Raw genomic sequence first — 51,880 nt, 5'->3', positions numbered from 1 at the left:
GGATGCAATCTAAGTGAACCGTATTGTGAATCTAGCTAGCGTAGCTTGAGAAAGTGCGTCTAGTAAATTATCATAATTGCTTGAGAAAGATTTATGATAGCTGGAGCGTTCGTGATTGATAGAGACAACTAAGTCTCAGTTATAAAACATATTCAACCAAGGAAATCAACAACGGGGGAAACCATTACCTTAGACCTTATTCCAATTATATACAAGCAAGCTTAGTTAACTTTCAACTTTATTTATTTTCAGTTTAGTTGTTAAATATATCATGAACTGTGAATCACAAAGTTTGGGGAAATTGATTTTGTGAATTTAGTAAGTCTGACAAGAGTACTTGATACGTTAATTCTCTGTGGTTCGACTCTGGGCAGAATTACTCAGACTATATTTGTTACGTCCGTGTGTGTCTTTTTATAAGACATAGTTTGGCGTTATCATTGTCCCAGTAATATTAGAGTTGAGTAATTAAAATAGAATATGGTATTCAGTGCACGATTTGTATCAAATACAGTTAGTGTCTTTCCGACAAGTTTTAGGACCATGATAGTTTGGTTTTCGTTAAATTTGATCAATTACCCTTTATTAAATTTCTCAATTTAAAAACTAAATCTCCCGAGTTCTAATTTCTTTCACGTTGGCCAAGAAGAAAGTTTACCTTTTTAGTTCTAATCTCACATTTGTACGTGAATTCAGTTCCTAAAGGTAAGGGTATAATTTTTAATATTACAATTTTATCTCATATAAATTGCTTTTTTAAATAAATGTTTAGCCTTCAAAGGATATAAATGTTGATTAATATTTTAGAGGGCGAAACAATCTTAATAGTAATAAAATATTGTTAATTGTGTACATGTTCGCGTGACACGAGTACGATTTAAAAAATAAATATTCGTAGAAAAATGCTTTAGGTGCGTGCGACTTAATCTATCATCGTGATTGTGTACACGTTTGCGTGGCATAATTACGATTTTCAAAATAAATCAAGGTACGGGTTCGCGCCACTTTGGCCAAACTTTCTTAAATAATTAAGTGTTGTGAATTGTGTACACGTACGCGTGACATGATTCTTGACGCGCCAAACAAAAAGAGTACACGTACGTGTGACTCGTTTCAAGATCATTCCATAATCACGAATAATTAAGTAATCCAAAAGAGGTAAAAGGTAAAAGTATACATAGGTTTAAAACCCGTAATAATCCGTTAACAAAGCCAGGTATAATTATTAAAGCGACCGTGCTAAAACCACGGAATTCACGAGTGCCTTACACCTTCTCCCGGGTTAACAGAATTTCTTACACTCGGTCTTCTGTATTTCGCAGACTTAAACAGAGTCAATTTCTTTGAATTGGGATTTTAAAATGGAGACTAGGGACACCGTAAATATTTATTTCAAGTGGCGACTCTTAAATACAAATGAATTAATTCCTTTTCAAATAATGTCACTTAAATTGGAAAAACTCCTTTCTTTTCGATCTCCTCGGGAAAAAGGAGGCGTGAAATAAGTACAAGATCAAAGGCTCGAAATTACAATTCCAAGTAAATAATTACTTCAACCCCCTCATTCTTCAACCACCCACTACGCCAAAGAAGGGGCTAAAAAGGGTTTAAAAAGGATAAACTCTACAGCTTTATTGTACTGCACCAAATAGCCATAAAAGATAGCTAAACAAAATAGTAGGAAAAAAGCTACACAGGCATAATCAGTAAATCAAAAATGTTCTTGTTTATGATTTAAGCACCTAATGTTCTTCTACTTAAACTGATGTTTATCTGGCTATGTAGATGCATTGCCTATTCACCTAGTAGTTGTACTTGAATAAAGAATATTTTTGAAAGATAGGTCGGTATGCATCACATACTCATATAAGGGTCTATACTAAAGTAGAATATTCCTAATTCTATTCTTTCTTTCTTTTTTATCTAATTCTAAATTCAATGGTTGCTAAAAAAGTACTACTCTATCTAAACCAGCATTCAATACTTTAATCTGGAATTGTAGATCTCCCTTAAGAAGATTAACCAGGGTTGGTTGAAGTATTAATTTTGCCCTCCTTTTTTTTATTACCTTCATTTCAGAAAATGTAATATCAAGAGTTCTAATCTAATCTAATGCACTTTTACTTGGAATAATTGTTTATCATAGCTCAAATAATAGAGGCCGATACACAAATATGTGAGAACTAACAAGTGTATTGATCATGACTCTAACATAAGAGATTGAGTTTCATACCAGATATTTTTGCAGTTCATACGATGTGTGATCTATTTTGAACTTCTGAAAGTAGAAGCTTTATTCATGTCTTTTAAATCTTAACAGATAAGACGAATGAAATATAACGACCCAAGTCTCTATGTACAATAAAGCAACAAAATTGCATTGGGTCTTTTAAGACATGAGATGAACCTTACCTGAAACCTCCTCAAAATCTCAGATAAACATTTTTGTCATGTTTGGGTCTTCTCAGTGAAGTCCCAAAGTCTATTCAATGAAAACAAACTACAAATCCGTCTCCAATTCTAGTAGTGTATTGAGAATTTCCAAATAGGAGTAGGCACAAGATTGGGATAGTCGGTCAGGGTTGTAGCAGGCCATAAGGAAAGGACTATACCTGTAATTTAAAAAGTAACGCATTAATCACATGAAAGCATTCATGCAAGAGAATCCAATGCAATTTATCAGGGGAAGGGGACGTTCTGTTACGTGCTCAAACAATATATGCATAACATATAATCATTAGGAAACAACTCAGATGTTTGTAGCACTAAACTGTCAAAATGACATACAGTAGCAGCATTTGCTCCCACTTTATTGGTAAAGCCAGCAAAGTTTGTGCTATTGCAAGGACTTCTAGATATTTTAAGACTTGGAGAACGAGATTCTTCTAATATTGGTAAGCAAAAATTCCTTTCAGCTTCTTTTATAGGTGGACCTAGAGATATGCGACAACGATATATGGATGCTATTGCATAAGTACAATATTTTGGTAAACCAGATTTATTTATAACTATGACTTGTAATCCGACTTGGCCGGAAATAAAAGAACATCTGTGGACAACTGATGAGGTGCAAAATCCAGTCTTTGGGTTTCAATTTTTATATATTCGCTAACTGAATATTGCTGAAATAGCCTACCAGTGTGTAGCAACTCATCTTCGTCATCATTTCTCATTTGAAGTTTATAACAGTAATATTCACGAGCAGAAATTGCATCTCTTTTTTTCTTTCCTTTTTCTAAAGTTTGGGCTTCCATTTGAAGATATGAATCAAGAGAGCAAAGATTTTATATGCTCAACAACTATTGACATTCATAACTTCCATGAATATTTTTTTGTTTAGGAATTTGCTTAATACCACAATGCAACCCATTCTATCCATATGGAAACAACAAAGGATACTGCAAGGCGTCAAAACATGCGTAATAATAGTTCACTATTTGTGTGATGTTGCTATAAATGTAAATTTTAATATGTGGTGATGGATTAGCTGACGTGTTTCCGACGCCGGGAACTAAAATCCATAAGATCAAAGAATGGTGTCAGGTTGCTTCACTTTTCATAGGGTTGCTGTTGCGGTGGCTTCAAGAAGATGATGAAACCTATTATCAGGGAGTGAAATCGCAGCTGGAGCTGACTAATTTAGAGGATGAAAGCTCTATGTATGCGGCGGTGTTGGGACTGATACTGCTACTGCACAATTATCTGAAGGAAAAAGATGATAAAATAAAGCCAGGCAAGAATTTATAGTACAGTAATTAATTTCAAGAATTTATAGTATAATAACAACCCTTTATAGCGGCAGCAAAAGCACAAGGACCGGTGATTGAAATCGATCTCGGCACTCACTACATACTCATCCGTCGGTGTGTTGCCAGGACCGGTGATCGGAATCGATCTCGGCATTACATACTGTTGGGATTTTAAGTATATGATATGCTTAAAATAGTGTGAATGAGAAATAGAGGAAAATGAAATTTTTAAGTGAAATTTTAAGTTTTCTCCCTAGGCAAAGGGATATTGTCCCATATTAGAAGAGGAAGAGGTTTTTTATGGGTATATAAGCAATTTCTCTTCTTCTAGCTCTTGAAGAGTTGAGAAGAACGCAAGCCTCGCGCCGTCGTCGTCGTCCTCAAGGACAAGGTTGAGGCGTCTGATGCCCTACAACCAATTATTGTGGATACTGGTCAGCTTGTGGAGCAAAAAGAGGAGTTCCAACTATTCGACCAAAATATTATTAATGATGTCAAGGTTGACGAAAAGTGCAAAATAGAGGATGTCAAAAATTATGCAATTTTGGATTTGGAGCGTATTGGACCTCATTCTAAACACTTTTCAACATTGTGTTTGGTTGGTGACATGGGAATTGATCCAGCCGAGCATATGGAGGAGTCAATGGATGAGGAACAAAGTCTTTATATTCTGAAATTTGCCACACCAAGGAGACAAAACGACATTCCTCACTTAAAGGCCAAGAAGTGCAAGATGTGATACCTATTACTTGGTTCCTTTATTTTTACACCACCGTCCCAGGAACGTGACAGAAAAATTGATGCAAAATTGGGGGCGCAATTCATTATCCTCATAAAGTGGAAGGAAAAGTGGTGAAAGTGATGGCGTCGTGCCGCGATGTAAAATCAGGCGCTTGTTGTGAGGCAACCCAATTTTATTTTTTTCTCTTTTTTTTTTTTTTTTTTACTTTTGCTTAGTTTTTTTGGTGTGCTGTTTTTTTGGTAGTGTTGTTTTTGTTTTGTAGGATTATAAGCATAGGAGGCAAAGCCATTGGAAGAGTGCAAAAGCGAGCAGGTGGTTGTAACTAAGTGTGAGGTACCCGCACAAGGGATCATACCTGGGAGAAGTCTGAGTATCCCAAGAGCTGCTAATGCTTCGGCCTTTGGCCTACAAGGGAGTCTCTTTACCTTCTTGTTATTTTTAGTGTGCATTGAGGACATTTACACAATTTTAAGTGTGAGGTGAGGAGATTGTCTAGGTGATTTTCTGTGCTATCTTAGCTTAGTTAGTGTAGTAGTTTTAAAAAAAATTAAAAAAAATTGGAACTTCCCGACGATGGATTTTGTGGACAGCTTTCTTGAGGGAATAAAGTCCAACAAAAAAAACCCAAAAATATTTTTTTTCTTTTCTAGTTAGTTTTAGTCGGATAATAATCCCTGTCGCGCCCCCCTTTTTTTCCCTGTCGCGCCCCCCTTTTTTTCCCTTCGCGGGGGAAGTCAAGGTTACGCCTAAATGGAAGGTAACACTAGGACTGGTCCGTCTGTACCATCACGACCTGTAGTGAAGTTGGGTCGTGACATTGGGCGGGTTTAAAAATTAGGTCAGGGTATTGGGCTATGATTTTAATTGGGTTGGAGGTAATAATTTGGGCTAAGGTCCAAAATTAAACCAAATTAAAGAGGCGATTTGTTAACTACCCAATTAATTGATAAAATAATTTGTAAAAATAGTTAATAAATGATTAAAAAATAATTTTTATGCATAAAAATAATTTAAAATACTTACTTAACATTATAACAATATAAAAAAGTTATTGTCTGTATAGATAACATAATTATGCATATGCATGGACTATTGTTGCAAAAATGTGCAATTCTAGCTTAGAAAATGCAAATGTAATTATAAAAAATGCAATTAAAATATTTAAGCACCATTTGGGAATAAATGATGAATTTAGATGATTAAATCATCATAAAAATAATATGAGGGATAATTATTGGATATTTGTATAGTAAAAATGCAGAAATAAATTGGATGAAAGCCTTTAAAATTATAGAAAATTATAGGAATACTTGTGCATGTTTGTAAATGTATGTGCACTATTTTTGAAAATATGTATGCATGTTAAAAATATATGAGGGAAAAATTGGGTATCAACACCGTCAAATCAGAATCCGGGTCTGTTTATTCGAAATGTTAACCAAAGTCAACTAAATCACTTTTAAAGGCAAAACTTAATATTTTTCTCAAATTTTTACATAAAGGCTTTTCTGATACACGCGCGGACTGCGCACGCAAATTGAGGAGAGGTAAAATATGATTTTCAAGGCCTCGGAACACAAAATCGGATTCTAAAGCAGAAGATGACCTTTTGGGTCATCACATTACGACCAAATAGGTCTAAAGTGCAACCAATGATTTCATGCACTTTAGGACCAATAAGTCTGAAGTAGAAAATTGCACTTCATATGCACTAAGAAAGAAAAATGTGACTTTTATTAAGATTTAGCATAATATTGTAACCCTTTTTTCTATATCAAATATGAACGCATATGCTTTAACAAGCTCCAAAGACTAAAGATGGTGATCAAAATTCTTCCTCTAATTAGGGGGAGGCAAAAGACTAGGCTATGCGCTTTTGCGCAAACCATATATTTTGTGTTAAAATATTAATTAAATATGATATTAAATATAGAACTTATTAACACTTAAAGTCATCGGTCTAAAATCCAAAACCCATAAGACTAAAATTCTGCCTCCAGCGACGTGGTAGACAACCAAATCAACCAAGTCTTGGCACGTTTCAATCATAAATATAAATATGGTGGCAAATTCCTGCAACCCGCCCAAATTGCATCATCAGATGTTGTGCCTGTAATATTTCAAAAATAACGTAAAGGCCAACCTCCCGTTCTTCCCTAGTCGGGGTTTTTTGGTTATATCTTTTATCTGACAATTTGAAGTTCATTCTGTGTCTCTGCCTCGTTTTCCATCTACCAAAACAAACAAAAAATCAAAGTAAAATCAGAAGTAGAAGAATATAACATGAAAGAGACATAAAAAATAGAACATAAATCCAAAATCGATACATACATACAAAAATTGGAAAAAGACAACACGAAAATTCAAAATAAAGATGTTGTAATCTCTCTTTAACTCACAAAAAAAAGACACAAAAAACACACATTATTTGATTTCTGTCGTGAAATAAAAGGTGGAAAACATCACATTTGAGCTCTAAGTGAGAGGGAAAAAGCAACAATGAAACCAATAATAACTAATTGTTAGAGAGAATGCCAGGCTTACCGTCGATTAGGGTTTTGCGTCGTTTGCTCTTGATTGGAAATCGAACTGTGAAGACTTGAGAGTTGAGACTTAGAGAGGAGTTCTCTACTTCACTGGACTTTGGAGTTCACTGACTTGAGACTTCGAGAGATTGAATTACTGAAGAGTGAAGAGTGAAGACGAGAGGCGAAAGCTTGGTCTTCACTGGACTGAACTGTAAAGAGAGTCGGAAGAGAGGAAATTTTTGAGATGAGAGAGAACAATTATCCAATAGTGCACGGGGAAGGAGGTAAACCAGATTGTCGGGTCCCGAGGAGCGTTCTATATATTCAATGCAAAGGGTTGCCAGGAACGTAGGTTCATGTCTTTTGTCACGCCCCGAACCTGGGCCTGGACATAACACGACGCTCGATGCCTGACTACATGTGACCGAGCGAACCAACTGGCTGAATCAACATATGGTATCATAACTTAGTGACTGCTGTAGACATGTGATTTTTGATCCTCCCCAAGATTTTTCATATTTTAGCACGTAAATATTTAATTTAGGCCTAATATAGCTATTTCAACTCATTTTTACTCTTTTACTCTATTTTATTATAAGAAGACGAAAATTATAAAAAAAAGGTTCAATAATGTTTTGTAGTCATTTTTAATCTTTAAAATACCAAATATAGTTTTGTTTTAATGGTCAGTTCTATTTGAATAATTATTTTTACTTAAGTAGGGCTAATTAATATTTTGGTAATATTTCTATATGGATAGTTTTTTAGTTAATTAAGCTAATTTTAAGCAAAGCTAGTCACAAAGGTCCAAGTTTCTAGCCCATTCCTTGAGCCCAATACCCATAAACCCAAATAATAACTTAGACCTAACCTATAAAAACACTAGGAATCTAAGACTCTAGGGGGGAATCGCTGGGGGAAGTGCACGGTTAGCCACTAATAACACATGTATTTACTTTTAAGCCACCGTTTAAAATGTCTTTAGTTTTTAGCCACTGCTTTAATAAACTTTAACTGCCCGGACGAAAATACCCTTCTGCTCATGTCCTTAACTTTTGTACTTAACTTCAGGACTTCAGGACTACATGTCCTTAACTTTTGAACTTGGAACTCTAAGTTCAGGACTTCAGGACCACATGTCCTTAACTTTTGAACTTGTAACTCTAAGTTCAGGACTTCAGGGCTACATGTCCTTAACTTTTGAACTTGGAACTCAAACTTCAAGAAGCGTCCTTAACTTTTGAACTTGTAAGTCAAAGTTAAGGACCTATTGTCCTTAACTTTTGAACTTGTAACTCTAAGTCAAGGACTGCTTGTCCTTAACTTTTGAACGTCTAACTGTAAGTTAGGGACTGTCTGTCCTTAACTTTTGAACTTGGAAATCAAATTTAAGGACCTATTGTCCTTAACTTTTGAACTTGTAACTGTATGTTAAGGAATGCCTGTCTTTAACTTTTGAACTTGTAACTATAAGTTAAGGACTGCTTGTCCTTAACTTTAGAACTTGTAACTGTAAGTTAAGGACTGCCTGTCCTTAACTTTTGAACTAGTGTCCTTAACTATTGAACTTAACTTTTGAACTTGAACTAGTGTCATTATTTGCCTAATTGCTTCTGATATCATTGATACTAATGAATGTTGCATGAAGATCTCGTCTAGAGTTTCTTCTTCTCTCTCTCTCCCCCTCTTTATTTTTTACTGCTTATTTTACTTGGTGCCATGGACTTTGAATTACATAGGCACTGGAGTTGGAAAATCGGAAAATGTGGAAGATAACGATGATGAAGAGCTTCAAGCAGCATTTGAGAAATGGAAGTCTAAGACATATGCTTTGACTGTCCCTCTAAGAGTTGTTTCTCTTAGTAATTCATTCCTCCAGTGTGGCTCAAGGTCTACTAACTCTGCTCCATATCTCACTTTTTTTACTTTCAGGATACGATCAATTCAGACCTTGTATGGTGTAAAAGTTGTCTTAATAAGTTGCAAGTAGATAGTTGTATACGTAGGATTAGAAAGAAAAGAGATAGAAGAAAGGGTAACACAGTCCTTTCATATTAATTTTAATAGACTAGTGGCTACTATTGCTAATCATTAAAAATGCTGGATAAAAAATAAATACCAGCTTAAACAGTGGCTACCCCACGCCATTCCTACGGGATCACTAGCTAAAATCGGCCTTTCTTCTTAAGACTATCAGCGAAAATACCACCTGAAAAAAAAGCCTAAGACCAAAAAGACCTAAGACAATTGAGAAGCAGACGTTTTGGACCTTGAAACCCCCTTCCCCACGTCGTTCTGCTTGAGCAAAAAGACCACCGATAGCAACTTCTCTGGTTGATTTTGAGACGATCGTTCGAACACCCTTGTGAACACACAGCATTTTTGGACCTTCTTCTCCATCGAGACCACCCAAAATCCTGCAGATTTGTAATCCAAAAACAGAGAAGTTTCTGCTTCTTCTCCTTGACTTCGATTTCGATTTTTTGGTTTCAAATGCATGGAGTTCACTTGAATTCGAAACTGTTTTGTGTTCGGGTTGTGCGAAGATCGCTGGTGAGGTTCGAGTCTGCGAATCCGTATTCGGGTTTTCGTTGTCATCGTGATTTCTGATCCGAATTCGTTTGCAACCTTCGTGCTTGCCGTTACCACACTGTTCATTTGGAGAATCGAGGTTCCGTTCGTCGTCTTTGGTCATAGTTCATTTCGCACATGAATCTGAATGTTTGCATCATATGTATCTAAGAACATTTTCCATATGTGAAGGTCCGATATTTTAACTTTCTCACCTATTTCCTCTTTAAACCAGCTGCAATAATAGTTACTTTGGCTTGATTTTTTTTTTTTTATGTTCTGATTTGGATTTTGTGTTTGTGTATAGTTGGTTTATTTGTTATGCTTTATCTTCTTGGCTATGTTTTACGTAAATGTGTCCATGGAATCACATTAATTTCAGTTCGTTTGTCAATGTTGTTCATGAGAATGTGATGTCATTATTCTATTTAGGAAAATGTTGTTGAGAGTTGAGACAAATAATTAGGTTGAAAATAAGGAAGATTAATATTGTGATTATTATTACTGGAGCTAGTAGCTGGAAGTCGCTGACCAACTATGCCAATTTCTTGTTGTGTAGTATTTAATGAATAGTTTGGTTTAGTTTCAATCGGTATATCCAGGGTTAATTAATTTTATAACAAGTAGATACAGATTTGTTGCTTATCAATAGGGTTGATTTGGTAAGGTCACGAAGAAAGAGATTTGAGGCGTGCCATAAGCAAATTAAATCATCTATGGCCCTCATGAGTGTTATAATTTAGATATTAAAAATGAACTTCGTAGTTTGCTTTAGGCGCGTTAATTATATAATTATCATAGCTATTATCTAAACCCCGGGGGTACATTTCATGTAGCCCAGTTCTAATTTCCAACAAGGTTAATTAGAATGTGTCGTGAACCACGGGTGCATTTTATGTGGCGTGGCTTGCGGCATGTTTTAAATAACCTTGAATTAATTCATTAAATAAGTAAAAGCGGTTTTCAAAAGTTAAAAAGGCACTAGGTTTAAAAATGTTTAAAATCAGATAATTAAGCAGATAATAATAATTGAGCGACCGTGCTAAAACCACGGAACCCGGGAATGTCTAACACCTTCTCTCGGGTTACAGAATTCCTTACCCGGATTTCTGTATTTGTGGACTATAAAACGGAGTCAATCTTTCCTCGATTCGGGATTTGAACCGGTGACTTGGGACACCATAAATATCCCAAGTGGCGACTCTGAATTTTAAATAAATAATCCCATTTCGATTGTCACTTAAATTGGAAAAAACTCCCTTATACCCTTGCAGGGGTAGTAAAAAGGAGGTGTGACTGCGGAAGATAAACTAACACATGCTGATATACTGAAAGTCTGGATGATATAAATTGAAGTGCGGAAATACTAATATAATTCTGAAATATCTTTGTAGCCAACATAGTTTAATATGAAAAGCCTATGACTCTGTCTAACTGTTACTCTAGTCTATGAAACCTCTAATGAAGTACTGAAAACACTGACTGTCTAAAAACTGAAGACTGAAGACTGAAGACTGTAAGGTAATGATAATGCCCCAAAAGAACCGGGGATCACCAAATAGCTGGTACGATAATCCTAGCGCTCGGAATCATCAACCTGTAAATCATTACCTGCATCGTGAGATGCAAGCCCCGGGCAAAAGGGACGTCAGTACATTTGAATTGCACTGGTATGTAAAGCAACTAAAAGAAAGAATTATAAATGCTGAAACTGAAATTAAGCTGATAACTGAGAATTGATAATTGGTACTGAAATGATAACTATTGAAACAGAAACTGAAAACGATAGCTGATAACTGATAACTGAAATGATAATTGATAACTGAAATGATAACTGATAACTGATAACTGAACTGATAACTGATAACTGAAATTTTAACTGATAACTGATAACTGAACTGATAACTGAAATGATAACCGATAACCGAACTGAACAAAGGAAGTAAGGATATTAATACTCCCTCTTCTAAATGATGAACAACCTTTTTATCTGAATAAGCTACGACCTCGGGCCTAATATATATGTGCACATGCTACGACCTCAGGCCCAAGTATACGTATACATAACTACGGCCTTAGGCCCAAAAATGCATAAAGCATAAACCATGGCCTCAGGCCCAAGTATGCATAAAGCATATAAACTACGGCCTCAGGCCCAAATATAGGTGTTCAACATTCAGGAACTGAGAATCAAACTGCAATGCATGATAGTGAAAAACTGAATCACACTGAGTTACATGATACTGGAATACTAGATCACACTGAGTTACATAATATTGGAATACTGAATCACACCGAGTTACATAATACTGGAATACTAAATAGGACTAGACTGAGACATGTATTCTTGAACTGATTATGAACACTGAAACTTCAACTATTTATGGAATATTGAGTAATCTATACTAAGACCTGGGGGCATCAAACCCAAGTCTATATTAAATACGCACTGAGCTCACAATGTTCAGAATGAAAGTGGTGAACGAGTTATGAAGCTAGAGAATAGAAGTTCTACAACTATTCAAGGAACTAGGCTAAACTATATTTCTGAGAATTTGTAATGTCATAAAAGAAACGTAGTGTAGGGAGGATCATTAAAATTCCTAAACATAGAGAGTTAGCCTCACATACCTTAACTTCCTGCTCTTGAGCATAATACAACGTTCGCCAACCCTTTCAACTTTAATCTATATCAATACAAGTCAAAGGGATTCCATATTAGCAATAATATTCATGTTTTGGTTACTTAGGCATCTTCTCAAACACTTGGTGGCATAAAGCTTCATAGTCCTTATTAATGGTGTCTCTACACCCAATAACCCATTCTCTTGATCCTAGATAAATTCTAAAGTCTCAAATGGTTACAATCAACATTATTCTTTATCACCCATAAGGTAAACAACACCCTTAACCAATAATCAACAATCAACAACCCACACCTATAACCGTTTATGCTTTTCTATCAAACCCATCAACTCATATCTCATGAACTAGAGTCTATAATCATTAATTCAATGATAGAATCAATTAGCGGGTGAAGATATTACCTTTTTGACGTTCAATCTTCTTGAGTTCGAGTTCTAGGGTTTCTTCTCTCAACAATGATGCCTCAATCGAATATCTAATGATTTGGAGGGTTTTGCCCATGTTAATAGGATGTTGGGAAATCAAAATTAACTTAGAATCACCATTAGAACTTACCTTAGGTGTTGGAGGGACCTTTAAGGAGTTAGGTTTTTAAGAGCTTTCCTTTCTAGAGCAAGTTTTTATGTTTTGGGGCTGTGGGGGACGAAATAGGGCTAAAAAAATGACTTCCCAAGTTGGCCACCGCGGCCCTGTAGGCCTGACCGCGGACCCGACCGCGGTAAATCGCTGGAGCACTGCCTCACGACCGCGGTCGCGGTCAAACGCGGCCGAACGCGGTGCTTACACACCATTCTGTAAAACGGGCATAACTTTTTTGCACAGAGCTCCGTGTGGGATCCACAACATATCGTTGGAAAGCTATATCAAAGGCCTACAACTTTCATGCTTTGTATTTTCCCAAATTCCTTACACGTGTTTACTAAACCATGATGGAAGACAGACCTTCTTCAAACTTAGTCGATTTTGTCAAATCTTATGCACCTCACTTTCCATCTTGATTTTGAAACAACTATTTTCCCCCATAATAATCCCGATGGGACTTCACATGTCCAAAATATAACCTTACTACTCCTTTAACTCATTCATACCTGAACTGAATGTACGGGACGTTTCATTATCTCCCACTTGGCATCATTCGTCCTCGGATGATTGTCCTAACGGTAACTTCCGCTAACTCTAAACCTTAAACGGGTCTGGTGGAAACATGGACTTTCATTAACACTTGCATACTAAACATAATGAATACATGAATACTGAACTGTTGAGATACTAAACTGTATGACTACTGCATTGACTGAATATTGGTCTGCCATATATACGTGAATACTAAACTAACACGGATATCTAAATATTGAACTGGCACGAATAATTGAGAATTGAACTAACATCAATATCTGAGTACTAAGTTGGCATGAATAACTAAGTACTGGACTGACATGAGTAGCTGAGTATTGAACTGACTTGAATATCTGAGTACTGAACTGGCATGCGTATCTGAGTACTGAACTGACATGAGTATCTGAGTACTGAACTGGCATGAGTATCTGAGTACTGAACTAGCATGAGTATCCGAGTACTGAACTGACATAAGTATCTGAGTACTGAACTGGCATGAGTATCAGAGTACTAAACTGACATGAGTATCTGAGTACTAAACTGACATGAGTATCTGAGTACTGAACTGGCATGAGTATTTGAGTGCTTGAAACTTGAATGTTATAACATGACACGTGAAATACTGGTTGTACCACCACTAATTCTGGTGGCAACTCCAACTCATAAGCTAATTGACCGATCCTTCGCAAGATTCTATATGGCCCAATATAGTAGGGACTATGCTTTCCCTTCTTCCCAAATCTCATAATGCTTTTCTGTCACGACCCAATTCCCAAACCCGGTCATGATGGCGCCTCTCGTGAAGACGAGGCCAGCCAACTAACCCAACTCGTCTTTTGAAAAATAATTTAAACATGAATAAACAGCTAAAACATGACTTAATAATATTAATTAGCGGCATTACAACCCCACACAGCCCTAATCGGGGTGTCACAAGTCACGAGCATCTATTAGAATGTAAGTACAACCTCAAGGTCTAAAAATACACTAATCAAGAATAATGAACAAAGGGAGAAGAACGATGCTGCGAACGCTGGCAGTCACCTCGTTAAACTCCTATATCTCTGACTCTGATCAGCCAAACCCGCTACCGGGTGAATAATTACCTGCATCTGCACACGGGGTGCAGGGAGTAAAGTGAGTACTCCAACTCAGTGAGTAATAAAGGTAAATAACAACTGAGCGGTAAGAAATCACGTATGGCATATCATCATGCTATATAGAAGTAGTGTAAAACCTTTTGAGGAAAACAGTGAAGCTGTGAAATCCTTGGAAATATCTTAGCTCAGTTTAAAACTTCTTTGAAAATGACTTTTTCTACAGTATGCAAACGAATGCAATTCGAATAGTGCAGATAAGCACAGAAGTCCGCCCCTCGGGCACCACACTCAATTAACATATAATGCCAGGCAATCCGGTAGATATCTCATGAAGTAGCACAACAACAGGTAAGGCGGGCAAATAAAATAAAGTAAACACACAGAACAGTACTAGTACCGCTGCGGCGTGCAGCCCGATCCACATACCACTGCGGCGTGCAGCTCGATCCGTTTATCGTCGACGGCGCTCACTGGGGGTGTGCACACTCCGGGAGAGGCCCCTTACGGCCCAAGCGCAATATCAAGCCATCTCGTGGCGTCAAATCTAGGCCCTCGGCCTCATATCAGTATCAGTATAACACTGCTGTGGCGTGCAACCCGATCCAAAAGTATCCTCACAATACAGGCCCTCGGCCTTACTCAGTCAACAAAATCACATAAGCCACTCAGGCAACAGTAAAGCATGATGCTCAGCCCAAAATATTTTTAGAAATATCATTTCGAGTGTTTAAGGCATAATAAACTTGGCCGAGTTTTAAAACAGTGGAAAAATACATGATTGAGTGGAAATATATAATTAAATCAGTGAGGAATTATCAACAACAATCCCTGAAGGGTTCAAATAGTTGGCACGAAGCCCAAATATGGCAATCAGCCCAAATTATGATGATAACAAGTAAATTTCAGTCAAGTACGCAGTAAATTCATCAATCGGGACGGACTAAGTCACAATCCCCAATGGTGCTCTACCCCACACTCGCTATTCGGTGTGCAAGTCACCTCAATATAGCACTACGATGTGCAAATACGGGGTTTCAAACCCTCAAAATATCATTTACAATCATTACTCACCTCGAACCAGCGAAATCTCTAGCTCGCGACGCCTTTGCCCCTCAAATCGGCCTTCACGCGCGTCGAATCTATCCACAACCAGAACGAATACGTCACAATATGCTAAAGAAACATTACCCAATCGAAAAAAATAGAAAAATATCAAAAACCCCGAAATTAGCAAAACCCGAGCCCCGGGCCCACTTCTCGAAACTCAGAAATTTTCACATCAACGGGTTCCTTATCTCCTCACGAGTTTATACATACCAAAAGTACTAATTTCCGATAACATTTCGATCCTCAAATCCTCAAATATATCCAAGAGGATTTTCAAACTTTTCCAACTTAAAATCACTAATTACATGTTAAAAATAACAATGGATTCGGGTAATCTAACCAAAATTGAGTTAAGAACACTTACCCCGATGTTTTTCTTGAAAATCTCTTGAAAAATCGCCTCACCCGAGCTCCCTTGGTCCAAAAATGGAAGAGTGAGACGATTTTGGACTTTATTCTGCTGCCCAGGGATTTGTTCTTCGCGTTCGCGGTCCTCGCGTTCGCGAAGAACAAAATTTCCAAAAGTCATTTTTTTCAAACTCTTCTCGGACATCCTCTAGTATAATGGCAATAACTTTTGCTGCAGATGTCCAAATCACTATTATAATATGTTTCTGGAAACTAGATTCAAAGAGCTACAACTTTCATATTTGAATCATCTCAAAATTCATTGTAGCTTGAGAGATACGAGCCTCCGAAGTAAGACCTGCGCAACAGAATTTCTTCTTCTTTGAAGGCGAGTCTCTCTTCGCAAACGCGAAGAACAAAATCCCAGAAGCCAAATCCTTCTTCGCGAACGCGAGGGGACCCTCGCGGACGTGAAGAACAATACCAGATACCAGCTTCAGCTATTGCAAAACAGCCCGAAATGATCCGAAACCACCCTGAAACACACCCGAGGCCCTCGGGACCTCAACCAAACACGCCAACATATCCCATAACATTGTTCAAACTTGTTCCAACCTTCGGAACGCTCAAAACAACATTAAAACACCAAATCTGCATCGAATTCAAGCCTAAGAATTTCAAGAACTTCCAAATTCCATTTTTGATCAAAAACCCAACAAAACCACGTCCTAATGACCTGAAATTTTGTACACACGTCATAAATGATACAACGAAGCTACTGAAACTTTCGGAATTCTATTCCGACCCCTATATCAAAATCTCGCCTATCAACCAGAGAACGCCGAAATCTCAATTTCGCCAATTCAAGCCTAAACCTTCCACGGACTTCCAAAATGCATTCCGATCACGCTCCTAAGTCCCAAATCACCTAACGGAGCTAACCAAATCATAAAAATTTCGATTCGAGATCATATACAAACAAGTCAAATCTTGGTCAAACCTTTCAAATTTTAAGCTTTAAACTGACAATTGTTCTTCCAAATTCATTTTGATTAATCCTGAAACCAAAACCAACGATTTACATAAGTCATAATACACCACACGGGGCAAATCATGCCCGAGAACTGGCGATCAAAGTGCAAAAGCTCAAAACGACCGGTCGGGTCGTTACATCCTCCCCCACTTAAACATACGTTCGTCCTCGAACGTGCCTAGAGTTGTTCCAAAAGCCAACCAATCGCTGAATAACCTTACCATGCATATACCCGGGGGTGACCCCACGTCACCCTATCTCATATAGGTCCGATAGCACAATGTAACTGAACTTTCACAATCCAACCTAGCACATAAACCTTAGAACCACATTTCCACTTCTCAAATCATCTATAAGATCAGAATCTCACATCTATACTTTGAATAAGTCCGAACAAGCTGTATTAACCCATACATGTAACCTCAGGTGCAATTATATGACATACCACATAACTCAAACACATGTAGCGATAACTTCCATTCACAACAGCTGTACGCAACAACCGAATACCGGTAGAAAACCTCTTATCAACTAAAGTCTCATTCCAACACTTTCATATACTGCCAATGATAATGGAACACGCAATAAGCCATAACCATTTCCCAGATCAACCATTCATGAAGCCACTTCTCTTTTGGCAAATACCAAAGCAAATTTCTGAGCCAAAGCTCGATATTATCCTTCCAACATGCTGAAATCGAATCAGTCTGTATTCATTAATGATCCCAACGATCTCCTCTAATCCAACACGCTACTCTGGTGACATGACACATCAATACAGGCCTAAGGCACAACTTGCACAAAATGCGCACCAATAAGCAACAGTCCGAACATACTCAAATCATGAAAATGACTCCAATGAAAGAGCTGTACCTCAAGCTCACCAGTACCATCACATCACAAGACTGAGAACCCGTCTCCCATCATAGAAACAGAACACACGAATCTAACTCGCAGGATCATACATCCACATAACTTCGCTCCAATGCGCGACCGCATCCAAACGCTAGTCCACATGAAACACATCAAGTCCCTATGCTCCAAAATCGACAACCATGCACAATATGATGCCTAAAACCAAAGCAATCCTCATAACCACCGCGAAGCAATTGACATAACATTACACATACCCGAAAGGACACAACCGATACGCTATCCACCGAGCAATACCCAATACTTTTCCCGCTCGAATTCCACTATGAAACCCCAATGGAACTGCACCACATATGCCTATAACCCACAGCTACTAACATCTCGCAACACGGAAAGATAACTCATAGATTCCCCCGATTACAATAGCTCAATAATAATCGAATCAACACACACCTCATCAATAGCAACTCGAAGTAAACAAGTCGTCTCGATGCAGAACACACATCCATATAGGTCTACCAATGAACCACACATCAACTCTAGTCACCCACAACAGATAAATAATCCTCCGAAGGTTCGCAATGACTAAATCATATCACATACTAACATCTGTCTAACTTACCCACATTTTGCCATCCACAACCACGAGTTAACCTGTATATGAGAACTTCCAGTCTCTAAGTCCATAAAGCACACGAATTACCATATCTGATCCCAATTCCGCCGCTCGCATATATAACACACCCCTAGTATCCAATCATTCCACGAGTGATACTCTAAAATTCTTCGGCGCCGCTAAGCAAACTCGAATATCAGCAGTCGATCTAGCAAGAAAGTGCCGCAATACTACCGAAATACCATCAATTTAATCACATTGCTCTCTTCTGAAACATTTACCCTCGTCAAATTTCCTCCAATTAGCAATACCATTTCCTCAATCATCTGAGACTGCCCGCTGCCTGAGAGTTTCATGNGGGCCTATATATATATATATATATATATATATATATATATATATATATATATATATATATATATATATATATATATATATATATATATATATATATATATGTGCACAAACTGCGGCCTCAGGCCCAAGTATACGTATACATAACTGCAACCTCAGGTCCAAAATGCATAAAGCATAAACTGCAGCCTCTTGCCCAAAGATGCATAAAGCATAAACTGCGGCCTCAGGCCCAAATACAAGTGTTCAACTTTAAGGGATGTAAAATCAGGAACTGAGAGTCATACTGCAATATATGATAGTGAAATACTGAATCACAGTGAGTTACATGATACTAGAATAGTGGATCACACTGAGTTACATAATACTAGAATACTGAATAGGACTAGACTGAGACATGTATTCTTGAATTAATTATGAATACTAAAACTTTAACTGTTTATGACATGCTGAGTAAGCTATACTGAGACTCAGGGACATCAAACCCAAGTTTATATTGAATAAGAACTGAGCTCACAACATTCAGAATGAAAGTCATGAACGATTTATGAAGCTAGACAATAGAAGTTCTGCAAATATTCAAGGAATTAGGCTTAACTATATTTCTGAGGCAATTGGTAACGTCGTAAAACAAACGTAGTGTAGGGAGAATATAAAATTCCCAAACATAGAGAGAGCCTCACATACCTTAACTTCCTGCTCTTGAGCGTAACACAACATTCGCCACCCCTTTCAACTTTAATCTGTATCAATACAAGTCAAAGGGATTCCATATTAGCATAAATTCTCATGTTTTATTCACTTAAACATTTTCTCAAATACTTGGTGACATAAAGCTTCATAGTCCTTATTAATGGTGTTTCTACACCCAATAACCCATTCTCTTGCTCCTAGATAAATTCTAAAGTCTCAAATGGTTACAATCAACATTATTCTTTATCACCCATAAGGTAAACAACACCCTTAACCAATAATCAACAATCAACAACCCAAACCTATAACCGTTCATGTTTTTTTATCAAACCCATCAACTCATATCTCATGAGCTAGAGTCTATAACCATTAATTCAATGATAGAACCAATTAGAGGGTGAAGATATACTTTTTTTACGTTCAATCTTCTTGAATTCGAGTTCTAGGGTTCCTTCTCTCAACAATGATGTTACAATCGAATATCTAATGATATGGAGGGTTTACCCATGCTAATAACAACAACAACAACAACAACTACCCAGTAAAATCCCACCAGGTGGGGTCTGGGGAGGATAATGTGTACGCAGACCTTACCCTTACCCGATAGGGCAGAGAGGCTGTTTCCGATAGACCCTCGGCTCAGAGAAAAAGAAAAAAAGAAAAGAAAAGACAACTCATTAGTAACTCCAGTAGCAACCGTAATAGTAATGAAAGCATAACAACCAAGAGATGAAAGACATGCAATAACAGGAACCGGTATCTAAGGCCCAGGGCCAAGATAAACAGCAAGTACAGAGTGTATTCAGCCTAAACTGCAAGCTATCTAAGGTCTACCCTAATCCAGCACCGCCTCACCCCCGGAACGAAGTAAGGAAAGAACTACTACCCCCTAGCCTACAACCCTTATGCTAGACCGCCAGACCTTTCTATCAAGGGCCATGTCCTCGGAAATTCGTAGACGTACCATGTCCTACCTGATCACCTCCCCCCAATACCTCTTAGGCCTCCCTCTACCTCTCCTCGTACCCTCCACTGCCAACCGCTCGCACCTCCTTACTGGCGTATCAAGGCTTCTCCTTTGCACGTGCCCGAACCATCTGAGCCTTGCTTCCCGCATCTTGTCATCCACAGGGGCCACACCCACCTTCTTCCGAATATCTTCATTCCTAATCTTGTCTATCCTAGTGTGCCCGCACATCCACCTCAGCATCTTCATTTCTGCTACCTCCATCCTCTGGATATGGGAGTTCTTAACCGGCCAACACTCTGCTCCATACAACATGGCCGGTCTAACCACAGCTCTATAGAACTAACCTTTGAGTAGCAGTGGCACTTTCTTGTCACACAAAACTCCAGATGCAAGCCTCCATTTCATCCAGCCCGCCCCTATACGGTGAGTGACGTCCTCGTCGATCTCTCCGTCCCCCTGAATCATCGACCCAAGGTACTTGAATCTATCTCTCTTCGGGATGACCTGTGACCCAAGTCTCACGTCCCTGCCTACTTCCCTTGACTCAGCGCTAAACTTGCACTGCAGGTACTCTGTCTTAGACCTGCTCAACTTGAAACCCTAAGACTCGAGGGTCTGTCTCCAAACCTCCAATCTCTCATTAACACCGGCCCTCGTCTCATCAATTATAACTATGTCATCAGCAAACAACATACACCATGGCACATCCCCTTGAATATGGTGTGTCAAAGCGTCCATCACCAAGGCGAATAGGAACGGGCTAAGCGCAGAACCTTGGTGTAATCCCATAACAACCGGAAAAAGACTATTGAGTAAGAAATGAAAGAAATAGAAAGAGATATGATTAATCCCTTGCCGGGATGTGAAAGTTATTGTTGTTGCTCCCTTGCCGGGATTTAGCTGTTTACTTGTGTTTTTCCCTTGCCGGGACATTTCTTATTATTTTTTTCTCCCCTCGCCCCGTTTGGTTGTGATTACTGTTTGGGTGAGGAAGAGTGATAATGCACGAAGGGTCATTCCGTGCCATGTTTTGATTATACTTGCACGAACGGTCATTCCGTGCCATGTTTTGATTATATTTGCACGAAGGGTTATTCCGTGCCATGTTTTGATTATATTTGCACGAAGGGTCATTCCGTGCCATGTTTTGATTATACTTGCACGAAGGGTCANCTGAAGTTTCAGAAGTAGCCTGGGTTTAATTTCGAGTCTATTTGAGTTCAATCAAGTCTGTTTGGCTATTTTGTGGGTGCTATTCTTCTGTCATTCAGTCCTGGGCTTTTGTGGTGCTGTTTTGGGCTCAACATTGATCCTGTTGTTGATTTCAACTACTGCTGTCGCTTTTTCCCTGCTGTTTAACACTGCTAATTTCCTCTTGTTCCTTTTATTCCAGGTACACACCTTGAATTTGCCTCGATGTAGCTCTTGGGTTGGAAATGAAATGAAACATATTCATGATTTTGCTTCCTGATATGTGCTCGTTTGGATCATTATTTGTCCATAGTTAGATAGATGCTAATTGATATATGTACTTGTCTAGTATAGTTTAGCTTTTGATTTGTACTACCATAAACAATGGACTTTTGGACTGTTTTGAACAATTTCAGAATTACATGAGTTTGTATTCAATAGTATTAATTCAGCAGCATTAAGTAAATGACTAGTATTAAATGATTCGTGATGTTTACCAAACGCTGCCAGTGTATGCTATACAGATTCGAATGAGTTCTGAAAATCAAGTCTAGGATGAACATGTGTGCGTAAGGTTCTATACTATCTAGGTACCAGCATGAAAGTTATCTTCAAAATCAGCATGTAAATTGAACCATTTTATCTGTTGCTTTGATATACACAGTTTGAAAATATGAGTGGTTCAGTCGCTTAATTGCTAACAAGCCTATTTACTCTAGATCATTTAGCTATTTCGAAATTGTCTTGAGTGCCTTAATCAATATAGTCGTGTTGATTGTTGTGACTGATGCGAGCTATTTTACCTGTTGAAAAGCATTGATGATTCGTAATTAAACTAGCCTTTGCAATAACAGACCACTCATCTAACCACAAACGAGCCTGTTAGGAGGCCAAGTGTAATGGTCAGCCCTATAGCTGAGACTTGACATACAAAATTAACTTCATAGGCCCAGTTATATTATTAATAGGCTAGTCATACGTGGGCCCAAGATGCTGAGGAATTTAAAATTTTGTTTTAAGTTATTGATTAATGCAATTTTGGATTTTTCAAGCTAGGTAGCATATTTGAATTAAGAGGCCTTCCTCTTGTTCAAGTGTGGACTTGAGTTTGAGGCCCAAATTCCTTGATTACTCTCAATAATAGCAATTAACAATGCTAATTAATTAGGCCGTCTTTAATAGAAAATTATAGCTCCTTCAGGTTGGCCTTTAAAATAAAATGAGGTGCGCCGCGCCAAACAAAATTCATAAATTGCGTGGCCTTCTTTAATACTCATATTAAAATACTTAGAAACCGTGACGTGCCATTTAGCGAATTTTCATGGCCTCCCGCAAAGTTAATAACACGTTAGTCAATTTAGGCGCGCTTTTCTAATAATTTTACCTTCCTAAATTCGGGTGTGCATTTCATGCGACCCAAATCAAAATCCCAAAACGTTGAATAAAGTGTGTCGAGGATCCAGGTGCATTTCATGTGACGTGATCCGAAAACATATTTTAAACGACGTTCAATTTCCTAAAAATTAATTAAAAGCGGTAAACAATTTTAAAATTGCACTATAGGATGACATGTATTAAAATCAGATTTTTAGCCAATTATAATAGTTTAAGCGACCGTGCTAGAACCACGAGATCCGGGGGTGCCTAACACCTTCCCTCGGGTCAAAAGAATTCCTTATTCAGAATTTCTGGTTCGCAAACTCCATTCGGGAAGTCAACATTTTCCTCGATTTGGGATTCAAGATAAACCGGTGACTTGGGACACCAAAAGCCAAACCTATCCCAAGTGGCGACTCTGAAATAAATAAATAATCCCATTTCGAATAATGTCACTTAAAATGGAAAAACTCCCTTATACATTATCCTTCGGGGTAGGTGTGTAAAAAAGGAGGTGTGACAACTTCGCTCCAATGCGCGACCTCATCCAAACGCTAGTCCACATGAAATACATCAAGTCCCTATGCTCCAAAATCGACAACCATGCGCAATATTATGTCTAAAACCAAAACAATCATCATAACCACCGCGAAGCAATTTACATACATTACACATACCCGAAAGGACATAACCGATACGCCATCCACCGAGCAATAACCGGTACTCTTCCCGCTCGAATTCCACTATGAGACCCCAATGGAACCGCACCACTTGTGCCTATAACCAACGAATCCTAACGTCTCACAACACGGAAAGATAACTCATAGATCCCCCTAATTGCTAATAGCTCATTAACAACCGAATCAACACATCTCTCGCCAGCAGCAACTCTAAGTCAACAAGCCGTCTCGATGCCGTACACATACCCATATAGGTCTCCCAATGGACCACACATCAACTCTAGTTACCCACAACAGATAAATAATCCTTCGAAGGTTCACAATGACTGAATCATAGCGCACACTAACATCTGACTAACTTACCCACATTTTGTCATCCACAACCACGAGTTAATCTCTATATGAGAACTTAGAGTCTCGAAGTCCATAAAATACACGAATTACCATATCTGATCTTAATTCCGCCACTCGCATATATAACTCACCTCTAGAACTCAATCTTTCCATGAGAGATACTCTAAGATTCTTCTGTGCTGCCAAGCAAACTCGAATATCAGCAGCCGATCTGACAAGAAGTGCTGCAATATTACCGAAGTACCATCAACTTAATCACATTGCCTCTTTCTGAAACATATACCCTCGTAAAATCACCTCAATTAGCAATACCATTTCCTTAGTCATCTGCAGATCATTTCTCAAATCATCTGAAGTTCATTTCTCCAATTATCTAAAACTGCCCGTGCTGCCTAAGAATTTATGACCTTCCATTCAAACCTGAACTGTGACCTTACACATGCCAATCTCAATCCTACACAACATATCGCATGTGCCATACCATCCCAGGATATCACGAGAACTTCATATCCCTTCCGAGCCACAAACATCTACGTACTCAACTGGTCAAGAACTTTCCATTGGTCCCATCTAGAAGAAAAGTCACTACACATACCATGCTCCGCATGCCCATAGAAAATATACATCTCCAAACCGTGGTAAAGACCATCAAGAACTCTCCGAATTCCGTTTGCACAAATTAAAATGCCAAGACCGAATCTTTCTAACTAGACCAAGCTAAGCAAGCCATCAAAACCTAAGAGCAGTGCTGCAGAATACCTGTAAGAACTCATTACCTCGAACACATACAAAGAATTAATCATATCCTTTCCATACCGATTCGGTCTACTATCAAGCTACTCCATCCATCTAAATTTCCTTCTGATTCATCTTCAACTTGATATTTCCCCTTGCTGTAGCACCACAATTCCTCAACCCAGGCTTACCACACGAGACCCAAGCATAAGACACACTGTCTAAGACCCATAAGCCACTGAATACTCTCTCAGATATTCCCAGAAACACCACATTCCAGAATACTTTACTCTAAAGAACTTCCTGCGAATCTAAATCCTAATACTGATACATAGAATCCCATAATAACATAAAAATACCACAAGTCTTGACCTCTTCCAATGAAAACACAGTCTCTAACCACATACACAACCTTAAGATACCCGATTATTCCCTGTAGAATCTTGAACACATTAGAACCATTCTCGAAAGTCATTCACTCTTTATTCAAACTGCAACTTACCTGACCTAACGAACAGAACCACCCGTGCCTCATTGGCACTCCGATACCGCAAAATGAAATCCTCATCCCAGTACAACCAAGCAACTTCCTGCTCTATGCGCCGAGCATTCTTTACCAACAACACTCTAGACATTCCGTGATTCTCATACCTTATGAAGCATAATATAACCTTTGTCAAAATTTTCCCTTACTCTAGCCATAGCTAATTCACTCGCATGCCCCAAACTGGAACCAACATAGCACCTAACCGTGCAATCAACTGCTCACAACAGACTCCCCCACTTGGCTCGAAGCCATAGATCAAGATACGCTCAATAACTCATAACACTTTTACTCTATTGATGCCACCATACCATAGCGAGATTAAACTCAAATCATTTATAAGTTTGTGAAAACACAGATCATCTAGTACTGTAAATCTTCTACAAACCTCGCATTCATCCCCGCAACAGTTAAGCCCACTCTCTTAAGCGACCCGAAATTTCAGATTTCAACACGTACTTTTCAATTACACATGAGATCTTCTAATATACACATAGGGATCACACCACTTCAGGTCACTCCGCAGGAGATAACCCACCTGCTTTGCCTCAATATAACATTTCTGTATACCTTCCACCTTCATAAACTGTCCACAGTCACTTAGTCTTCCTGAGTCTGAACTCATACCGCAACATAAAATTTACTTCACTCCCAACTAGGAGACACGAAAAGATTCTTCACACCCATAACTCGGAGCTATACCTTCAATCGAACTGAAAATCAAGTACCTAATAGTTCTCCTATCTTCCAACAGACCCTTCTCGTCGTTTCCAAATCATATGAATACACCTCGCAGTCATAACATACTCATCACGTAGCTATTCAGTCATTACTTCTACCAATAGGGCACTACCGAACGTATAAGTTCAAAACACTTGCTCACGCAATCAGTACCTCGGTGCTCAAGCCATAGGCAAAGATCCGGCCTCAAGTCCTCCAGACTAGCCCAATATCAAACTCACAGAGATCACATCTCGCCCCTCGATCAAGTAAATCACAAGCCATCAAGGCACATCAGATACTGAGCGCTCATACGCGCATACGAGCGCGTGGAAGGAATTTCAAGAGTTTCTTTTCAAGCTGAATCAAGGACGTACGATAAGGATTCAAGAATGTGAAGTTTTCCTAAAGGTTCTGCAGCCTCTCGAGGATAAATACAGACGTCTCCGTACCGATCCGCGAGACTCTACTAAACCTGCTCATGACTCGTGAGACCTAGCAACCTAGGCTTTGATACCAACTTGTCACGACCCAATTCCCAAACCCGGTCGTGATGGCGCCTCTCGTGAAGACGAGGCCAGCCAACTAACCCAACTCGTCTTTTCAAAAATAATTTAAACATGAATAAACAGCTAAAACATGACTTAATAATATTAATTAGCGGAATTACAACCCCACACAGCCCTAATCGGGGTGTCACAAGTCACAAGCATCTATTAGAATGTAAGTACAACCTCAAGGTCTAAAAATACACTAATCAAGAATAATGAACAAAGGGAGAAGAACGATGCTGCGAACGCTGGCAGTCACCTCGTTAAACTCCTATATCTCTGACTCTGATCAGCCAAACCCGCTACCGGGTGAATAATTACCTGCATCTGCACACGGGGTGCAGGGAGTAAAGTGAGTACTCCAACTCAGTGAGTAATAAAGGTAAATAACAAATGAGCGGTAAGAAATCACGTATGGCATATCATCATGCTATATAGAAGTAGTGTAAAACCTTTTGAGGAAAACAGTGAAGCTGTGAAATCCTTGGAAATATCTTAGCTCTGTTTAAAACTTCTTTGAAAATGACTTTTTCTACAGTATGCAAACGAATGCAATTCGAATAGTGCAGATAAGCACAGAAGTCCGCCCCTCGGGCACCACACTCAATTAACATATAATGTCAGGCAATCCGGTAGATATCTCATGAAGTAGCACAACAACAGGTAAGGCAAGCAAATAAAATAAAGTAAACATACAGAACAGTGCTAGTACCGCTGCGGCGTGCAGCCCGATCCACATACCACTGCGACATGCAGCCCGATCTGTTTATCGTCGATGGCGCTCACTGAGGGTGTGCAGACTCCGGGAGGGGCCCCTTACGGCCCAAGCGCAATATCAAGCCATCTCGTGGCATCAAATCTAGGCCCTTGGCCTCATATCAGTATCAGTATAACACTGCTGTGGCGTGCAGCCCGATCCAAAAGTATCCTCACAATACAGGCCCTCGGCCTTACTCAGTCAACAAAATCACATAAGCCACTCGGGCAACAGTAAAGCATGATGCTCAGCCCAAAATATTTTTAGAAATATCATTTCGAGAGTTTAAGGCATAATAAACTTGGCCGAGTTTTAAAACAGTGGAAAAATACATGACTGAGTGGAAATATATAATTAAATCAGTGAGGAATTATCAATAACAATCCCCGAAGGGTTCAAATAGCTGGCACGAAGCCCAAATATGGCAATCAGCCCAAATTATGATGATAACAAGTAAATTTCAGTCAAGTACCCAGTAAATTCATCAATCGGGACGGACTAAGTCACAATCCCCAATGGTGCTCTACCCCACACTCGCTATCCGGCGTGCAAGTCACCTCAATATAGCACTACGATCTGCAAATACGGGGTTTCAAACCCTCAAAATATCATTTACAATCATTACTCACCTCGAACCGGCGAAATCTCTAGCTCGCGATGCCTTTGCCCCTCAAATCGGCCTCCACGCGCGTCGAATCTATCCACAACCAGAACGAATACGTCACAATATGCTAAGGAAACAATACCCAATAGAAAAAAATCGAAAAATATCAAAAACCCCGAAAATAGCAAAACCCGAGCCCCGAGCCCACTTCTCGAAACCTAGAAATTTTCACATCAACGGGTTCCTTATCTCCTCACGAGTTTATACATACCAAAAGTACTAATTTCCGATAACATTTCGACCCTCAAATCCTCAAATATATCCAAGAGGGTTTTCAAACTTTTCCAACTTAAAATCACTAATTACATGTTAAAAATAACAATGGATTCGGGTAATCTAACCAAAATTGAGTTGAGAACACTTACCCCGATATTTTTCTTGAAAATCTCTCGAAAAATCGCCTCACCCGAGCTCCCTTGGTCCAAAAATGGAAGAGTGAGACGAGTTTGGACTTTATTCTGCTGCCCAGGGATTTGTTCTTCGCGTTCGCGGTCCTCCTCTCGTGTTCGCGAAGAACAAAATTTCCAAAAGTCATTTTTTTCAAACTCTTCTCGGACAGCCTCTAGTATAATGGCAATAACCTTTGCTGCAGATGCCCAAATAACTTTTATAATATATTTCTGGAAACTAGATTCAAAGAGCTACAACTTTCATTTTTGAATCATCTCAAAATTCATTGTAGATTGAGAGATACGAGCCTCCAAAGTAAGACCTGCGAAACAGAATTTCTTCTTCTTCGCGAAGGCGTGTCTCTCTTCGCGAACGCGAAGAACAAAATCCCAGAAGCCAAATCCTTCTTCGGGAACGCGAGGGGACCCTCGCGGACGCGAAGAACAATACCAGCTTCAGCTATTGCAAAACAGCCCGAAATGATCCAAAACCACCCCGAAACACACCCGAGGCCGTCGGGACCTCAACCAAACACGCCAACATATCCCATAACATTATTCAAACTTGTTCCAACCTTCGGAACGCTCAAAACAACATTAAAACACCAAATTTGCATCGGATTCAAGCCTAAGAATTTCAAGAACTTCCAAATTCCGTTTTTGATCAAAAACCCAACCAAACCACGTCCGAATGACCTGAAATTTTGCACACACGTCATAAATGATACAACGAAGCTACTGAAACTTCCGAAATTCTATTCCGACCCCTATATCAAAATCTTGCCTATCAACTAGAGAACGCCGAAATCTCAATTTTGCCAATTCAGCCTAAACCTTCCACGGACTTCCAAAATGCATTCCGATCACGCTCCTAAGTCCCAAATCACCTAACGGAGCTAACCAAACCATAAAAATTTTGATCCGAGATCATATACAAACAAGTCAAATCTTGGTCAAACCTTTCAAATTTTAAGCTTTAAATTGAGAATTGTTCTTCCAAATTCATTTTGATTAATCCTGAAACTAAAACCAACGATTTACATAAGACATAATACACCACACGGGGCAAATCATGCCCGAGAACTGGCGATCAAAGTGCAAAATCTTAAAACGACCGGTCGGGTCGTTACATTTTCATAGACGAAACTTTCAGAAACACCCAACCACCAACCTGAACCAACCAATTGGCGATCTACACCTTTAACCATACAGAGTCTCGCACGGTGCCATCTTGGTATTGAAATGGTAGGTGTTATTATTAGCAAGGTCAATGAGAGGTATGTGATCATCCCAATTACTGTTAACATCAAGGACATATCCTCAACTGTTTAAATAAAATGCTCTGCCTGGCCATAAAGTCTACGACGTTCTTTTTCATGTCGTTCAACCAATAAACCTCCTTAAGACCATGATACATATTTGTGGTACCTGAGTAAATAGAATACCCGAAATTCTGGGCTTCTAGCATGATCTTCCCTCTTTAAGTCCATTTATGTACTGAACACACAATGTGTCCCGGTACCTCTGAGTACCTTCATCTCCCCCTTATTCAAAAGCCATAGTCTTATACTTGTGAATCTCCTCTTTTAACTGCAACACGTAGGGATCATCAAATTGTTTCTCCTTCTCTATGGCTACTAAGGGGGGATAAGTTCTGTTCTAGACAACAACTCCGCCATCTTCGAAGTCCAAAGTCGAACTCCTATCTTGGCTGGTGAACTTCTTTCACCAGAGTTCTCTTATCTACCTCAATCATGAGTTATACTTCCCACAATTTATCTTCTTAAGCACTTCCTGAAAACACTTATAATATTATTGTGAACTAAGTCTTTGACATGTACTCTAAATTTTAAAGTCCCGTGCAATGGCACTACCCTCATAACACATAAAAGGCATGATTTTATAGGTTTTCTGTGATCACTTTATCATCAATAACTAAGCTCGGTGATCATTCTACTCACTTTGTGTTTCTTACACATGCTAGACATAATCCCTGTGGTAATTATGCAATTTTCCTCATTACCGAACTGATTTTCTTTTTCATATCCCATGCTAACTATTCAGGTTTCAAATCTTTAACTGCATTTACTGATGGTTTTCACATCACCCCTTAGACCAAGGGTCTTATACTTGCAGATCCTTTTTTTTGTTGGGATCCAAATAACTTTATTTATTTTCTGCAATTCTTTGCACTCTATGTCAATGACGACTCATCTTCCAACTTACTTCTGAGCTAGGAAAAACTAAATTATTCACATAACGGAAAGCTAATGTATTCACAACTATCATAAACACTCTCAATAATTTAACTCTTCTCACACTGTCAATCCTGGAGAAACCACATTTCGATAATTCCTAAAGGTTATTCTTCTATAGTTTGCTCTCTTATTGCTAGCTGATTGTTTTTTCCACTATCACTGTACTTCGGATTTAACTTAAACTCTTTGGGGTCTAACACACGTTCGGTATTTCAAACTGTCATCCACTCACTAGAGTTAACCTGGCTAAGTGAATCAAATTGTACCTCTACTAGCTCTGCTGAAATTGCTAATTCACTGTATCAACTCAAAACTTACTTATTATTCTTCTACTAAACACCTGCTAGAATCACGTTTTCTTGTTCTACTTTGGATAGCTAAAGTGAGGAATAAGGTTATTTCTAACTTCCTCATCATCCGACCCTATTCTATGGTCGCATACTATCCTTTTTTTTTCTTTCTAAACTATGTGCGTGGAATGGATCACACTTAGGAAATTCATCTTTCTTAAACAAAATTAGAATAACCCTTAAACTTTCTATATAATACAAAATCATATCATACTATAAACATCAGCGGTAATCACTTAGTCACATAACCTAAGGGGGAACTGCCATATCTTTTATCTTACATCAATAGCTGCTTCTTATAGTAGCTTACTAATGTGGTACTTCTATTTTGATCTGAATAAATATGTACAACGTAAAATCGTTCTCTGAAATTCACTATTGGCTACTCTTGGTTCTCATTGCATAAATCATATCTTCTAGTCATTTGCATGAGTTGTACGAAATCACATCTTTGGTAATAACAAACATTTCTGACTCCTAGGTATTTTACCCTTAGGCTCTTTTTTGTCCAAACTATAGTGACCAATGTTAGGGTCTGACATCTGAACTATCATCATCTAACTTGTGGCTCCATTTCCAAAAATAAATGAAGTTGTTCTAGGAGGTAAAACACATACGAATACACTACACAAACTTATCCTTCAAAGTATACTATCATCTGATAAATCACTTCCTGCGCCCTCCAGTGAGTCTTGGTCTTAATCCGGACCTAAAATATGCGAAGCTTTCGCTATGATCACTGTTACTTACATTTTCTTTGAGAACCCATATGCATCACTATATACTCACAAGTCACCAAAAATTTTGATACACTGAAAATTGGATATTTGGTAAACATGTAACTGGATACTGGCGTACTCAATAACCATAAATGTCACGACCCGATTCCCTAGCCGGGTCGTGATGGCGCCTCTCGTGAAGACAAGGCCAGCCAACAGAACAATAGCACCTCATTTTAACAGTTAATTAGCATGAATAAGTCTAAAACATAGATAATGTACTCATAACTGCAGAATAAAACGAAGTAAAACAGAGAACCATCCCAACTCAGCCCGCAATCGGGGTGTCACAAGTCACGAGCTACTACAGAGTTCACTAAATACTACAAGTCTGGAACTAGGAACAAGTCCAAAGATAATGTAAATACAGAAGATAAGGGAGAGAACGGGGCTGTGAACGCCGACAGCTACCTCGTCACTCCGGGTCCGCCTGGTCTGGAAGGAAATCAGCGCTCAGGAACGAACTCAGCTATGCCTGTATCTGCACACACGGTGCAGGGAGTAATGTGAGTACTCCGACCTAGTGAGTAATAAAAATAAATAATTACTGAGAAAATAAAATCCCATAAAGGCACAAATAATGCTATCTCAAGCAGTAAAATCAGTTAGGCAGTAAAGCCAGTTAAATAGCAAGAATTTCTCTTGTAAAACAGTTTTAAACAAATATTCTCAACCAGTGGAAACGCTCAGAAACCTGTCCCTCGGGCGCAATATCAAACTCTCAGAACAGTATCAGCCCCGCGGGCTCAGTATCAATCACACAGTACAACATCAGCCCCTCGGGCTCACTCTCAAATCACATGGGTACCCGCGCTTACTGTGGGTGTGCAGACTCCGGAGGGGCTCCTACAGCCCAAACGCTATCATAATAAGGCCTGAAAGCCTCAACATATCAATATGAGGCCTGAAAGCCTTCTCACAATACACTCGAGGCCTGAAAGCCTCCTCACATATCGCTCGAGGCCTAAAAGCCTCCTCACACATCACTCGAGGCCTGAAAGCCTCCTCACATATCCTCACATATGGCCCTCGGCCTCAATCAGTCCAAAAATAGTCATAGCCCCTCGGGCATCAGTAAAAACAACAACGCTCAGCTCAAATAATAGTTCAAATATCAGTTGAAAACTCAAGGTTGAGTAAAAATATAGCTGAGTTCATGAAACAGTGTAATTCAAATGGACTGAGTTCAAATAATATTTCAAATAGTGAGGAAAACAGTGATGATAGCTCACAAGGAGCTCAAACAGTCAGCAATAAGCCCAAGTACAGCAATAAGCCCAAGTCATAGTGAAAAAAACAACAAGTCATAGTGAGATACGCGGTAAAATCAACAACCGGGACGGACCAAGTCACGATCCCCAATAGTAAATGACCCCGCGCTCGTCATTGAACGCGTGTCTCATCTCAACATAGCACCAAGTTGTGCAAATCCGGGGTCTCAAATCCTCAGGACATCATTTAAATTCATTACTCACCTCTAGCCGGCCAAAAGTCTAGCTCGCTAAGCCTTTTCCCCTCGAATCGACCTCCTCGCGCGTCGAATCTGATCAAAACCACAAGGAATACGTTACAATAGGCTAAGGGAACATAACCCAATCTAAAAGACTCGAAAATTATCAAAAATCACGAAGTTGGCAAAACTCGAGCCCCGGGCCCACTTCTCGAAAAATTACAAAATTCACATCACCGGATTCCTCGTCTCGCCACGAGTCTATACATATCAAATTTACCAAAATCGGAGTCCATTTGACCCTTCAAATTCTATTTTTAAATTACCAATTCTCAAGCCCTAGCTTTACCCCCTTTTGATGAATTTAAACCAATTTCCATGTTAAATTTATCATAATCTCGTGTATTTAGGCCAAGGAACTTACCTCCAATAAATCCTTCTTGAATCCCTCTTCAATTTGTCCCAAAGAGCTCTCAAAATACTCAACAATGGAGGAAAATGGACCAAGCTAAGCGGATGATATGATTTAAAAACCCTTCTGTCCAGGTGCAATTTACCTTACGCGAACGCGGTCAACACCCCCGCGTTCGCGATGACCAGAAAATGTTGACCAGGAATTAACCATACGCGAACGCGATGCCCAAGACGCGAACGCGATGCTTCAGAAACTTTAACTACGCGAACGCGTGCCCTATGACGCGAACGCATTGAACAATTTCACCAGGCCCTGATTCCCTTCTACGCGAACGCGTTACCACCAACGCGAACGCGAAGACCGAATTCCTAAGCCCTCACATTTCCTATACGCGTTCACGACATCACCCACGCGAATGCGAAGGGCAAATCTCTGCAACACCAACAGCTGAAAATCTGCTACTTTTAAAGTCCAAAATTGGTCCGATTGACCACCCGAAATCACCCCGAGGCCCCCGGGACCCCAACCAAAAGCGCCAACACATCCTAAAACATTATTCAAACTTGTTCCAATCTTCAAAACACATCAAACAACGCTAAAACCATTAAATCACATCGGATTCAAGCCTAAGTTTCTTCAAAACTTCCGAAATACGCATTTGATCAAAAACCCGACCAAAACACCTCCGAATGACCTGAAATTTTGCACACACATCCAAAATCACCTAACGGAACTACTGCAACTTCCGGAATTCCATTCCGATCTTCGGATCAAAATCTCACCTACCAACCGGAATTCGCCAAAATACTAACTTCGCCAATTCAAGCCTAATTCTACACTGGACCTCCAAAATCAATTCCGATCGCACTCCTAAGTCACAAATCATCCCCCGAAGCTAACCAAATCACCGGAATTCACATCCGAGCCCTCTAACTCAATAGTCAACATCCGGTTGACTTTTCCAATATAAGCCTTCCTTAAAGAGACTAAATGTCTCATTTTCTACCAAAACCAAACCAATTCGACTCTAACTCACCAAATGCCGATAATGAAACATGAAGAAGCAATAAAAGGGGAAAACAGGACGGTAACACATGAGTCGACGGGTCGGGTCGTCACAATAAACCTGCTAACTAAAAGACTGTATAACCGGTAACTGAGATAAGCTGATAACCATAAAACATGATAACTGCTTTTTTACTTTCTGATAAGGTTATGCTCCAATCTGTACTACTATCCATTGCATCCCACTTTTAACATCCTCTCAAGTCTCATATTACCAACCTGTACTCCATAATTATACTCCAATGGGCAATTATCCTCTCTAGGACCTTAGGTTTCTCCTGCGCGTCGCTTGGCATCCAATACGTTTGGAATTCGATAGGAAGAGAAGGTTAACTATTGCTCTAAGCTCCATGCATGATATAGAGTAGAAAGAAGTGAGACAATCCTGAATGTCTTGGTAGTTAATCGTTTATATGAGTGGCCGGCACACACATATAAAGGAAACTCCACTAGACACGGCTTCATAGACTCCCTAAGACTCTTGAACCTAGTTATCTGATACCAAGCTTTGTCACGCCCCGAACCTGGGCCTGGACATAACACGACATTCGATGCCTGACTACATGTGACCGAGCGAACCAACTGGCTAACTGAATGAACATATGGTATCATAACTTACTGACTACGGAAGATAAACTAACACATTCTGATATACTGAAAGTTTGGATGATATAAATTGAAGTGCGGAAATACTAATATAACTCTGAAACATCTTTGTAGCCAACATAGCTTAATATGAAAAGCCTGTGACTCTGTCTAACTGTTACTCTAGTCTATGAAGCCTCTAATAAAGTACTGAAAACACTGACTGTCTGAAAATTGAAGATTTTAAGGTAATGATAATGCCCCGAAAGAACTGGGAATCACCAAATAGCTGGTACGAGAATCCTAGCGCTCTGAATCATCAACCTGTAAATCATTACCTACATCGTGAGATGTAGGCCCCGGGCAAAAGGGACGTCAGTACATTTGAATTGCACTGGTATGTAAAGCAACTGAAAGAAAGAATTATAAATGTTGAAACTGAAATTAAGCTGATAACTGATAATTGATAATTGGTACTGAAATGATAACTATTGAAATAGAAACTGAAACGATAGCTGATAACTGATAACTAATAACTGAAATGATAATTGATAACTGAAATGATAGCTGATAACTTATAACTGATAACTGAAATGATAACTGATAACTGATAACTGATAACTGATAACTAATAATTGAAATGATAACTGAACTGAACAAAGGAAGTAAGGATATGAATACTCCCTCTTATGAATGATGAACAACCTGTTTATCTGAATAAGCTACGACCTCGGGCCCAATATATATGTGCACATGCTACGGCCTCAGGCCCAAGTATACGTATACATAACTAAGGCCTCAGGCCCAAAAATGCATAAAGCATAAACTACGGCCTCAGGCCCAAGTATGCATAAAGCATATAAACTACGGCCTCAGGCCCAAATACAGGTGTTCAACATTCAGGAACAGAGAATCAAACTGCAGTACATGATAGTGAAAAATTGAATCACACTGAGTTACATGATACTGGAATACTGGATCACACTGAGTTACATAATATTGGAATACTGAATCACACTGAGTTAGATAATACTGGAATACTGAATAGGACTAGACTGGGACATGTATTCTTGAACTGATTATGAACACTGATACTTCAACTATTTATGGAATATTGAGTAATCTATACTAAGACCCGGGGGCATCAAACCCAAGTCTATATCGAATACGCACTGAGCTCACAACGTTCAGAATGAAAGTGGTGAACGAGTTATGAAGCTAGAGAATAGAAGTTCTACAACTATTCAAGGAACTATGCTAAACTATATTTCTGAGGCAATTAGTAATGTCACAAAAGAAACGTAGTGTAGGGAGGATCATTAAAATTCCTAAACATAGAGAGTTAGCCTCGCATAACTTAAATTCCTGCTCTTGAGCATAATACAACGTTCGCCAACCCTTTCAACTTTAATCTATATCAATACAAGTCAAAGAGATTCCATATTAGCAATAATATTTATGTTTTGGTTACTTAGGCATCTTCTCAAACACTTGGTGACATAAAGCTTCATAGTCCTTATTAATGGTGTCTCTACACCCAGTAACCCATTCTTTTGCTCCTAGATAAATTCTAAAGTCTCAAATGGTTATAATCAACATTATTCTTTATCACCCATAAGGTAAACAACACCCTTAACCAATAATCAACAATCAACAACCCAAACCGATAACCGTCCATGCTTTTCTATCAAACCCATCAACTCATATATCTTGAACTAGAGTCTATAAGCATTAATTCAATGATAGAATCAATTAGAGGGTGAAGATATTACCTTTTTGACGTTCAATCTTCTTGAATTCGAGTTCTAGGGTTTTTTCTCCCAACAATGATGCCCCAATCGAATATCTAATGATTTGGAGGGTTTTACCCATATTAATAGGATGTTGGGAAATCAGAATTCACTTAGAATCACTGTTAGAACTTACCTTAGGTGGTGGAGGGACCTTTAAGGAGTTAGGTTTTTGAGAGCTTTCCTTTCTAGAGCAAGTTTTTATGTTTTGGGGCTCTGGGGGATGAAATAGGGCTAAAAAAATGACTTCCCAAGTTGGCCACACGTGGCCCAGTAGGCCTGACCGTAGTCCCGACCACGGTAAATCGCTGGACCACTGCCTCACGACCGCGGTCGCGGTCAAACGCAGCCGAACGCGGTTGTTACACACCATTTTGTAAAACGGGCTTAACGTTTTGCACAGAGCTCCGTTTGGGCTCCACAATATATCATTGGAAAGCTATTTCAAAGGCTTACAACTTTCATGCTTTGTGTATTCCCAAATTCCTTACACATTTTTACTAAACCTTGATGGAAGACAAACCTTCTACAAACTTAGTCGATTTTGTCAAATCTTATGCACCTCACTTTCCATCTTGATTTTGAAACAACTATTTTCCCCCATAATCATCCCGATAGGACTTCACATGTCCAAAATATAACCTTACTACTCCTTTAACTCATTCATACCTAAGCCGAATGTACAGGATGTTACATCTTTTGACCCCCTTCTTCAACTGCAAGGTTGAGATGTTCTCATCGGCCATCTTCATGGGCATGCACGAGATAATGCAGGGCTTGGCCCTGTTTGTTCCCATCATCAATAACATGTCTGCATACGGTACGGTCATGGTGTTGGTTTGCCTTAGGAATTCCAACCCAACTATCAACTTGAAGTCATCTATGATCACTACTCGCAGGTTGAATTTTCCTTCGTAAGGGCCAAGCTTCACTGGTACCTCTTTGGCTATTCCACCCACTGGCTGAGGAGGTGAGTTAACTTGACATGACCTCTACCCTTTCCTACAACTAGACCAAGGCGCTCCATCTGAGTCGAGGCTAAGTAGTTGTGGGTAGCACCCGTGTCTATCATCGCCCGAATGGGCTTGCCATTCACCTTCATGTCGACGAACATTAATGTCTTCTCTTGTTTAAGAGGAGTCGTCACATCCGCCTTCTTTTTCCCTTTCTTGGTGATTGGCGTCAATTATGTGTATACTCGAGCGTTTCATTACAAAAAATAATAATTATTAAATGTTGATTAAAATAATAATTATTAATTGATACTTCATGCTCTTTCTTTTTAAATAACAAGCCATTTAAATTAGATCGATTTATGTAATGTCAATTACGCAAGCCGTAAATTGTATGTTCAGCATATGGTCAATATAAAAGTTCGCATTTTATACTCAAAACTTTCCTTTTAATGTTTAGTTTAAAGAGATAGGGTCATAAAATTATAAAATTAAAAATTAATTTGTAAAGACCGATAAAACCATTTGATCCAAATTTTCTAGTGTACTTTTTCCATTAAATTTTTTAATATCTTAGAAAGAGATAATTGGCTTTTATTTTCCCTTCTTATGCTAGCACTTTCAGAAGCCAACTCTTTTGAGATATAATTTTTGCCCTTTTTTTAGCTCTTTACTACTTTAGTTATCTTTTTACATTTTTTCATAAATAATATTTATATTTAGCTTGAATACCACAATAATTTAAGTAACATTGGTTGTTGAAATGTCAAACCAGGAATAACATTTTAAGGAATTTTCGAAAAAAGAAAAAGGAATGTCATTCCGCTAACAGAACAAAATTAACAATATCATCATGAAAATAAAGAGCAAAGTAGTGTCATTTTGTAAACAGGAAGAAACATCATAAGAAAATCGTCAGGAAAAATATAAAAAGGAAAACGAATAGTCATTTTGTATTATGCAAATATTTAAAATCAAAAAGAGTCTTTAAATTAGAAAAACATATGTCTCTAACTTTTCGATATTTTTTATATTTTTTATATTGTTTAGATTGAAAGAAAGTTAACACACCTTATTTGAAGTCTATAATGGATATTAGACCTTCTGACATTATTGTTCTTTGAATGTCAGATTATACTTGAAATATGAGCCAATCAAATAAGATTAAATTTAAAATAAATTAGTCAAATTAGTCATTAGCGTTATAATGCTATATTGCTTCAAACATCTTGTCAGTAACTATATTTTATAGAAGATCAAAATAAAAAAGAGATTATCTTTTGTTTCATTTAGTTGTTTGAAAAGAAAAGAAACTTAAATCGAGAAAAATTATTACTATTAAAATAATATTATGAGCCTTAAGTATTTAGGTCTACTATTATGAGCATTAAGTATTTAGGTCGCTCATCCTTCTTTTCCTATAGATATATTTTTGAACTACTATTTTATTAATATATGTTAGGTACTACGTATTTGATACCTTTTATATTTTTACTGTTGAAGCTTTATGATGAATAAATCATTTAATTTTATATTGAAGTTTGAAAGATAATGCAACGGAGAGTATTTTCCTTTTTCAAAGTTAATGGAATAAAGGATGGGGAAAATTTAGAAAATCTGGTAAAGAAAGAATCACTAAGTATACACAAAATTAATTATGTAATGCAAAATATGATATTAGCCATAACATTATTTACTAAAACAAGAGAGTAAGTCAAACTCTACGTACCTTATTGGACTTTAGAGGCAACCGTAGCAGCATCCAGTTGAAAAACCAATCTGCTCTGTCCTTCTTCACGTGCGACCTGAAAATCAATTACTTTTATAAGTAAAGGATCCAAATTGAAAACGATAGAGCTTCCGAGGATAAAAAAGGTTTGATCAAGCACTTGTATACGGCCGCAGTACTGACAATGAGTAGCACTACTAATGGAAATTCCAAAACATTATCGTCGTACACTTCCTCCCTCAATTATAAAGTGCAATATTTCATCAGATGTGCAGCAACAATTATGTAATATAGGAAACAACATTCCAAATGTCAAAAATCCAGTGAGCAATTTTAGGGGTTGCTAGTTAGATCCGATAAACAATTTTCAAGATTGGCTAAACAAGAGCTTGGATTTCATACATTACTTAAAGCTCAATTGACTATACTATCCACTTAATGAATTTTAACATGAACTCATGAACTACTTCAAAGGTAATATTTATATTAATATTAATTAATATTTGCCTTTAAATTTAGTTTTCCTTCCTCTTCCAATCATTCCAAGCAAGTTGAAAGTCAATTAGAAATAAATCAATAACTATATTATATAATAGTCTATTTAAAGTGTCACCAGTTCATAGAAAAACACATGGCATAGCATTATAGCCTAATTTGACCAGTAGCATCAAAGAACATCAAATACAACAGATGGTAACAAAATAAATAGACTTGAAGCAGTACTTAATAAAGAATACTCATATTATAAAACATAAGACCACCGATTCAAACTTATGATACAAATTAACTAATTTTTATGAATCACAAGTTGCAAATATACATTAGTAGAGTTTGACACCAGGCCACTAGCTATGAAATTGACATGTATGGAACGAACCCAACAAAGACATGGAAAGGGAAAAAATTGAATAAAAAAGGAGAAGAAAATTGGGAAGAGATTGAAAGAAAACCATACATGAGATTCAAACACCCAAACAGGGAAGAAGATTAAGTGCAATATAAGGTCTTTATTCCAAGCTGAAAAAGCATTAGTTGAAGGTGAAGAAAGAAAGAGGCTGTTGCTATCATCGTACAAATACATCACTGCTTCCTATGTGCACCAACCAATTGTTAGTTGTTAGTTCTAAGGCTCCAATGTCATTCAGCCAATTGGTGCATGCAATTTCAGGGAATATATGAAAGTGCGAGCCATCCCAAAACAATTAGGGCAAACTAATCGCAGCAACCCTTCAGCAATTTCACACAACCATCAAAATAGTCCAAAATAAGAAGAAAAACAAAAGATATCTATCAAAATCCGACACATTTTTTACCCATATAACAGTAAATAATGAAACATATTTTTATGTTAGCTTTTAATAGCTTCTCCCTAATTTGTTGTTTTGCCATAACTAAAATTTACTTTTCTGGATCATTGCTTCTAATTTTATTGAAGTACAACTAAAGATTTTTAAAATCTTAAGGGGCAGTGATATGTTTTTAGACTCTTGGATGGTGTATACTTTTAACAACCACACATCGTCACTCCATGCAGCTATCCCGAAAATTATGCTTATAAATAAAGAATAAATTGAAAGTTTGAAGTCAATCTTGAAAAAACATAAATTAGTTGCAAAAAATTTAGACAAATTAAAACCTACAAAGTCAAAAGCACAATATGATAGTAGCTCTAATTTTACTTATATTATTATAGCAAGAGAAACAATAAGAGAGAAACTTTGCATTGTTAGGAATATATTTACATATATGATCAAATATTATAGTGATCTATAAATGTTGGTAGTAAAAAGTTAAATCATAATAATTCCGGTACTGCTTACTGGACCTAAGTATGCTTTGAAAGATCATAATTACAGCAAAACCAAAGGTGAATTGAAGCGTGGAAAGTAGCCTTTTAAAAGTTACAACCACAACTTGAATCTCAGTTTCATTTATTGTGTGCTATTACTAGACAACATACGAAAAGTGAGATAGTACATCATACTTGAATCATCAATTGCTATTTGGACCCAATAAAACAAGTTCATGTATACCTACTGATCATCCATGATGATAAAGTCTTGGATTCTCCTCCCATTTGAAGCATATGTTGAGGGACTGGCGTTAAGCACAATGGCAAGCACATCTTCCGTTTAAAAAGAACGACGAATAAATTAATAGATAATGAAAATTATTAAAAGCAATAATAATACTAATAACTGTGAATTTTAGGTGAACAAACAACATAGATAGTTAAATATTCAATTACCGAATTCAGATCCCTCGGGTTGATATTCAAAGTTTCCAAATGGTGTAAGATTTAGGCCCGTTGGAGGCGGTAGTGGATTTTCTGGAGGATTAACAGTTTCTATTGGCTCAACAATGGTACACCTATCAATTGTCCATGTAAATTTGTTAAGTAGATTTCCATACATATAGTTTGATTTTTTGACTTGTGCAACTGTCACCAAGTAAGTATGGAAAGGGCGAAACAGATCTTCAAGATGCATTATCTCCGCATTGAATATAATGCATTCGTGTCACGAACCGAATTTCTCACCCTCTGGAGTCGTGATCGCGCCTACTAGGGAAAGCTAGACAAGCCAACTAACTGAACTATTTAACCTGTCTCCCATTTTTATTTTATTTAATGACTTAGCATCAACAGTTTATAGCAACATAATTTAACAAGCGGAAGAAATAAATCTCAAGTTAACAATACTACTAATACCATCCTATAACAAAACCACCCAAGATTTGGTGTCACAACTTCACAGACTGTCTCAGAGTACTACAAATAAGGGTCTGAAAGAAATAACAAAATACTGTCTCTGGAACTACATAAGAGAAGCAGGAAAAATAGATAGAGGGAGATGCCAAGCCTGCAGACGCTTGCAGGACTACCTCGGGTCGCCTGGTAAGCAAGAAGCTGAAACCTCACTGCGGTCCGAAATCTGCAGCACTGGGATCTGCACAAAATAATGCAGAGTGTAGTATCAGCACAATCGACCCCATGTGCTGGAAAGTGCCTACCCTAACCTCGGCGAAGTAGTGACGAGGCTAGGACCAGACTACCAAATAAACCTGAATAAACCTGAGCAGTTATATAATATACAGCGAAAAATAAAACAGAAATAAACAAGTAAAGATGGGAGGGGGTACATGCTGCAGGGTATATCAGTATCAACAATAAATCCAGAATAAAGGCATAAGGACAACTTAGAATTCATAGCGAAACAATAAGGAACTTGTATCCAATCTATAAACACATTGTAGCACCAATTATTGCGACGCGCAACCCGATCCCAACATATAACAACACTGTTGCGGCGTGCAACCCGATCCATATCATTTATCACTGTTGCGGTGTGCAACCTGATCCGATTATATCATTGTTGCGGCATGCAACCCGATCCAATCATATCATTGTTACGGAGTGCAACCTGATCCAAATATATCATTGTTGCAGCGTGCAGCCCAATCCAAATATATCATTGTTGCGGCGCACAACCCGATCCACATATACAATCAACAACAACCATAACAAGAGTCCCGACAAGGGATCAATAAGAAACTACACTATCCAGGGAATCGACAGTATAGGTAACTACGCCCCGGCAAGGGGGAAACAGCTATAACAAAACTTGTTCCAACATCTAACTACCTCAGCTAACACCAATACTCAGTCATAAGTATTTCCACGAGAATAATCATAATCCTTGCTCAAAACAGAGAATCATCAACTTAAGCATCCGTAGTATTATTTAAGAAAACAATAAATTACAATTCAATACTCACAGTCATGCTCAACACCAACGTATAGATACTCGTCACCATGCCTATACGTCGTACCCAACAAGAAACAAGTAGCAAATAGGACACAACTCCTAATCCCTCAAGCTAAGGTTAGACCAAACACTTACCTCGATGCCACGAACACAGTTCAAGCCTCAACTATAGCTTTACGTCGTGATTCCACCACCAATTCGCTCGTATCTAGTCACACGTTACTTAATTATATCAATAAATGCTAAATAAACAATTTCTAATGCATGGGAATAAGTTTTCTAAGGCTTTTCCCAAAAAGTCAAAAATCAGCCCAGGGCCCACATGGTCAAAACCCGAGGTTAGAACCACAACCCTACTACCCATTCACCCATGAACTCAAATATATAATTTGTTTTTAAATCGGACCTCAAATCGAGGTCCAAATCCCCAATTTTTGAAAAACCTAGGTTCTACCCAAAACACCCAATTTCCCCGATGAAAATCATTGATTTTAAGTTGAAATCATGTTAAAAGATGTTAATGATTGAAGGAAACGAGTTAAAGTTGACTTACAATAGATTCGGAAGAAGAGTTGTTCTTGAAAAATCGCCCTAGAGAGTTTATGTTTTGAAAAGATGTGAAAAAGGGTTAATTTTCGGCTAAGTATAAAAGTTGCAGGTCGCAGATATTGGAAATGCGAACAGGGGTTCGCAATTGCGAACCTTTCAGAGAATTTGGACTTTCACATTTGCGAACAGAAATGTCACATTTGCGACACATAGGTCGCATTTGCGGCCTCAAGCATTACAAGCAGACTTCGCATTTGCAAAGGGACACTCGCATTTGCAAGGCCGGAATTGCGAGGAAACATCTGGCATTTGCGAGGAAGGGCAGGCCTTGGCTGGTTCGCATTTGCGACCAAGCCCTCGCATTTGCGAGCCAGGCTTCGCAAATGCGAAGCTTGCAGGCCTGATCACACCATCAATAAAACCTGAAATTTCCAAGTCTAAAATCCACCCCGTTGCCTATCCAAAACTCACCCGAGCCCTCGGGGATCCAAACCAAATATGCACACCAACCTAAAAATATCATACGGACTCGCTCGTGCATTCAAATCACTAAAATAATATCAACAACTATGAATTTAGCATCAAAATCATAAAATTTTCTCAAGAACTTCAAATTTCCAATTTTCTCAATAACGATCCGATTCACGTCGTTTCAAGTCCGTTTCTTACCAAATTTCACAGACTTATCTTATATCACATATAAGACCTATACCGGGCGCCAGAACCAAAATATGGGTCCGATACCATCAAGTTCTAATCACAATTCATTTCCAAATCTCATGAATAATTTCAGAAAATAATTTTCTTTAAAAATTCATTTCTTGGGCTTGGGACCTCGGAATTCGATTCCGGGCATACGCCCAAGTCCCATATTTTCTTACCAACTTCCTGGGATCGTCGGAACACGGATCCGGGTCCGTTTACTAAAAGTGTTGACCGAAGTCAACTTAAATTCATTTTAAAGGCAAAATTTTATTATTTTTTTTTTACAAATTTTCACATATAGGCTTTCCGACTACACGCTCGCACTGCGCACGCAAATCGAGGTGAGGTAAAAAGGAGGCTTTTAGGCCTCGGAATGCTGAATTTGTTTCTAAAACAAGTGATGACTTTTCGGGTCATCACATCCTCCACCTCTAAAACTACAGTTCGTCCTCGAATGGACATAAAAAGGAAGTACCTGAGTCGGGGAAAAGATGGGAATAACGGCTCCGCATATCTGAATCGGACTCCCAGGTCGATGCCTCAGCGGGCTAACCTCTCCACTGAACATTATTTATTAATCGAATAATTCTTTTTGTTCCTTCTCAACTTTCTTTAAATGTAAGCAATTACTTTTCCTGGTCTTCCTACCCCCTTGTTGCGTGCATACTTAGCTTACCTTAGTGCCCACACATATTGAAATTCCATACAACTCATATGATCTTGAATATTACTTCTGATTTTACTTCCCGTTCATTAGCCACGGTAGGTGCCACTTTCTTATGGAGTGCATATAATGTTGTTGTGAGAGTGTTGTTACAAGACCATTTCCTCCTTAGGTCACTGAGCTTAGGTCGAAGCCTTCTTTCTTATTTCCTCAGCTATTTGTAGTACTTAGGGAGGACCCTCTAACTCTTGTAAAGCTGTGAGCTTATTACATCATATACTCGACGGAATTTTTGATGTTCTTCCTCGACTATAATTATCCGTAGTTACTTACCTCCATGCCCTTGTGCTTTTAGGGTTGCTTCTGAACTGATATTTTTAATGTCTTCCCAGTGGCACTCTCTTTTATTCCCGTAACGCTCATATGCCACCTTTAACTACCCCAACTCCTATCTGAATATTTCTCAAGGGTTACGATGTCATATCTGCGAGACTGAATTCCCCATGTTGGGGTTCACTATGTTTATCTTGCATGATCTGTTGATTTGTCTGTATCCTCTTGTCTAGCCCTAACTAGGCTCTTCCTGAATCAACTACTAACTACTCGTTGGCCCATTCCCATATCTATATTCTGCGTAATTCTTTGTCTTAACTTACCCCTCGCACTAGCTCCTTATGTCTCAAGTGTTCATTCACACTTATTTATCAATAACATCCTGGGGGAAACCCTTACTGCCTCTCCCTGGCATTATACTTGCATAATATTCTGGAGTCGTAGCATATCTGTAGGATTTGGATAAGTGCAATCTCATTCCTTTCTCATTTTTTATCGCATTCCTCCTTTACCATTCCGTAATTACTAGAACCACTTAATTTTGACTTAATCCACATAACTCCATATTCCCCCTTTAGGGGAATACTAAGATCTAGCCCTACGACGATCTACCTATAGATGTTTTACCTTTTCATCTTTGGCGTCTTCTCACATCATCGATAACCCTTACTCGCCTTGCGGTAATCCTTCTGTCTATCACTTATTCTGAAAACCTCAACAAGACATTCTTTTACTTTTAGCTACCCTTGCTCTATCTACTGGCTCTTCGAATTGCCTAACATTTTTTCTCTACTAGGTACGGGAGCCATACTAAGGTAATATTTATCCCTTGAAGGCTTTCAGTGCCTATCTTTGTAGTACTCATATCAAGCTGTACTATTTTAGAGTGCACCATCTGGGTTCACAAGGAGATCCACCACCACATTTGCAATACCCTTCGGAAATGTGAACTAACGCAAATAATCCATTCACCATTTTGGGTCACTCTAACCCAAGCCAGATCCTAATATCCCGTCCTTCTCTTAGCCCCCATAGGACATAATTGAAATGGGTGTGATCAATTGTATATATCTCCGTTGTTGTTGAAGGTAACTCAAAGTGTATCTTCACCTTGCTTCTTTTACTTGTTGAAACTTGTACCTTCTGATTCTTTCATTACTTTTTTTACCATAAGAGTGGATAGATATTCTTTCTTTAGGGCTCCTTATCAAAAAGGCTTACACGTATTAGTTTCTCTGACTCAACTCTTCCACAGCCACATTCAATCTCTTGCCAACTATCTCTCTGGATGTCGATGTCGTTTTATTACGAATAAATGGAATTTAGGAATTTGAATTCCTACGACTGAGCTTTACAACACAATCTAGAGTAAGAAGAAAGAGTGATAGTCCTAAATGCCCTGTAGCCTCCTGCTTATAAGTGTGGTGCACGACACACCCGTAAACAAGACTCTACTAGACACAACTTGTAGACTCCCTAGGACAGAACTGCTATGATACCATTTTTTTCACGACCAAACCTATGGGCCGCAACGGACACCCGGTACCTTACTCAACCGAGTACCAACATATATATCTTTCTTATCGTACTCTCATTGGTAAATGGGCCAAACGAGATGTCATGGGCTAACCAGAATAAACATAAAGGAATACTCAATATAGGACAACTCAACCTGATATAAAAACTTATACATGTGACATACGGGCCTATAAGGCCAACATGATCATTTGTAAACCAAACATAGAGAACAAGGCCGTACAAGTATTCGTATACATGACATCTGTCTACAAGCCTCTAAGAGTACATAAGTATCATAAAGGCCGGGACTGAGCCCCGCTATACCAATCAATACATGTCCTAATTATACTGACCAAATAAGCAACTCTGGAGCAAATGGAGTGCACCAACATCTTTCGTTGAGCTGATAGCCTACTTGGAGGACTCTCGACCTGTCTATCGGGACCTGCGGGCATGAAACGCAGCGTCCCCAGGCAAAAAGGACATCAATACAAACAATGTACCGAGTATGTAACGATTGAAAATCAGTAAATAATAGACATGAGAGAAACATGGAGTAAAAGACTCGGCATGTAAGTCTGAATAACTCTGTAAATCATGAAATACTCATAGTGTCATGCATATGCGTATGAATGTCATGTCGTGCATAGGTACGTGCGTTCATAACATCATCAAGCCTCTGAGGGCATCTCATCATATCATCTCGGCCACTGTGGGCAAAATCATCAAGGTATACCAGCTGATCAGGTGGTGGTGCGTATATAACACCTAACCTTTTCCCGTATCCCATATATAACACTGTAACATTGAAAAAAGATTTCTTGAAGTTTTATAAATATGATTTGAGGAAAAGCTTTGGACTTCTATAAATTGAGGATCCTTCCTTCTCATTCAGTAGCATCCACAATATAGTCATAAGGGGTTTGAGAGTCTTGTTTAAGGATAGAACTTTTCGGGACAAGTGATGGTGCGTCAATTGTGTTTGCCCTTTTGTGAGGTTTTCTCTCGATACTTTGTACTCTATTTTATATAGTGGATTGCTCATCTCCATCTGTGGACGTAGGTCAATTGATCGAACCACGTTATATGTTTGTGTCTCTTTTGGTATATTTCTCTTTTGTTGTCTGATTTATCATCGTTCAAGTTTTGTCTGATTTAGCATCCACAAAGAGATTTATAATTTCTTTATACAAGAAGGAAAATCCAATTATGGTAAATATGTTGTCATTTCCTTCAAGAAATAGGAGGACCAAATATGATAAGAAAATCAGGGCAAACACCTAACAGCCAGCATCTTATTTTCCTATCGTTCTAAGCCCGCACCAAGAGAGAGAATGATTTTTTCTGTCAAGTTATTTAAAATAATACTCAAATAATCATTAATAAACAAGAATTCTACTTTAAAAGATGTGAACAATATATTATAATCATTAAGTTGTATTAATAATATAAACTTTTAGTTCCATTTAAATATGTTCTTTCTTATTGGCTAATGTCACCTCCTTTTCCGAACTTTTAAATAGGGGTGTTCATAAAAACCCGAAAATCGAACCAAATCGAAAATCGAACCAAACCGATTTAAAAAACCGATACTTTTAAGATTTGGTTTGGTTTTGATTTTGAATTTTAAAAACCGATCAAAATTGGTTTGGTTTTGATTTTAATAAAAAAATAATCGAAAAAACCCGAACCAAACCGACTATAAAAGTAGCTATTTAAATTTTTTATTACACCTATATATATGTGTATTTTTATATAAAGTTTCTAAAATTTTATGGTACATATTAGTCATTTATATTTTTAGTCTAGTTCTTTGCTATTATAATCATCTAATTCTTTGCCTTTACATTCTAGTTTGATTGGTAGTTTTCTTTTGCTAAGTACAATAATTTATTTCATGTTAAAAATAATCAATTTTTAATTGAGTACTTAAATTATTCATGACTATTTGATTCAATTATCATCAATATATCTTGGTAAATAATATATTTCTCAAAGAGCAATTGATTTGATAGTGTTACGTTGAAAATGCAGTCGCCGAAGTATGCGTTTGGTAGTGTATGTCTCATATTTAAGAAAAAAATCGATAAATAACCGAGAAAACCGAAAAAATCGACAAAAACCAAATCGATAAAAAACTGTCTTAATTGGTTTGGTTCTAATATTTGAAAAGTCGACTTACTTGGTTTGATTTCTTTTTGGGGAAAAACAGACCCAAATCGAACCGTGAACATCTCTACTTCTAAAGATAAGAGGTAAAATTAGGAGAACTTCAAAGCTCAAAGTCAGAAGCTGCAAAGAAACAAAGTGTGTGGCTTTGGTTTTGTTTGGTAAAAAGTTACTTGTATCGGGTGTTTTCACTAGGGGTGTTCGTCGGTCGGTACGGTATGGTATTTAGATATTTCAGTTCGGTATTTTCGGTATTCGGTTTCTTAAAATGTTATACCAATACTGTACCTGATTAAATTCGGTATGGTTCGGTTTCGGTTTATTCGGTTCGGTAACTTCGGTTTATTCGATTTGAATACTAACAAGTGCATAGAGTCATAGACTATAATATTCTTAATTGAAGTACTCAAAAGTGCAAAACAGAAAACGTTTGTTGACAAAAGTTTTGTCCAAAATCAGCAAATATTAACCTAGAGAGAGAAAACTGCACATAAAGGAATAAATTCGATCATTAGAAATATCTTCTTACTTGCTTAGAGTTAATTGATGAACTTAGAGAATAAAGGAAAGTAAGATTTCGATTGTTTATATTTATGTTATAATTAATAATATGTGTTTTGTGTAATATAATACTATATATTTCGGTACGGTATCGGTATTTCGGTATTTTATTAAAAATACCAAATACCATACTTAATACCATATTTTTTTAAAACTTAAACCAAATACCATATCGAATACCAAAATATAGAATACCAAATACTAAACTTTTCGGTTTCGATACGGAAATTCGGTAATTACCAAATTATGCACGGCCCTAGTTTACACTATATCAAAAGATGCATCTCATATGTGTATATATAAACTTTTATCATATAATTATGGTTATATAATTTTTATTCTTACTTCATTAAATTACTTAAGCATGATGAATTGATTTAGCGTAAACACTAGAGTAAATATTTACTGTACTATGAGAGACAGAGTTGTAAGTCACTGACACATTTTTTACTTTAGTCTGCAGTATTTGCAGCCTTTTGACCACGTGACCGCTCCTTCACACTTCGATGTCAATTTTGAGTCGTTATTTTGTTGGGTTTTAGGACTTACCGGGCTCTTCGCTACACTAGCTTTTAAGAACTAACGGTCAAATCTTTGGCCCCTCAATTCATGGTAGTACTTTGCAAGCTATTACTTCACGTTTTAGAACGGTAAAAACTTATCCGAGTATTTATACCATTTTAAGTTAAATTAACTATAAAAAGAAATTAATTAAAGTCTATTAGGAGTCCTATTTTAATAAATAAAGAAATCAAAGAAGAAATCAATGGCCGTATGACTATGGAAAAAACTTACCCGCATTCATCTTTTTTCTCATTCTGTATCATATTCTACGCAAAAACTCAACCAAGAATGTAATGGGGAGACAATTTCTTAGGTATTATTCAGTTTGTTATTTGTTAATGTATGCTGAAAAAATTCTCTTAAGCTTTAGTTCAATTAGTAAACCCACGTAGGCTATTATTGTCTTCACAAAAAAAGTCGTTAAAACATAAATTGAAAATTTCTTTTCAATTAAGATTAAGTTTGATAACCTTTTGATGATTACTAATAGTGTAATTATGCAAAGCCAAGTGCAATTGGTGAAATTCTTTCGTATGAGTTTAATCTTTTTGAATATACATGTGTCTGTTGTTTTCACAAACTAAGCCATTTACCTTTTGTGTAGTAATAGTAATAGCATATCGAAATAAAAGGCCACACATATTCACCATTAGTAGACAACAATACCGTCGATGTACTTAACATTTCCGTCTAGAACATAACATGGAATTTTAAGATGTTGGGTATTTTTATATTACTAGTATTTAGTTAAGGTTATATGCAAAATATATGGTACTTAACTACAGTTAAGTACTAACAATTATATTTAAATAAAGTGATGTGTTATTTGTTTACTGGTCAGGTGTAATCACCCGGTGGGGGTAAGTTTTTGTTGGCCCCTAAAACCCAAATCTGGCCTTTGCATAATTAGTTTTTCAGCTGTTGTGCACTTGTTCGTCCACACATGGAAATCACAAGTAAAGTTCTCACCTTTTGTCCTTTTTTTTTCATTGCACAATTACTAGTAAATTGAAAAACATGAATTAGAAAGTCACTGAACTTTATACTTCAAAGAAGCGCCGTTGCAAGACGAAATTAAGATGATATTACCCTATACTATTCCAAAGTTTACACAGCTCAAAACTGGAACATAACATGAAAGTTAGAACAAGGAAGCTTGCACTATAGAAATACATTAATAATACTGGTAACATACGCTCCAAGGCCAACAAAAAATGAAAGCAGCATTAGGGGCAACAAAGAACCCGGGGGGGGGGGGGGGGGGTTTA

At 37.9% G+C, this 51,880-nt stretch overlaps 1 pseudogene; it reads right to left on the bottom strand.

The window, feature by feature from the left end:
* On the bottom strand, positions 19,223 to 42,271 carry LOC109236247 (annotated as a pseudogene).

This window comes from Nicotiana attenuata, chromosome 1 (genome assembly GCF_001879085.1).
Source record: "Nicotiana attenuata strain UT chromosome 1, NIATTr2, whole genome shotgun sequence".
Classification (NCBI taxonomy): domain Eukaryota; kingdom Viridiplantae; phylum Streptophyta; class Magnoliopsida; order Solanales; family Solanaceae; genus Nicotiana; species Nicotiana attenuata.
This window is presented reverse-complemented; position numbering and strand designations above follow the sequence as displayed.